Here is a 60,948-nt window from a genome sequence, read left to right as displayed (position 1 = left end):
TTTACACAACAGAAAAAAAAACAAAAAAAACTGAACCAAGACGAATCCAACGAAAATCTAAACAAGCATTTAAAGCTGTACGTTTAATAAAACAGAAAAAAATATCACTCACCTGGAAGCTCTTAAGAAATAGGTTCAGGATCTTGTGTAACTCTACTCTCACCCAATGCATCTTCATCTTCATTAAATGCAAAATGAAGTGAAAGATTATGTGGGACAACATTTAAGGGTGAACCAGGATCATCATTGAGACTGAGTGTCCCCGTACCACCGGCAACAATCCGATGTTGTTGGCTGTTCGAATCAGCCATGTTAAATGCAAATACCCTTCAACGGTGAGTAACGTTTCTTTCTTTCACTCCACTCTCTGGTTCGAATAAATGATGTGAGATGATGAGAGATATGTATTAATGAAAAGGATGAGAAGTAAAATGAAAGTTGTGAGAGAAAGATGTGAGAGAAAAAGCAAACTTGAAAAGTCTACACAAGTACAATTTTAATTAATTAAAAAGATGACAAGAAGAAGCAAATATGACATGTCTGCGTGTGCAGACACATCACCAGCCCATCACCATAATCTCAAAAATGTAAGAAAGAAAATGACGATCATGCCCTTACTCCTCTCAATCTAAATTCGAACGTGGATCAATCCTAGCCACATGTTAGAGTTTTCAGGGTTTAGTCAACTGGAGTGAGTTTTCTCATTATAATTAGCCTATATATATATATATATATATATATATATATATATATATATATATATATATATATATATATATATATATATATATATATATATATATATATATATATATATATATATATATATATATATATATATATGATTGGGTCATAAAAATCAGAATGTCATACATCTTTAGTATTTACCTAACATGCACAACGAACATCAATGTCACCGTAATATTCATAGCAAAAGAACACCTGATATGGTTAACGTTATCCCATATACAATATGACAAAGGACATTCACTATGATAAAGGACATACACTGTATCTATAATATCCCAATACATAAGTGTATATACCCTTTTTCCCAGCGCCATCAGTTCCAATTTTTCCTTCCTTATTGGCTTCGTTCTCTTCAACATCAAATCAAAACAATTATCCTAATATTGTTGTAAACTTATTACTGTAAATCGCCTGCTTACCTTTTGAGTTATCCTTAAATGGAACACGTACTGCTTTAACCTTGTATTCACTAGTTCTTTTTGCTCGTTTGCCTTTTCTTACACATGTTGAATATCTTCTTTGTTTAATATCTTTGTGTTTTGTCCAACAGTTTCGTCTTTGGTTGCTTCCTGTTTACGGATGGCTACAAGTAACAAAAAAATAACATTGGTTATTCGAAAAACAAATGTAAGTCGTAGAACTTATAGAAGCATAACATTTTAACTACCTATACACTCTTCTTTACGCCACTTTTCTTGTAATTTGCGGAAATGTTCAGATCTCTGTAAAAAACCTGCTGGTTTGTGTCCATCTTCTCACCTATGAAACCAAATATATGATGTTTAAAATAAACTATAATAGTCTACCAAATAAAATGTTGTAATAACAATACAATTTTTAATCTACAGTCTCTTACCAACACTTGATTCAAAGTCATCGTCAGAGAGCGAATTCGTCACCCGGGCATCATCAAGGTTCTTGACGACTCCCTTCCTCATTCTATCAGCTGCACATAATGTAACTCAGTTAGATAATGCTCATGGCATAGTAAACCTCTTTATCCCTAATAAACCCTTTAAAATAAATACCGCATCAAGGTCTCCAAAATATTTACATTCGTCATCATCGGAACATATTATCGGGTCTGCTGCGTTGTTTTTAACTTTCACTTTCCTTTTAATCGCTATCTGTTTGCTTTTTCGCCCTACATATTTACATTAACAGCCTCATTTAACGATATTTAAGGCCATTTAACCATATGCAATTTAATGTTTATCAAATAGTAGTTACTAGTCTCATTTTTTATCCTGATAAATCACCTAAATAAAACCAACAAAAGCTACTCATAATGTATTAGAAACATAGAGGTTTCACCATTAATTATATGAGAGACCAATAAACATTAGTATGCCAAAAAAAATAAACAATATATTGCATCACATACATATATGTACATGTCAGTTTGTCCAACTTTGATACACATGTGTAACTTATTACACCATTTTTTAAAAGCCTCATTACAAAACACAAAACTTTGATACACATATGTATGTTATCAGTTACACATGTGTATTATTACAATTGTTAACTTAACAGATTACACCATTCTTTAAAAGCCTCATAACAAAACTTCACCGTATCTTTATAGTGAAACGATTTAGCGACATTATGGCGAAACAATACATAAACATTCTACTATAGGAAAAAAATTCAAAACAAATAAGATTAATACCCTACCAAATCGGTAGTGTATTAGAAACAAAGAGGTTTCATCATTAATTATATGAGAAACTAATAAACATACTATGCCAAAGAAATATATTGCATCATATACATATATGTAGATATCAATTTGTCCAACTGTAATACACATGTGTATGTTTTTGTCACTTACACATGTATATTAGTACAACTGTAAAGTTAACTGATTACACCATTTTTTAAAAAACTCATTACAACACATTTTTTAATACACAATGAAATCAATTGAGCATTAAAAAATAGGACAAACTACATGATTTGAAGATACTGGCACAACTACAAAAAAATAGGTTGCAACACTATGTAAGCAGGCCTAATACACATATTCTACTATCTTCATACACAACAACTAAACCCAAACTTTATAATGATCGGATTTCACATTTACCGATGTACACACATGAACATGGTAGGCATATCTTTCGACCAAAATTTTAAAATCGGCATAAATACATAAAATTATACGATGTTACATGTTGAAGTTTGAACAAATACACATGTAATCGGTTCGTTACACACAGCAAGTATAACAGAATCTTTATAGTGAACTGATTTAGACATTAGGGCAGAACAATACATACACATTGGCCTAACCATTACTAGAGGAAAAATAAAAAAACAAAACAAATAAGAATAATACACAACCAAATCAGAAGAAATACACTACCAGTTGACTCATTACACATACCAATCTAAACCCTAGATTTTGAAGCGAGAGGTTTCGTGTGTATAAAGAAGCACTGTTCACAACCTTTTCATGAATAATACACAATATAACGATACCTTGATTATGATTCTAGTAGATGAAACTCGTCTGTAGAAATCGCTGGTAAGAGAAACTATGAAGAAGATGTAGGAATTGGTTTTGGTTATGAGGAGAGAGACTCTTGATACTTGATACGCGGGTGGTTTTCTTGAAGCTTTGAAGCTATAACTGATAAACTGATAGGGCTATTATTATGGGTTTCAAATTTCTACGCACATGATTATTATTTTCAAGGGTTTCAATGGATTTGGGGAACCTATAATTATGACTGTGCCCTTGTGCAGTTATTTTCAATCAGTTTTTTGGTTTTTTTTTAAACTAAAAACCATTTAATTGCAAAGATCATGATCTCCTCATCCAACGGCTAGGATCTGTTCGTTTTTTTTTTTACAACATTAACAATGTTCGGGGAGTGTTATCTTGAGAACAAAGATTTTTTTGATAACACTAAGAACAATTTCTATCCATAGATCATCAAAAACAAAGGGCTAAGATTAGAGGATATTTAAATGAGAAGGAAACTTAAATTAAAAGACTAAAGGGGCTTTATAGTCAAAACCCTTCCAATCTTCCAATCTTGAATACCTGTCTCGTTCACCAACCCCTTCATCCCTAATCGAGCATCATCGTCATCTTCAATCATGCCACACTCTATAGCATCAGTGCCCATGAACTCAATCGACTATCATACCCATGATTTGCATCATTTATTGATTGAAGACGGTAAAAAGTTCGAAACTAAACCATTCCTATGTAGGGTTTCAAGACACGGTAACGTTCACATGATTGTTCTTCTATCAGTTGTGGCTAGTTCTATTTCTTAACAGCAACGTCGCCGTCGTGTCGTTAGTGATTCAAACATGTCGGATTTGGTTATCTAAATTGTGTGGTTTTGTTGTTAGATTATTAGGTTTCTAAGCTATTTAATGGCAGAAATTTTCAATTATGTTTAATAAGGTCTTATTTCCGATAAACTCTGTTAATTGTAAATTCAATTTTTGCTCTGTTGTGTTTGCTAGTGGATTATATTTTGTAATTGCATGTTCATGTGAACCTAATTTGTGCTTTAGTGTGATTGGCTTACTATTGTTTGTAGCTAAAAAAGAAATTGATGTTTAATTTTATGCAAATAAATGGCTAAAGTTTTAATTTGTTTTTAATATGGCTCTGTTTGCTCTGAACTGTGCTATTTTGGTGATTAATTTTTGGGGTATTGGATTTTAATAATCCCCAGTTTTTCACTGATTGGCCGGTAATAATCTCAACTTCAAAAATTGCCTACAACAGTCCCAACTTATAAGATTTTGGCCACCAATGATCCTTGTCTAACTGGGTACCCAGTTAGTTTTTTGAAGTTTGAGCGGTGGAGAAGGTCACTAGAGTTTGGAGATGACAAGTGGTGGTCTGCTTTGGTGGTTTTAGGGGTAAAGAAGGTCGTCGGAATAAGTTGTAGGTCACCAGAGTTGCGTAGATGGTGGAAATTTTAAACTTTTGAGAAGCAGAGAAGATTACAGGAGGTCGGAGATGATTGGTGGTGGTCTGGTTTGGTGGTTTCAGGGGTAAAACGGGTCGCCGGAATAAGTTGCAGGTCACCAGCCTAACAAGGTTATAACCCAGTTAGACAAGGATCATTGGTGGCCAAAATCTTACAAGTTGGGACTGTTGTAGGCAATTTTTGAAGTTGGGATTATTACCGGCCAATTAATGAAACATGGGATTATTAAAATCCAATACCCCTTAATTTTTTAAGTAAATCAATGACAAGAGTTTTGATTGGTTTATAAGTTGGTTATGTTTCTCCATACCGTGTTGATTTGATATTAGGTTTTAAGCAAATTATAGGTACAAGTTTGATTTATTTTTAGTAAAGTTTTATTTTCTATGAACTCTGTTAAGTGGATCTTAAATTCTTTTAACAAATCGATGGCATGAATTTTCTCATTGTTTTGTAATTCTCAGATATCTTCTCTATTATTTTTGTGATGTAATGTTGTTGATATTCACTTTGATAGACTTAAGTTTGGACCATTGAATCATCAATATATTCGGTTGTAAAACTGAGTTTTTTCACGTTGTTTATTTGTTCATGACTTTCTCTCTAACCATTGGATTTGATCAATTTATGCAATTGCAACTGATATGTGAAACGTTTGGTATAATTTCTGCATATGCAGATTAACATGGTGAGAGAAGTAAGGCCAATGAAACTTCAAAAAACACCACACGTGAAGGTATGTATTAAAAAATAAGGTTTTTTTTTTTTGGAAAAAAATTATATATATATATATGTAGGTTTACACATGTGTTCATCATCATACTTAAGCTTAAAAAATCAGTAAACATGTCTAGATTAGCTTAGTTACTATTACATACGTATAATTAAGAATTTACACATGTGTAAATCAGACGTGAACATAAAAACCATGGTATTAGAACAAATAAGTACGATTAAATAGGTGTAACTATGCAATTTACACATGTGTACATCATCATCCTTAAGCTTAAAAAATATTTACGCATGTGTAAATCAACTTAGTTACTACTGCATCTGTGTAATAAGCAATTTACACATGTGTAAATAAGATGTGCACATTGTAACAACGATATTAGAACAAATTGGTATGAAAAAATAGATGTAGTTATGTAATTTACACATGTGTAAGCAGGTAGTTTACACATTGTAAGTGAGCAGTTTTGCTCATTTACACATGTGTAAGTCAGTCGGATTTTGAGAATTACAAAACAGAGAAGATATCTGAGAATTACAAATAAGTATGATTAAATAGGTGTAATTATGCAATTTACACATATGTAAGTAGGTTGTTTACACATGTGTAAGTGAGCCGTTTTGCTCATTTACACATGTGTAAGTCAGTTAGATTATTTGTTTAAGATAGCAGTAAAACAAATGGCTTAATGGTATTGTACTTTGTCACTTTGACTAGGCACATTTTTAGGAATAATGGTACATGTAGGTCCCTGTGTCGCGGAGGATTACGAACCTAAACCTTGTTATACAAACCTACTAGCGAGTGCGGAATCCAAGCTAGCAAGCAAACCGAGTTAGTAGCAAGTAGAGAAACAAACACACAAAGATTCACCGATTAACACTAGTCGTATTAATGCAAATGAAGGTTCGGTTACAAGCTCAATGTTTACAGAAGTGTTCTATAAACTCTCTAAGTGTGTGTGTGAGTTCTGGGCAGAATGCTCTCTAAGCTTCTATCTCTCGGGTGTGTGGGAATGGCAGAACTCCAGAACTCCAGAACTAACTCACACTCAACACATGCATGGGTATATATACCCAGCTCAGCATGTCTGGTCGAAGGATTCGACAGATGGTCCGAAGGATCATCTGTCGACCACATGTTACACGAAAGATCAGCATGGACCTCGAAGGATCATCCTTCGAGGTCTAATGGTCGAACCATGGTCGAACCATATCTTTCGATCACCTCGAAGGATCAGGTGTATCCTTCGAGGCTATCCTTCGATCTGAACATCTTTCAAATGTTGTCCAAGTCAAACCGGAGGATGGTTGACTTGGTCAACTTACAATACAAATCAGGACATCGTTACATAAGACCGAATACAGACAAAGTACAGACACAAGTGCACCAACAAACTCCCCCTTGGCTGTAGCTTTGTCTTTGATCTCTAAGCTTTGTCTTGTTCTTCTAAAAGTGTAGACTCGTCTTGAACTTCGACGGTCTTTGGTCTTCAGGTTTTCAAAACTCTGATGTCCTATCATGTCTTCAATGTCGGAGGATCTTCAAAGTCTTCACGTCTTGAAAGTAGAAAGTGTATCAACAAACTACCCGTATCATGTAGGAAGTGTGTTGACAAACTCCCCCTTAACATAAGCTCCCCCTTGAGTTATGCTCGTGAAAAGACTTTATCTTTATGAAGTGAGATCCTTGTGGTGATGATGATGGCCAGCGGCGACTCGATCACCTTCATTCATTGAGTGCCTTCGTGTCTTCATTCCAAAGCTCGTCATCGACCATGTTCTCCTAGCCTTTAGAATCTGCACATGCAAGAAATCTAAACGCGTAATGAGAACAACTGCTTGGAATATAGTTAGCATAAACAAAAGACACACGTATGACCATGTCACAATCAAACACCGTCCGACAGTTTGAAAGTTTAATAAATTTGCCAATTTTAGCCTTTTAACTTTCAAACATGCAAATTTCGACCGTTTATGAAGATTTAGTCAGTTCGGTTTTCAGTCAGGTTTCAGGTAGCGAAGACTTGAGCTCCAACATCGTACGATCGAAAATAAAGCAGAAATAAAATCTTTTTGGCTTTTATAAAGTTTATATTAAAACAAGCCTAAAATCTTTTTGGTATTTTTGAAATTAAAAGACAACAATTTAAAATCCTTTGAGTGTTATCAAACGACATCACCGCTAATGTCGTGCTGATATGCACCAAACGATGAAACTGTTTAAAAGAACTAATAAAGGTTAAGCAGTAAATAAATAAATATATACAAACATTCTTTTTGCGAGTTTCGAGGGTAAGAGAATCATATCAGTGTACGGTCATGCCAAAACACTCTTGTTGTTCAGTTAGTTAATATTAAGATAAGCATCCTATAACAATTTTCGGTATTGTTTTCCACTTAAGCTCAACTTATCAGATGTAATCATGGCGAGGGGATACGTTAAGGTATGATTTATACTTACCGACCGGTGTTCATCCACATCACAACACATTCCCGTATCAAGGTATGCACGAGTGTTCATCTTACCGGTGAGTATACCGATTATCATCTGTTTGACCGTATAAATTGTGAGATACTCACTTATTTTGATTTGAAAACAAGCCCTATGTGATATAATCACTTATTGATGAGGAACTTGATTTTCGTATGCATGAGGGCACAGGTGCAAGTCCGTGAACAGGTCAGTACTTCCGTACAGCAGAGAGACGAACTTGACACCCGGAAAAATGTGATATTTTATCACTTATTTGATATGGACATGTGATTGTTTATCACTTATTGAGGTCGAATGCAGTATGCAATATGTACACGTATGTATAGTATCATGGAAGATCTAGACTTGCGTCCCCGTTATTTTTCGGTAAAAGATACAACCATGATACCCAGATGATAAGCAGCATAAAGACCGAATATCTCAGAACCTCGGCAATCAATCAAACGAAATTTCGGTACTAAGACCATATGCCAATGAATGGTTCCCACCTGATCTTCAGTCGATTAAGATTTATATCACCCTGCACACTTTAAAATGATTGTGAGCCTACCGATACATCTTATATAGAGCTGCTTATCGTTTTGCATTTAAGGTTTAGAGAGGTTTGGATAGACCACTGATGTACTATCATTTTCTCTTTTGCTCGCCAGGAAACTCATTTTTGTTTTTCTATTGTTTTTGTGTTTTTGAAATTTTTCGATGTTTTTGTATTTTCCGATTTTTGGATTTACTCCCCCTAAAATCAATAAACTAAGATAAATTTAAAAACACAAGGATATTTTCAAAAATGATTTTCCGATGTTGGTTTACTTTTGTGCTTGACCTTAATGCCGTTTACCAAAATTAAGTTTTATCCGAAAAGATTTAACAAATTTGGAAAAATGAGTTGGCATGTCGGTAAGCGGTGCGGACCTTGACAACATTGATGAGTTTCATATTGAAACAATCACGTGTGAGGTGATATCCGAGATCAACGTGTCAGGTCAAAGAGTGCTGTACGAGATAATAACAGTTCACAAAGCAGCTAAAATATCGACAAGTATAGGAGAGATTAAGAATTTAAAGGCGTATCCTGCAACTGTTCCGTGCATTGCAAGGAATCTAAGCACTCTCCCAACTGGATATCCACCCGGTGTGGACTTCAAGATCGAATTTGCAACTGCTGAGAAGTCTCTTGACAGCAATAAGCTCATAAACCTCCGGGTCCGGCTGGTCTTCCACATTTCACCAGCGAAGGTCTTTGACTTTCTCTTTCAGAAATGGTGTGCGGATGTTCAATCCACGCCAAGGCATCGGCACACATTTCACTTCATTCGTTCCTGAGGACCCGATCAAAACCAGAATGACCAAATTTTCGGCACGTTCTTCATTTGGTCGACTTTGCATCTTCATTCAGCCACATTTTCTTTTTCTTTTCTCTCTCACCATCAAAGGCAACAATTTCTTCTGTCGCCTATCTTGTGCAAGGACATTCCACTATCAACAATCCTAAGACTATCAATAGTTCCTCCTGGAACTTCCTGCACACTCATTCAGAGATTAGTTGGAGAGAGGGACCCAAGCCATTGTGGTCTTGGGTCTTCCATTTTCATCAATGACAATAACTTCTTGTCTTTGATGGTTTGTAAATTGTGATGGTCCCCCTGATTCAGTAACCGATTTAGGTTTCCATGTCTGTTTTGTTTTATCAGTGTCATTCTTTAACATTTTAACTTCATTACAGTTTGAAGTTTTTGAATGTGTTGATTTTACAGAAACAGATTGTTTTTGAACCACATCGGTTTTAATTGCTTTTTCAATCCTTTTGACCTGTTGGCGTTTCTGCTTCTTCTCCCTTTCTTTTACAAGTCGGGGATCTTGTTTTGTGGAAGTAGATGGCTTACGGTCAGTCTTGTCACGGGGATCATCAACCTTCCCTTTTTGCTTATGAAGGTAAGGGCAATTTCGAATTATATGCCCAATGGTTCCACACTCAAAACATGATCTTCGTTCAACATACCTCGAAGAATCATGTGTTCTCTTAGCCGATGATGTTGAACCTTGTGAACTCGAGGTACTAGGCTTTGAGCTGTTTTGTTCATTCCTTTTCAAAACAGTAGCTTTCTTGACAAAATCTAAGTTAGATTTATTTTCAAACGTTTCAATTTTGTCCGTTCCCGTCGATTTCACAAAGTTAACATTTTTCTTCTTCTTTTGATTCGGCTTCTTCTGGACTTGAGCCGGTGCCTTTCCTTTGGGCTTGGTGTGATTTTGCTGTTTTGGCATTGCTGGTAATTTCTTGTTGCCAAATTGTTTTCGAACTTCAGCCTTTGGGATTGGAGGACACTGTGTAACTGTAACATGTGGTCCTTTCTTCCCCAAAAACTTACTTGTCGAATTTTCAAAGACTTTATCGATTAAGGATTGATTAACGTTCTTAATAGAAAAATCTTTGTCTGAGTAAATTTTATCATCACCAACCAAAGTGTACAGCAAGGTCACACTCTCCGACTCCTTCTCAGACGAGGACTCAGTTGCAACAGTCTTAGCGGGTGTGGCAGGGGGATCACATAGAATGTGATTCTCAAGAGGTATGTCCTCATTTTTGACTACCGCATCAGACTTTGCTGGAGCAGCATCATCAGATTCATCATCTGAAGAATCAGCATCCTCAACCTCAACTGGAGGATCCTGTTTCTGTTCAGCAGTTACAGATGTATCTGCTGACACATCCGAATCTGAGGATACTTCTTTCTGGTATCCGAGTCCTGCTGCAAACTCCTTCACATCAAGAGGAACAGATGGTTCGAAGAACACTCTATCCTCCTCATCAGGCATGGCATCATAATTGTGTCTGACTGGTGGTGGACATTTTTTGTATCCTATGCATGTGACATCCCGTTTTTCTTTCTGAACGTCAATGATGTGATCCAACACGTAGCTAGAGCTCAAATAGCTGTCTAGCTTGAGTTGGATTGCCTCACTTTCCGTTTTTACACAGACCATTTCTTTTTGCATTGCCTCAAGACGTGAGATGTACAAATTAATGTCCGTTTGTTTTCTGGAAACCATTTTAGTCAATTCGGTTTTGTCTTTCTTTAATGTCTCAATCATTGACTTAAATTCCTTTTCATGGTTTTCATAAAACATATTGGCTTCTGTGCATTTTGAAAGATCCACAGTCAACTTCTGATTGTGGATGAATGTCACATCATATTTTTCTTGCAAAGCCTCGTGTTTGCTTTGCAATGCACACCACTCAGCATTCAAGGAATCATGTTTGTCTTGCAAGTCAAACAAACTAGCTTGTAAAGCATCATGTTTGGCTTGCAACTCAGACATGTTTGCCTCAAACTCAGCACATTTAGCCTGCAAGCTATCACAGTTATCACAGTTTACAGCAATGGGTTCATCGACACATACCTGACTTGAAGAACTGTCGACATTAGCCATAAAGGCTGAATGGAGAGAAGACGAAGTACAAGCAGCTTGATCCACCAGAACAGATCTTCTTTGAGTTTCTGCTGCAGCTTCCTCCAAAAGTTCATCAATATCAGCATCAACTGAGACACCAGATGTCTCGCCCATATTCTCATCGCCTGACCTAGATGAATCTTCATCAACACTCCTGCTGTACCCAGAAGAGTCTTCATCCTCAGAAGATTCACCACCACTGGCGGAAGATTCTCCACCACTGGTGCTAACTACATCCTTCACAACTTGAGCAAAGCAAGCTGTACCATTAGGACCATCACCACCAAACTGGATTGACCAGTCGCAACCTTCATCCATCTGAACTACAAGTGCCCGGTTGGCTTGATTGTTGACAGGCACTAATGTACGTTCATTATTTCTGTTCTGGTTCTGCTGGTTGCCCTGGTTTCTGAAGGGGTTCTGGTTTCCATGCTGTGCTGGCTTTGCACATTCCCGTTTAAAGTGACCCCGTTCACCACAGTTGAAGCACCTTACTGCTTGTTTATCGAACCCATACTTGGTGTCTCGCTTACTTTCCAAGCTGGTTCTGCCAGTACTTTCCATCCAATCCTTTGCTCTTCTCACAGCACTAGCAAAGGCCCACTTGATATCCATCAAGTCCATCTCTTCTTTATCTATCTGCCGATAGTCTTCCTGTGTCAGATTAATGTTACCAATCTGACCTTCTATCAACCCACAGTACGCGCTCACTATAGTGTTAAGTAGCTCCATGTGTTCCTTGGCTACTTCTACACTGACTTTGGAAAAGCTTGAAGTATTGAGCTGAACTGTATTTGGCTTTGATTGTTGATCAGCAGATGATGTTCCTCCATAACATGCCCGTTGTTGTTGAGCAGGAGGAGGTGGAGGTGGTTGGATTGGATTTCCAAATATATCTGTGGTGGGAGGCGGCTTAACAGGAACTTGTATTGGATTGCCAAAACAATCTGTGCTTGTGACAAACGCCGTTTGAATTGGAGCATGTGAACCAGTTCTTGCAGACGAAGAGCTGGAAGTTCCATAATACATTTCTGGATTCTGTGGCAATGGAACTCTCTTCGCCTTCAATATTTCCTCCTGATCCTTGTTTTCCAAAAGCTGCACGAAGTCGTTAAAAGTTGTAGTTCTCAACGCTCCGTTATACTTAAGGATTTCCAAGAAACTACTCCATTGAGGAGGTAAGGCATCAGCAAACTTCTTCACCACCTCTGCTTGAGTTGTTGTAACTCCAAAATTGTTCAACTCAGTAAGCAGGTGATAGAAACGACTTGTCATGTCTCCCAGAGACTCCTTATCCATGCAAGCGAAGCTGTCAAATTCTTTCTTGAGTAAGTCATGACGCAGCTGACGTGTTGCTTCATTTCCTACTCCTCTTGTTTTCAACCCGTCCCACAACTTCTTAGTTGTCTTGAAGCTGACAAACTGGTGATAAATATCCTTGCTCAAAGCCTGGGTGAGAATGGCATATGCTTTCTTTTCCAGATCATACGTTTTCTTTTTATCTTCGGGAAGATCAGCAAATGACGCAGTCTCTGAAGCAGCAACCTCTATGGCTTGATCGAAATCTGTGGTGAAACGTATCCACAGTTCCGTATTTTGACCAAGAACATATGTTTTAAACCTCTCAGCCCATCCTGGATATTCATTCAGACTCATCAGTTTTGGGGGTCGATTCAAACTTCCTGTTTCGCTTTCGCTTAATAAGATACTTTGTACACTCGGAGTTTGACCCGTTACTAATGCCCATTGATTTGATGGTAAGGCATTTGCTTGTGAAGATGTAGATACTGGAGATTCGGCCCATGATGGTGATAGACTTGTACACGTGTATTTTCCACTATCAGGAGCCGGTGTACCCCACCATGAAGGAGTAACTCCTGAACTTGTATATTTACCACTATCTGGAGCAGGATTCCACCAACTCGGATTCATGATTGATAAGCAAAATAAATGCTAAGTGAATAATCCGAGAGATCACACAGCCGAACGATCCTGTTCGAAAGATCTGAAATCACAGAAACTTGTTAACAATAAACAGACCACAATCGAAAGATCAACTACTGTTCGAAGGATCAACAGTACTCGAAGGATTACTGTTGAGTCTTGAACAATAATTTCGAAAGATTCAAGAACTCGAAGGATTCCCTTTTGAAAGATCCTTATCTTTCGAGTCAAATCCCTATCTTTCGGACACTTATCTTTCGAATAGCTAACTTCCGAAGGATCACACTTGTTCGAATGTTCAACAGTGTTCGAAGGATCACTGTTGACTTTCGAGCACTGGCTTCGAAAGACTCAAAATCTCGAAAGATTCTCACTTGAAAGATCCTTATCTTTCGAGATAAAACAACTATCTTTCGAAAAGATTCCCTGATCGAAAGATGTGTTTCGAACTTCGAAGGACTACTCGAAAGATGTTTATCTATCGAGCTGTCACTGATCGAAGGATGGTCTTTCGATGTCGAAGGATATCTTTCGAAGTCGAAGGATATCTTTCGAATGGGCACTGACACACTGACACAGATGTGACGGGTTGGTGAAAAGGTGATGGGTAGGTAAGTCAACTTTCGGCAGAAAGGATGTGCAGGCTGTCCTTTCACCACCAACTTTGAAAGTTTGCCAAAAATGACAACAACACCAGTCACCGGAATTTTGAACCGGAATATAGCCGGAAAATTCAAAATCACTTAAAACAATTTTTCAAGTTACCCAACCCCACTTTAAACACTCCCGGTTAGTTTAGACACGTTTTTACTCAAAGCAAATGCAAGAAACCAAGTAAAAACAGGTGCAAAACCAAGTGTTTCAACACACCAAAACTTGTAAAAACCCGGTTTTAAACAAGGTAAAGAGCCAAGCTCTGATACCACTTGTAGGTCCCTGTGTCGCGGAGGATTACGAACCTAAACCTTGTTATACAAACCTACTAGCGAGTGCGGAATCCAAGCTAGCAAGCAAACCGAGTTAGTAGCAAGTAGAGAAACAAACACACAAAGATTCACCGATTAACACTAGTCGTATTAATGCAAATGAAGGTTCGGTTACAAGCTCAATGTTTACAGAAGTGTTCTATAAACTCTCTAAGTGTGTGTGTGAGTTCTGGGCAGAATGCTCTCTAAGCTTCTATCTCTCGGGTGTGTGGGAATGGCAGAACTCCAGAACTCCAGAACTAACTCACACTCAACACATGCATGGGTATATATACCCAGCTCAGCATGTCTGGTCGAAGGATTCGACAGATGGTCCGAAGGATCATCTGTCGACCACATGTTACACGAAAGATCAGCATGGACCTCGAAGGATCATCCTTCGAGGTCTAATGGTCGAACCATGGTCGAACCATATCTTTCGATCACCTCGAAGGATCAGGTGTATCCTTCGAGGCTATCCTTCGATCTGAACATCTTTCAAATGTTGTCCAAGTCAAACCGGAGGATGGTTGACTTGGTCAACTTACAATACAAATCAGGACATCGTTACATAAGACCGAATACAGACAAAGTACAGACACAAGTGCACCAACAGTACATTCTATTGTTAGTTGGAAAATGACAAAGAGAACTCTGAGAGGTCATCGTAGAAGCCCATAAAATAATACCAAGATTGTACTTTGGAATGCGAATATTCAGCGAGAAGAGAATGGAGTTTGAGAGAAACCAAATGGAAAAGAGAGACTAGTATATATTTTGAATCACGACTTGTTTTAATGTTATCATGCATACTGCATGTCGAGGATTATGAATTTGTTTTATGTTATTGTTGATATCGTGTCTAAAGGGTTATATGACTTGTTGAGAAATTGAATACTTTTAATATACGGATAATACTCTTTTAGTTAAATCCTACTTGTTGGTCAATGTAATACTTAATATTTTGAATAAAATACTATCTTGTTTTAATTCGAGTTAATTACTGTTTTCGTCCCTATGGTTTGTCAAAAATCACTATTTCAGTCCATTAGTTTAAAAATTACGATTTCAGTCCCTGTGGTTTCACTTTCGTAACTATTTCAGTCCCTGTGGTTTCACTTTCGTAACCATTTCAGTCCATTATTCTGTTAAGTACAGGGACTGAAATAGTTACGAGGTGGACTGAAATGGTTACGAAAGTGAAACCACAGGGATTGAAATCGCAAATTTTAAACTAATGGACTGAAATAGTGATTTTAGACAAACTACAAGGACGAAAACAGTAATTAACTCTTTTAATTCATTATTTACACTTGTGTAATTCAATTGCAAATGTGTAAAACAGAAACAATTAAGTGACAGAGAACAAATTTACAGATGTGTAATACTATGCACATAGGTAAAATAAAAAAAGTAAGCGATAGTGAACAGATTACACGTGTGTAATTCAGCTACAAATGTGTAGTCAATAAACAAATAAGTGACAATGAACAATCTACATATGTGTAAACAACTTACTTACACATATGTAAAATAGACACTTACACATGTATAAAACAGGCACTTACACATATGTAATAGAAATGGACATAGGACAATAAAAATAAATGACAAACACGTGTTATATAGCTGCAAATGTGTATTCTAGAAGCAAATAAGTAACGGTGAATAATTTACACATGTGCAATACAACTGAAACTATGTAAAATAGAAACAAAAAAGTCTCGGTGAACAGTTTACATATGGGTAAGTCGAATGCAAATAATAAAAGAGGAACAAATAAGTGGCAACGAACAACTCACACATGTGTAAAACATATTACATAAGAATACTGACATTTACACATATGTAAAATATAATTTGATAACGAATAAGAATACAAGTCCAAGCACATAATATTATTAAAATAGTGAAAGAATAAAATATTAAATCGTAAAATCCAGCGTCAAAACAAAGTTCAAATTCAACCAAATGTCAAGTGTTTAAAAGTCATAGTACATGAATACCTTCTTTAAACTAAATAAAAAAATATAAAAACTTCATTCATCATCACTATGACTCTCTTCATTAGTTCGAATTTGTTTTTTAGGACAACTTTGAGCATCATGGGAGCCAAGTTTGTCACAAAATTTGCACTTCCTTTTATTCTTTTTGCTATTAACCTTAGCTTTTTCTCTCTGGCCAATCAAACAATGAGTTGTACCACAACCTTTGTTCCTAACTAGTTGGATTCCCCCGCGCCACGCGATGAGAATTTGATCGATATCGGTTTGGCTTGTTACTGTACTATCATTCGCAATAGCAAACAAAAGATAAGACCCAAAAATAAAGTAGTCTCGTTAAATGCACCTCCAACTAATACCTATATAAACACTTGTATTTTTTTGACTCGTTACGCGACAGAGCAATTTGCCTAGAGTGGTCTATCCAGTTGTCTTTTTCTGACTCCAGATAGATAGGTCTGCATCATTCCATTCGATTGGTTGGTCGACGTCGTGTGTTCACTTCTACCTCAATCGCTGATTCACATTTTTTAACAATCAATAACTTGCTAGAAACATCACCAACCTAGAAAAAAATCAAAATCAAACAAATCCCCAAAAATGAATATCATAGAAAGTATAATTATTGAAGCCAATGAGCCCAACTACATCAGATTAGGTAGGGATTCAACTTCATATTAAACAAACTTCAATATTCTATAATCTATATTTACTAAAAGTGCCAAATGCCAATTGGTCTCTTAGTGGTGTGGCTAACATAATCCATAACAACGAAATGCTATGTACCCTGATCTACAACTGACCTCTTGGTGATGCGTTCACAAGGATCATAAGAATGAAATGCTTTGTAATCAATTGATGGAAACGATTGCCTAGACTTGATTCCTGATTTATTTTAGTAATGACTTTATTATGTTTATTAATTATTATGGCATCGGGATCTTAATATACTAATCCTGCCAAGATACCGAATAAGCCCCTAGACCCTTCTCGAGGTGAAACTTATGGAACTCTAAATAGGCTGCTGTGTTTACCGGTTACTAGACTCTTTCACAGGTTATCTAGGTTTCTGAAAGTACCCTAATACGATTCACTCCCTCATGGGTTATGAACCAACGATAAGTTTGGAATTTCAGTTTAACTAGTTAGACAACCACTACAAGAAAACTGGGTTTTTAGTACGCGCAAAAGCGTCCTAAAATGTTACTTTATAGGACCTTTCATTTAATAGGACCAACGGTAAAAGAGTTTCATGTAAAGGGGTCGTAATAAGTCCCAGACCTAAAAAAGCGTCCTAACATCTCAAATAAGATTATGAAACCAATTTTATGGTCACGTAATATGTCTTTGAACAACCAAAATAGTGTCCTAATAAGAACATATTATGACACTTTTACGATGTTCTAACATGTGCATACATACTTCTAATCTTTTGATACACTTACAAGCGTTCTTAGAAATTAATTGATAGGACTCTTATGATGTAACATTATAGCTAATTTAGTACCAAGAAAATGGTCCTAATATACCAAATAAGATTATGAAACCAATTTTGTGGTTACATAATATGTCTATAGACAACTTAAATAGCGTCCTAAAAAGAACATATTAGGACACTTTTAGAATGTTCTAATATGTGATTACCTAATTTTAATATTTTGATACACATACAAGCGTCCTTAAAAATTAATTTATAGGACCCTTGTGATGTAACGTTATAGCTAGTTTAATATCAAGAAAATGGTCCTAATATCCCAAATAAAATCATAAAACCAATTTTATAAATAGACCATCAACATAAAACATCCTAATAGTTATTGTATAACATCAACATATAACATCCTAATAATAAAGAGAATATTCTACTCGTCTTGATCTTCAAGTGATAGTTGTTTGATAGCTCTCCACATCAGAGCCTCCAAGCTTTGTTGATGTATGTCAGATCGTATGATTTTAGTAAAGCATTCCTCAAGAAAGGCTCTATTAAGCATGTCTACCATCAAATGTTGGAACTATGGCCACCTCTTCTGACCATTTCTACTCAGGGTTTTGGCTGGAAATTTGTCACTTAGTAACTTAACCCATACAAAGCTGAAAAAGAAGACCATTTTTTAACATCAGACAGATATTAGGTCTATGGTATTTGGTAAAAAAAAAAAAAAGAAAAACATTAATAGTCACTTAACCGAGATATAGAATCTGTCAAAGGTTGTAGCGCATGAAAGGAAGTTGCTAGAGCTGTCAAAGTCTTTAAAAACACAAGAAAGTTAGTAACTTGATATAGAAATATGAGGTAAAGTGTTAAAAAGTTGAACAGAAAAATAATGTAGTTATGTGAAACAGTGAAAGTTTGCATCTTTCAAGATTAGATCAAGAGAACAAAGATCAAGTAGCCAGTGTCAGGTCAAAATGAATGGTCATATTGATTCCGGTCAAAACATGTTTTGGCGAAAATAAGTAAACATTAGAACCTGTTGTTTTTTCATAAAAAGGAAAGGTAAAGTTTGACACAAAAAGATATCCACGAATAACATCATATTAAATCTACACCAAATTTAAAAGCCTGGTGATTAAATTAATGTTCTTAGGCTCGTCAAAAACAACGGATGCCTTAATAAACCCACTAACCCGTTTAAGATTCAAGTAAGTCGGTTCAAGTAGGTCGGATTTTAAGAATCGGGTAATCGGTTCACCCGTTGCATTTTCGGTTCCATTCAAGTGTATGAAATATTATATTTGAGTTTCAATGCTTTTGTCTTTTAAGTATAACCAAACCCATAAAGAAAAAAAGACTTAAACTACGATAATTTAGTTCACATATTGGTTACATTTTCAAGTTGAAAATACCCGATTAAGCCAAGCAGAAAAACTAGAAACCCAACAACACCCCTAAAAGTTCTAGTTGATAACAAAAACTAAAAAAAATGACAACTGACCTGAAAACATATATTCTTCTATAGAAATTTCCCACTCTATTTCGTGTGCTTCCTTGCATACCTCTAGTTCTTCAAAATCTTGGAATCCATCTGCACTCAAAAACATAACTTTTTGTATAAGAATTTTTTTTTGTGCTATTACTTAACAGTTTGGCAAAAGCAATAACAAAATTAGTATTAATATAGATTAATCAAGCATGAAAGAATTAGACAAACCTCATGAACCGGTGATGAACAAAAACAATGATTATACCAGTGAAACTAATTTACCAAAGCTCAAATGAATCAAGAATGACACTGCAAGAGTGATCTCTTTTGTCAATACTGTTGGGGTATGCGACTGCAGAGAAAGTGGGATTATTTAGGACAATGTAACTAGAAACATTTAAAAAGACAAAATGATCCAGTGGGTTTTCATGTGATTTACAACATAATTAACCAGCGATGCGCCGCCTCAAAAACGATTTCTTCCTGTCTCGCCTCGAGACGCACCTCAATACAGACGCCTCGGACGTTTTTTTTTTTAACCATGAGCCAATAAACCTATTAATTTTCCCTGTGAGCCACCCCATGGTTTCATAACCGATTCCACATCCCTGCAAATCATGGATAGGAATGATAGCATCATAGTTTGTAATCATAGATATGAGCTGCTCGTGAACACATATATTTCATCAACAAACGAACACGAACAAGGAACATGAACAAGGCCTTGTTCGTTTTCATTTGGTTCGTTTGCAGCCCTACTAATATTGACTAACCTGCACATCATACTCTGGCTTCACCAACATATCTCTGTCTGCTCTTGTAAGTTGAAAAGTTTTTTCAATACTTTGCATAGGATTTGTACTGAAACAGGTCACATGTTATTTATATTTAATTAACGGCATTTTTACTATTTTAGATACACATCAAATCTCTTTTATGAAATGAAGTACAGCTGCTTACCCATCTGTTGGGACATTTGCAATATCCAGTTTCACAGGCAATAACGGTTGTGCTACTGTAACCCAGAACCTGAATGTTTAAAAGCATGCTACAGTTGAAAATTTTTTTAACAAGAAAAGAGTTAAAGAGAGATAAACAGTGTCCTGTGATACGGACCATAAGTGGGTCTGAAATACCCATCCAGCGGAATAAAAAACAAGTGATCGAGAATAGGACTATAAACGAACTGAACATTCACGAGGCGTTCGTGAACTTGTTGAGCAGGAAGTTCGTTTATGTTTGTTTATTTAAGAAATGAACAAACATGAACACAATTTTTTGTTCATTTAATTAAACGAACTAACATGAACACATGTTTTGTTCATTCATTTATGTTGGTAAACGTCTATTTATGTTTGTTCATTAACGTTCGTTTATGTTCGTTTGTTTGTGTTCATTCGTTTATGTTTGTTGGTTTCAATTTGAATACATAAGTAGTTATATTTATATAAATATTAAATATAAAAGGAACTTTCTAAGTACTAATATAAATATAACTAATAGGTAATTGGGCTTTTTAGTAATAAAAATGGGTTTCCAATGGAAGTTATCGTAACTAATCGCTAATTTATATAAAAAAATACTTTATTTCGTTTATGTTTATTTGTGTTCATTTATGTTTGTTCAATTATGTTCATTTGTGTTGTTTATTGTTTGTTAATAATGTCCATTTAAGTTTGTTTATGTTCATTTTATCAACACCACAAATTAAGTCACCATTAATTGCAAATTATTCTTAGTCGACAAGATTTGTAACCATTGCATAATTCTCTCCTTAGAAGATTTGTAACCATTGCATAATTCTCTCCCTAGAAGATTTGTAACCATTGCATAATTCTTTCCCTAGAATCAAGCTCTTGTAATTATTGTATTCATTCTTGTAACACTATATATTGATTTGTAAATAATGAGAATAGCATCTTGATTCAATACAAACTTGTATTGCTTATATGGTATGAAGAGCCTAAAAGCTCCCTTGAGCCATCTCCGATCCAAAACTCGACAGACACATTCTGTCCGCTTCCCTTTTTTTCTTTCGATTCACCATGGCCAAACCAATCATCCACAACCGTCAACCCACTACTTGTGCCAATCGCCCAACACGTAAACCAAATCCACCCACAACCCGTGACCAATGGCCATCTAGAACTACTAATACCACCACTCGCCCAACTCGCAACAACAACAGCTATTGTTACTATTGTAACATTCCCGGACATGACACCAAAGATTGTCGCAAACTTACTCACTTCCTACGAGAACACAATGTCTCGCCTCAAAATAACAACACCCCAGTGGTTAACTACACCACTCCTCAACCAACGGCTACAACCCCATCTTGGATGTGGGACACTGGTGCGTCCAACAACACCGCGAACAACAACCAACAATTTCCCGTTCTTTCCGAATACGGAGGACCCGATAAGATCGTGCTAGGTGATGGTAAAACTCTTCCTATAACTCATATTGCCCAAACAACTATTCCAACAAAATCTCGCCCACTTCTTTTAGATAACATTTTAATTGCTCCTAATCTTCGAAATAATCTTATTTCCGTTGCCAAAGTTTGTCATACTAATCGTGTTTCTATTGAATTTTTTCCCTGTCATTATTTTGTCAAGGATCTACGCACGGGGGCGCGTCTCATGCGGGGAGTAAACATCAATGATGTCTACTATGGACCAATCTCCTTGTCTCCTCAAATCAACAACACCCAAACAAACTCTCTTCTCATGTGGCACCGCATACTTGGACATCAATCGCTTCAAGTGTTTAAGTCTTTAATTTCTAAATTAGGACTTCATAGTAATAAGGTGACCCATGAGTCTTTTCATTGTGCTTCATGTTCACTAAATAAAAGCCACAAACTACCTTTTGGCAAAAATTCTTTTGTTGCTAATCAACCACTACAACTTCTCTACTCCGACGTATGGGGTCCCGTAAAAACGTCAATAGATGGCTTTAAATACTATGTCATTTTTGTTGAGTATTTTTCCAAATACATTTGGTTATACCCAATCAAACGAAAATCTGATGTCAAAATTCTTTTTCCACAATTTAAATATCTTGTTGAAAATTTTTTAAAAACCAACATTGTTGCGTTATTCACTGGTAATGGGGGTGAATATGTGGGTCTCTCACCATATCTTGCCTCTCAAGGTATCTCCCATTACACGACACCACCTCACACACCGGAACAAAATGGTATTGCCGAACGACGTCACCGACATGTTGTTGAAACCGGCCTCGCATTACTCCACTACTCCCACTTACCACAACATTTTTGGTCTCGTGCTTTTCAAACCCCTACTCATCTTATCAATCGCTTACCTACACCCACCCTTAACAACAAATCACCCTATGATATGTTGTTCAAAACCACTCCCAGGTATTCCAAACTCAAACCGTTTGGTTGCCTTTGCTACCCAAGGTTACGACCATACGCCACTTCCAAACTACATTCACGTTCAATGGCGTGCATCTTCCTAGGGTACTCATCCTCCAAGTCGGCATTCAAATGCTATGACCCCCTTAATAACAAACTCTACCACTCTCGCCATGTCCAATTTGTTCCGCACATCTTTCCATCTCAAGCCACCAATTCGAATCCCAAACATGTGTCATTCGACACTTCCTTACCACCACAACTCTCGGCTCCAATTTCCTCACCAACGCCTCCCTCTCCTAACACCACTCACCCTTCTCAACCACAACCTCCCAACATTCAACCAACCACACACCATCCACACTCTACCCAACCGCCCACCACACCCGAAACCCAAATCGTTGCCACCCCTCCTATACACGGCCCAACCCACCCTTCTTTACATAGCAATGGCCCAACTCCCAACTCCAATACTCCAAGCCCAACTACACAGCCACCTACATCATCCTCCCCTCCCCTTGTATCTCCAAACGGCTCTGATCCACACAACGGCCCACTACCTCAGCCCGATGAACCGACCAGTCCAGCAACCGGCTCCAACCCATCTACTATGCCCATCTCACCCGAATCCCAAACAAACCAACCTGGTTCCCCTACGGACTCTCCCCACAACCATCCTCCACGAACTCGCAGACAACCCAAACCCAATTCAAAATACTACAACTCAAGTTTCGTTAACTCCACCACCATTCATCCTCTACCCGTATCTCTTGAACCATCCACTTATACTCAAGCCTTGAAAGATCCGGATTGGCGCCACGCCATGGATCTGGAGTACAATGCTCTCATCCATAACAACACATGGGAACTTGTACCTCACACAACCCAAACTCCTATTGGTTGCAAATGGGTATTCCGAATCAAACACAAACCCGACTGCACAATTGACAAAAACAAAGCACGTCTTATTGCTAAAGGGTTTCACCAACAATATGGAAAAGACTATCATGAAACATTTAGCCCTGTTACTTCGCACTATTCTCTCCATTGCCCTTTCAAAAGGGTGGCCTTTACGTCAACTAGATGTAAACAATGCGTTTCTTCATCGGACCCTTCATGAGGATGTTTTTATGATACAACCTCCCGGATTCACAAATTCGGAATTCCCTCGTCACATTTGCAAACTCAAAAAATCTCTCTACGGCCTTAAGCAAGCACCGCGTGCTTGGTACATTGAACTAACCAAATTTCTCATTGGCTTTGGTTTTAAAAAATGTCTTTCTGATCCCTCCCTCTTTGTCTACAACCTCAATAATATCACTTGCTATCTCCTTGTGTACGTTGATGACATTGTCCTTACGGGAAATCATAATCCCTTCATGGATTCCTTTGTTCAAGCCCTAAGCAAACAATTCTCTATCAAAGACTTAGGCCCTCTCCATTACTTCCTAGGAATGGAAGTCATTCCTACGCCTCATGGTTTATTTCTTTCTCAACATCGCCACATTCAAGATGTTCTCACCACCTTTAAAATGGATGGTGCAAAAGAGTTTCTCACTCCTTTGAGCACGTCTGATCCGCTCTCTCCTAATGACTCCTCTCCTCCCGTTGACCCCACCCCTTACCGAAAACTAGTTGGTACTCTACAGTACCTTACCTTCACCCGTCCAGACATCTCATTTGCCATCAATAAATTATCTCAATTCATGCACTCACCCAAACAATCATACTGGCAAGCTCTCAAACGGGTACTCCGCTATTTGAAAGGAACGGTCCATCATGGGTTGTTCTTGAAATGCAATACTAACCTTAACTTGCAGGCCTTTTCAGACTCAGACTGGGGCGGTATTAATGATGGGGGACGGTCCACCACAGCTTATCTCATATAGCTATATCTTGGGTCCAACATCATATCTTGGAAATCAGCTAGACAAAAAAATTGTCTCTCGATCATCTACCGAAGCTGAATACAAAGCTCTCGCTAATGCTACAGCTGAACTTTCCTGGGTTAAAAATCTACTAAGTGAACTCGGGCTCCCAATTAAAAGCACTCCATCGCTTTACTGTGACAACACCGGGGCTACCTATGTCTGTGCAAATCATGTTTACCATTCACGCATGAAACACATTGCTCTGGACTATCACTTTGTGCGAGAACAAGTCAATTTTGGACAACTCAAAGTACTTCATGTAAGCTCCAAGGACCAACTCGCGGATGTCCTCACGAAACTGCTTGCACGCGCGCCATTCCTATATTTTCCATCCAAGATTGGAGTCTCCAACGGATCCTCCATCTTGCGGGAGCGTATCAACACCACAAATTAAGTCACCATTAATTGCAAATTATTCTTAGTCAACGAGATTTGTAACCATTGCATAATTCTCTCCCTAGAAGATTTGTAACCATTGCATAATTCTCTCCCTAGAAGATTTGTAACCATTGCATAATTCTTTCCCTAGAATCAAGCTCTTGTAATTATTGTATTCATTCTTGTACCACTATATATTGATTTGTAAATAATAAGAATAGAATCTTGATTCAATACAAACTTCTATTGTTTATACATTTATGTTCGTGAACTGTTTGTTTAGGTTTTAAATGAAGAACATGAACGAACATGAACAAAAGAAGCCATATCACGAACAACAGGGTGCCAATGATATTGTAACAACAAACACTATCAAATTCTTTTCTAGATAAAACTAAAATGAGAAATCATGATAAACATAAACCAAACAAATGTAGAAACATGAAATAAAACATATGATAACTTACGGATCAGCACGAGTAAGCCTACAAAGTTCACAATAAAAGTTGGTCTGCGGTACTGGTAAAATACCCTCCATGGGTTTCTCGGGTATAACAACACAAGCCATATGCTGCCAAAGCCCAAACATTGCATTTTGAATCTTCACACTGAGAAGGAAAATATTAAAACATCATTCTAGAGGAACATGACAAGGCATATAAGATAAGAAAAGAGCTGCTGAAACCGGAATTCTTGAATCAACTTTCAGTAAACTTCCACATGGACAGCGGACCTTTTCCACCTGAGGAGGTACTTCAATCTCCTCTTTGTGTTTTGTATTATTATTACTATCGGAAACGCCCCGGCCTTTTGATGCCAACTCAGTTGCCCCGGAATCCTGCAGTTTCCTTATGAAGAGGCAGCATATAGGCACATATCAGCGCCAAAAAAGATAATATCATATGATACCACCACTAATTTGCCATATTACATAAGACTGCACTTTGCAAGGAGAAAGAGTGTAATGATATGCAGTTGCACACCTGTAAATGTCATCAACTAATTTGGCAACTTTTTCCTTCCCAACAGCAGTTCGCTTGGACCACATTCCTGAAACTGCTGTGCATGAAAAACAAATGCAAGGTTTCATTATTCACAATAAATGATTAAGAAACCAAAATCTGCATATACCAAAACAATATTGGACTCCAAAAAAAAACGCATTAGAAAGTAACACTCAAGAGACATTGCAAGGAATGATCCAACTACAGTGAGTATCAGCACTCTAAGAACAAACCAAGTTTTAGTTCTCAAGTTCCTGATATAAATAGCACTGAAGAAGTAAACTCTGCTGAACATGTATCGGAGCATTTAGATCATCGTAATCCCGGTGAAGATTCTCCATGCTGGAAAGGAGCTCCGACTCGCTTTTCATCAAACGGTTCTCAAGAAGAGGAGTCATCTCAGCACCCTTAATTTTTTCAACGGTTGTGACTTGGGTGCTCGGATATTGCTCGTATCAGTCAATTGCACCCTACCCCCCACCAAACTCAATCAGTCAGTTGCGCCATTTTCTAGGTCCATCTCTGATTTCCCTATCAATTGCTATAGAACGTAATGTAAATTAATGTCTAAGGGAAAGCAAAAACTCGTACAGACATTTTATCAAACAGGTTGTGTGCGTGATTGACTATTGCGATACTTACAAATTTCTTTAACTTGATACCAATAGCCACGGGTAGAGTAATTTGAGGCCATTGATTTTGAGGAGTCCAAGCAAGGGCTTTTCAATCAAATGATAAGAACCCTAGCTTGTTCTTCTTCGTCGGTCTACTCTTGATCAAGACTGATTAGCGATTAGGGTTTGCCGATTCCATTACTGGTAAGGGATCTTGACGATACCCGGATTTCTAATTAATCGACGTTAAGTGTAGGTTTTTCGTTTTTTCGTTCTTTCTAATAGGGTTTTCAGCTTTTTCATATTTTCATCTTCTTCTGTTTTACATTGCATGGCTTTGTTTATTGATTGTTGATGAACTCTAAACCTGTTAACGTACAAGATTTGCGAGGGAAACCTCCAAATCTTCTTAAGGGACTGGGCAAGAAGATTGTGAACAGTGGCGGGTTTCCACTTTACGTGGAACCAAAAACCCAAGAAGGGTATTGGATTACCGAAGAAAATCGATAGAGTCTTAGGGAATACCCAGTTTGTGGCTTTATTCCTGTGTGCGGTTGCTCTGTTCCACCCGTATAGGCTCTCGGACCATTGTCCGTATATTTTAAAAATCCCTGAAATTGGTAAGTTGAAGCCGCGATCTTTTAAATTTGCTAATTTTTTGGTTCATAAACCTAAGTTTCTAGAGATTGTTAAACGGACCTAGGATTCTAGAGTTAATGGAGTGCACCAGTTTTGTGTTGTTAAAAGGCTTCAGTTTCTTAAAAGACCTCTTCGTGCTTTGCTTTTTAAGCAAGGCAATCTTCATAAAAAGACCCAAGCTCTTCGTGAGAAACTTGGTCTTCTCCAGCAATCTGTTGATCAGGATCCTATGAATGTAGATCTTCGAGCCAAGGAAGCTAGTATTACGAGTAGTTATCAGGAAGCTTTGCTAGATTAGGAACGTTTTTGAAACAGAAATCCAAAGTGGATTGGTTGAGGGCTGGGGACATGAATACTGCTTTTTTCCACTCTTCGTTGAAGAATAGGAATCATCAAAGCCGTATTGATGTCATTCAAGATTCTGGTGGGAATGTGTTTGAAGGTGATATGGTCCATAAAGCTTTTGTTGATCATTATGAGAAGTTTTTGGGTTGTCAAGGGGACATTTCTCTTAGCCCGGCGCCTGATTTATTTTCTAAAACTTTGAACCCGGTTAGGGTAAAGCGGCTATGTTTTCTATTGGCATCGATAAAGCTCCTGGTCCTAATGGGTACACACCTGCATTTTTCAAGAGTGCTTGGTCTATTATCGGGGTTGATATCTCTAATGCTATCTTTCATTTTTTTTGACACTGGGAACCTGTTATGTGAGTTGAATCATACTCTCATTGTGCTTGTTCCGAAGATCCCTACTCCTTCGGCTGTTACTGACTATCGTCCTATTGCATGTTGCAATGTTCTGTACAAGTGCATTAGCAAGATTGTTGCAGATAGAATTAAAGGGGCGCTGAATGATATTGTAAGTGTTAACCAATCTGCCTTTGTGTCAGGAAGGAAGATATCGGATAATATTTTGTAACTCAAGAGCTTATGCACAATTACCATAGGAATGCTGGTCCTCCTCATTGTGCGTTTAAAGTTGATATTCAAAAAGCCTATGACACTGTTGATTGGAGGTTTCGTAAGAGTATTCTTCTTTGGTTTGGATTTAATATCAAGATGGTGAATTGGATCCTGGTGTGTGTTTCAACTACTTCGTATTCTGTTTGTGTTAATGGAAATGTTCATGGTTTTTTGAAGGGTAATCGAGGTCTAAGGGAAGGGGATCCGTTATCCCTGTATCTTTTTACTCTTGTTATGGAGATTTTGACAGCCATCTTGCAGCAATCTCTAAGGATTGACTCTTCGTTTAAGTTTCACAATCGGTGTGAAAGGCAGCAAATTATAAACCTATGTTTCGCAGATGATTTGTTCCTTTTTGCTCGATGTGAAATTGCTTCGGCTAAGTTTATTATGTCATCCCTAGCTACCTTTACAAAGATGTCGGGGTTGGTGCCTAGTGTTCAAAAAAGCACGGTCTTCTTTTGCAATGTTCCTGGTTACATTAAGAGTGCTATTTTGAATGTTATGCCTTTTGTGGAAGGCACGCTACCAGTCAGATACTTGGGGGTGCCCCTCATATCTTCGAGGCTTTTGTATAAAGATTGCAATGTTCTAGTGGAAAAGCTTGAGAAACATATCATGCATTGGAGGAACAAGTTGCTTTCATTTGCAGGCAGGTTACAACTTATCATCTCAGTATTATCCTCTATGCATATTTACTGGTCTTCTGTGTTTATTTTGCCTACCCGGGTGGTTCATGAGTTGGAAGCTAGAATGCGGAATTTTTGATGGTCTCAAGATAGTGTTTTTCATAAAGGAAAGGCGAAGGTTTCATGGAAATCTATTTGTATTCCGAAATATGAGGGGGGCTTAGGCATCAGACGCATTGGGGATTTAAATAAAGCTCTCATGACTTCTCACATTTGGAGTATTGTTACCAACCGAAAATCTTTGTGGGTCGAGCGGGTTCACTCTTACAGGTTAAAAGGTAAAAGTTTTTAGAGCTGCACTGTCCCAACAAACTGCTGCTGGTCTTGGCGGAAGCTGTTACATCTACGGCCTCTAATGAGGAACCATTTTTGGTCCGAGATAGGTAATGGCGCTAGAACGTCAGCTTGGTATGATATCTGGTGTACATTGGGGCCGCTGGGTGATTTCTTGTCGCCTAGAACGATCACGAATGCGGGTTTGAGACTGGATGCTACAGTTGCTGCTGGTTTACGGTCGAATGGGGTTTGGAATTGGCCAGTGGCTTGGAGGGATTTTTATCCAGTTCTTATTCAGCTGGACCAGGTGAACATTGATCCGAATAAAATTGATAGATTTATGTGGTGAGATGGTGATGATCTTAGTGACATTTCTGCATCGTGTGTTTGGAATTCGATTCGCTATGCGGAACCGGAAATTGATTGGAGCTCTATTGTCTGGTTTCCTCAATGTATCCCGATGCATGCATTCTTTATGTGGTTAATCATGAGAGGTAAGTTGCTCACACAGGATAAAATCTTGAGATGGGATTTGTCGCGTAGGAAAAATATGAACATGATGTGTTGCCTTTTATGCTACGCGAATTATGATTCCCATAGTCACTTGTTTTTTGAATGTAAATTCTCTACCCATGTAAGTCCGGCAGATGATTAAGTAAAAGGTGGGAATGGATTCTGTTCAACCAATATGGAGGGATATTGTGGATTGGCTGCTAGCTCGGGCCCGGTCGAAGTCAGCAGCTAATTTTCTAGCTAGAGTGTTAGTTGCGGCTAGTGCTTAGATTATTTGGTAGGAGCGGAATGCTAGGCTGTTCAAGAATCAGTTAAGACCGCCAAAAACTATTAGTGCGACTATCATTCAAATGGTTCCTTACAAACTGATGGGAGTGAAGCTGAAGAATACTGCTAGCGTCCAAAGGCTTCTCGGAGAATGGGAGATCCATAACGTTCACAGTAATGACGATGGTGGCTGATTAGTTCATAGATTTTTGGTCATGTTTGCTAGATTAGAGTCTAGTGGTTCTTATGTATTGGTTTGAGTTTGTGTTTTTGGCTTACTTTCATGGGGCATGTCTCATGATTGAACTAGTGTAGGGTTTCTACACTACTTGTTTTTATTTGGTTGTGAATATATAGAATCACCGGGTAACCCTTTACCCAAAAAAATCAAATGATAAGAACCAGCTATAGACAATCTTCAGTTTTGTCGTATTTATGTCCAGATTAGCCCTTACTATCGTTGTTGTTGTCTCTCTGCAGGTTTATCTGTGATTAATGGGAAATTTGGGGAAATGAAATTTTGAGTTTGAATTTGAGTTATAAGGTGAAGAAGATAACTAGGGTTGGGAAGTGGGAGAATGAATTTGGTGAAGGAGGGAAATAAGGCTGCACGGTATGGCAGCGACCCCCACCAACGTCTCGGTCCGGCGCCGACGTCGACCCATCCCCCCGCCCCCCGTCCCCGTCTTCAACGTCAAGATATGGACGTCCAGGACGATCCAAATGGTGGGCCCATGTTTGTTTGTTTGTTAGTGAATGGGATTTGTACATTAGGCATTAATATTTGTACATAGTTTTGTGGGGTAGGATCATCTAGAACCATCCTCCCAAACCCTCTAGTTTTGTGGGATGGACCATCTTGGGAGGACTATGATGTGGAGCCTATGTGGCGGATCATCCTCCTTTGGAGGACCATCACCATACCATCTAGCCTAAAAAATGTTTAGGTGTCAATTTGGTGAAGGAGGGAAATGGAAAGTTTTGGGTGAAACCGATTTCTTGGGAGGTAAAAATCAACAACTTTTAGTTTTAACAAATTATAAAATATATATTTAGATTTTACTAATTTACTATTAAATTAAAAAAGAGTAATGTAATTTTAGTCTCTTTGGTTTGGGTCATTTTGTCAGTTTAGTCCGAAGGGTTGAAACGTTGTCATTTTAGTACAAATAGTTTCAAGCATTGCCATTTTATTATAAAATATATATTTAGATTTTACTAATTTACTATTAAATTAAAAAAGAGTAATGTAATTTTAGTCTCTTTGGTTTGGGTGATTTTGTCAGTTTAGTCCGAAGGGTTGAAACGTTGTCATTTTAGTACAAATAGTTTCAAGCATTGCCATTTTAGTCCACTGGGTTAACTCCGTCCATTTTTTATGTTAGCTAGATGGGTAATTCGATCATTTTATTTTATATGGTCGAATTGTCCTTCTAGTTAACAGAATTACATATAAAATGACATAAATGCCCTTCTAGTTAACAAAATAAAGGGATGGAGTTAACCTAGTGGACTAAAATGGCAACGTTTAAAACTATTTGGACTAAAATGGCAACGTTTCAAACATTTGAACTAAACTGCCAAAATGACCCAAACCACAGGGACTAGAATAGCATTTAACTATTAAAAATAAACAATTTAATATGACAAATAGGGTTGTAAGTAAGCCGAGCCAAGGCGTGTCAGGGTGGGCTCAGACTCGGCTAATTTAAATACTGAGTCGTGCTATGCCAACTTGGTTATCTTGACGAGATGAAATATTGAGCTCGGGCTCAGCATGTAATTCGTCAAGCTAGCTCTTTAGTTTTCTAAGAAAATATATTTTAAATTAGTTTTATTTTTTACACAAATGATATACATAAGTTCAAAGCTAGAATATGTATATGGGCTTTAATTTAAACAAGTCAATCGCGCGAGCCATGAACAAAACATACCTTGGTAGCTTCGGCTCGCCTAGTTTACAAACTGAGTATAGCCGCCTCGACTTGTTTTCAACCTAGCCAATTATGAGTGGAGCGTTTTCAAGCGAACTTTGAGTAAATTGCGAGCCGTGAGTTTTTTGAACAGCTTAAATAAGAAGTATGTAAATGCATCACTAAAAATATAGAATCTAATGTAGAAACGTGCTAAATTTTCAGTGGCATACACAAAGTGCCATTAAAAACCTAAATTAGTGGCCAAAAAAACTAAATGCCATCAAAGGTTTGTTTTAAGCAAGTATGGCATACCAAAGTGCCATTAAAAGTCTAAATTAGTGGCACAAAAGCTAAATGTTTTTAAAAGTGTGTGCCACTAAATGGCTTTTTGTTTCTAGTGATAACTAGCTCGATTATTAACCGATTTAGTGGTTCAATTTCAGTTTCAGCACTGAAACTGGTTGAGGTTGGTTGGAATCGGTTTGGGCAGGCCCAGTTGCCCAAACCAGTTTTTTTTGTCCGTCTACTGGGTTTGTTAAGTTGTTTATTTATTAGTTTATGAGGTAAAACCTTGTTAAACATTTTTTTGTTATTTTAGTTTTAGCCAAGGGTATCTTTTTTTTCAATATAGGTTGCATATAAACAACAACAAAAAAAATTCAACGGGCTTACTTAACCTTGTACCTCTCACCACCACCTCTCACCACCACCACCACCGCCGGCCACCACTGCCGGCCACCACCACCACCACCACTCACCACCATCTCTCACCACCACCACCACCGCGGGCCACCACCACCGGTCACCACCACTATTCACAACCACCACTCACTGGCCATCACCGCTAGCGAATAATAAAACTCTAGCGAATAAGCGTCCTATAAAACTAATGTTTTATGACTCAAATATCAAGTGTCCTATTATGGTATATAATAATAACACCACAATGATTAAGCATCCTATAAAGTTTAAAGTTATAAGACCCAAGTGTCAAGTGTCCTACTAAGTTTAGTTCTAATATGATTTCGACTAGAAAGGGTCCTATAACACTAATCATTTACGACTTAACTATAATGTATCCTATTAAGTTATGTTATAATAGGACCACAGATAATCAAGTGTCCTAATACAGTACCACCTAATGGGACACTAACAATTAAATGTCTTATAAAGTACTTTATTAGGATCTACATTTTAAGTGTCCTATTAAATTATATGATAATAGGACCCTAAAAAATCATCCATCCTATTAAATAGTTTTTTAGGACACCGGTTTATTAAAGTATATTATAAAAGGACCTCAAAAGTTCATTAGTCCTATTAAATAGTTTTTTAGGACCCTCTTTTACAAGCGTCCCACAGAAAAGGTCCTAAAAAGCCATTTTTGTTGTACTGAACAATCACTAAGGAAACTAGTTCAGACTCCTCATAGGTATCCTACATAGAAATTTAATGACGAAGAGCTAACAATAATTTTGCACCTCACAACTATTGAAATTAGTAGAACAGTTTAATTATTAAATTACCAATTATTACTTCTAAGGTCTGTCGGCCGATTAGCCCTAAAGATAATAAATTTATTCCATGATATAGACACTCACCAAAACTAATAACCTAGTATGAATCTATTTTGTGATATAGACAGTCAACAAAATTCATACGAAGCAACAAATGATAATAAAACACTTTAAAGCACGCTGATACATTAAACCGAAATAACAACCCGAATACTTTTATCAACAATCAATAAATAATTAATTAAACATAATAAAACTCAAAACGTCATAAATCCATCATCACAGTCTAGGCAGTTAAAGAAGTCTAGCCAAGCAAAGTCATGAAAAGAATAAAAAAAAAGAGTAATTTCAGTTGCAAGAGATATGATTAAAGAATAAGGAACCTTAATGATGAAAAGATGATTCAGACGACCTCCTCAGCTTCCAATATTTAACATTTAACTGGTAGCTTCAAGCTCTTAAAACCGCTCCAAAAGCTCTAAACTCGTGGCTGAGTTTGTCCCCAACTGATTGTAATTCATAATAGGGTTAGCTGGATTGATTAGGGTTAAGTATGGGCATAAATAGGGCTTAAATATCAAGTTTTCTACGCAAATTAGGAAAGGCGCCATGTCACACGAAGGGTAAATGGGTCCTCCGTCGCGTTTGTCCAATGTCCTACGTACTGCGAATACGGTTTTCGGCCATAACTTCTTTGTTTCAACTCCGTTTTCTTCAATGTTTTCGCCTACAGGTTCGTAATTCAATTCTCTATCTTTTCAACTTATCAAATATCCTTTTTCATTTCATGAAAATCCTTCACTAAGCCCAAACGTCTTCCCGAGTGCTCGTGTCTTCAAAGTTTCAACCCGTTTTCACTCCCGGGACCCTGCAAAGCACACAAGACACCATAATATACAAAGCCAATGATAAAATTACACAAAACAACTCAATTTATTATAAAAAATTATACATGGAAACAGATGTAATTTGCATTACATCATTAACTGAAGACAAAAAGAAGAGGCTAGATGCAACTGCATTTGAAGCTATCCTTGCGAGGTTGGACTCCAAATAGGTGTTTCATGAACGCCTTCAATATGAGTTTTAGATTTTAAGGTGTTTTGAATAGGTTTTTTTTTGTGTTGGGTTATGTTTGAACTTCATTCGTAGATGGTTGACGTGTTATCAATTTAAACAATTACAATCTTTGGTAATTTTTGACAACGTTTGTAGGGAACAGTTGGTACGATGGAAACTCGTTGATTATATAATGTGTGATATAACTTTTATGAACACATTAATTGTATTTTAAAACAGGAAAATATACTTATTTTTTTTGTGGAAAACTGATGAACATGTACATGGAAAAAAGTTGCATACACATTTAATTTTTAAAATGTCTGATAAAAACAATTGATTAAACTGCCAAAATGGTCCCAGGTTTGGTCACTTTTGCCACATGTTGATACACTTTGTGTGGACGCGACTCAGCTCGGTTCGACTCGGTTCGGTTGACTTGGTTTCGACACGGTTAGGTCCGGCTCAAGCACGACATCACGACATTCCTCCGTCGTGCGCCCCAGAGTTCGACACGCGAAGCACGGAGAGCCGCGACCTTTCCCGCCGACACATCACCATGACATCACCTTAGTGATGTCATATGATGATGTCACACATTTTGTCATGTAGTGTAAATTGTGAATTTGTGAATACATGTGACGAAATTGTGTTTCGTCACCTTTGTAGTGGGCATAGCCCTGTTTCGTCGCCTGTTCGGCTTCTTCAGACCCAATCTTTGGCCCAAAGGTGTTTGGTCGAGTGCTTTTCTGTTTCGTCATGTTCTGTGTCTGTTTTAGTATATATAGCTCTCATAGTTTCTGTGTGAAACTTGGACGAGTGACGAGAGCTGAGACTTTGAGATAGAGTCATTAAACATTGTTTGTATATGTTTCTGGTTGTACTCATTCCTAGTCAATAGATATTGAATCTTTTGGTTACGCGTGTGTTTTACACTTTGTTTGGTTTGCACCGTCACGGGGATTCCGCACCCGTTACCGGGTTTGTGATAAACAAGGATAGGTTTACGTTATCGATCCACCGGAAAAACGGGACCTACAATTGGTATCAGAGCCGTGGCGCCGTGGCTCTAATCCTTGTTTAAAACCAAACCTAATTCGGTTTTATCAAGTGTTTAAACTCTTTGGTTTTGATTTTCTGAAAACTTGTTCTTAAAATTCATAAATTTCTGTGAAAGTTATCTTAAAAATCTATGAACATTGTATTGTTTTTGCTGAAAGTTTTGTTGAAAACCTTGTTTTATTGCATGTTAGCATGATAGAAATTGGTTTTTATTAAAAGTTTATGCAAAATTCATGTTTGGAAAAATTCTCCGATGAAATTTTAGCCGGAATATTCAACTTGTTCTTCAAACCTTCAAAGTTTTCATACTATATTGATTGAGTTTAAAATTAAAATAGAAAAGGACTGTTGATTAAAATAATTCAAAGGACATGTTGTTAGGTGACTTAGGCATGTGTGAGTTGAAAACGGTGTCCTGTGTCAGAAAGAAGATAAGTTTACTTTGAACAAAATCTCCATATTCTCACGTACAATCTGTTGTGATCTTATCCCCTTGTTTGACTAAAGTGACAACCTACTTAACCCCCATATTTTTGTCACACATATTTTGATTTTTATCATTCAATAGTTTTCGCCCCCTCCCATTTTCGTCAACCTCAATTTTCATCAAACATACATCATTTAAAAAAAAACAACCAACTGATTTCGTCACATTACAAACTGATTTCGTCGTCTTTAATTCCTTTTTTACGAGTTTCGTCGAGTGGATCATCTCACACAACCATCATTCTGTTTCGTCGCCATTCATATTAAGGAATTGAATTTCGTCGTTGAGTAAATTTAACAACAGTTTCGTCGACAATTTATATCATTCACTTTTGTCGCAATACCAACTAAATCAGTTTCGTCGACATCACATCTTTGAGTTTCGTCGGAGGTCTTTCACACTAGAATTTCGTCGCATACAAAAAAAAAAAAAGAGTTTTGTCGATCATTCTATTTGTTTCGTCGTTCATTTTCATTCTACTTGTTTCGTCGTGAGAAAGTGGCTGAATAAAACATAGGTTTCATCGATCCTAGTCCACCATAAGCTTCGTCGGTCATTTATTAAATCAAGTTTCATCATCAGTAGGGTCAAAGTTAATCACAGGTTTTCACTTATGTACACCAATCATGAGTTGTACAAGTCCATGGGATTGGAGTACGGACTCACAACCGATTCAAAAACTGACTTCGATGGCCGAATATTTAGCGAGTACCATACCTCGACAACAACAGTCAATAAGTGCAAGTTAATGGGTTTGTTATCGAATCAAAATCAAAACATACAGAATCTTTTGGTAGGGAGAGGAAAAGGAAATGCAGCTACTAGAAAGACACGTCATGATCTGTTGAAGAAGAAATTCGAATCATTTCATTTCTTAGAGAATGAAACCCTAAATGATATAACTACTCGTTATTATCAGTTGATGAGTGAAATGTATTATTTTGGTGCTCTTGCATCTCAACAGGAAATGGTAGCACGGTTTGCTGATGCTCTACCTCGAAAGTGGAGCCCATTCATTGAGCTTTTAAAGCATACGGGCGTTCTAGATGCTGTCAATGTTAATATCTATGAATTCATTCAGAAGTTGGAGCACAAGAACGAAGAGGAAATTCGGAAAGCTAAAAGGATTGCACCTACTCAAAACACAGAAATGTATTTGCCGGGTTTTGGTCCTTCAGCTAGTTCTAGTTCCATTCAGCAACCGAAGCTTCAAACGGCGTTTGTATCAAATACAAGCTCATCTCCGTTTCCACAGTTCAATCAAAGTGCTTATCTTTCGCAATCTAAACCCCAACCTCAACCTCAAGTTTCCACAACACAACCTCAATTCGATCCAAGTGTCGATTGTGGTTCGGCCATACAATTGGGAAACGGAGATCAAACAAGAACTGCGTTTTACGCTGAAATTGTCAAGAATGTCAATGATGGTGAATCTTCGGGAAATGATGATAGTTCGGGATACAGTAGCAGTTCGGATGAAGAATCGAATTTGAATAAAAGAACTGATTCTGAAGCTAATAATTTGTCGAATGATGCTAACAAGAAATCTGACTTGATCAAGAAAGCTAATGCTACATCAGAAGAAATGGAGAAGATTCTCACTGAAGATGGATCTTTCTCTTCTCAAACTGCCTTTATGGCAAATGTCTCAGCCTCTACGAGTCAGGTAAGATCTGAAACTCATAGCATATGTAGTGATTGTGCAGATATGAAACTTAAATGTGCTGATTTGAAACGTGAATCTGAAACGATTCATAGTCACAATCAGAGTTTGGTTATTGAACTGTCTAAGTGCAAAGAGGCAAACATGGCTTTAGTTCAAAACGAAAAGGAATTTAAATCTGTAATTGAAACCTTAAAGAAAAAGCGTTTCCGAAGTAAACAAAGTTGTTTATCATAAACAAATTAGTATTAACGATTACATTAACATTGTTGAGGAAACCAAAAGGGAACTAGCCATTGCCAAATGCGAGCATGATGCTATCAAGCAAAAATTGGAGAGTTATTCTAACTCCCGATTTGTTCTCGATCACATAATTGACGTTCAACAACTGAAAGGGAACGTGAAAGGCGTAGGGTATAAGGTGTCACACCCCCAAAATCCCACACGCGGAGTACCACCGCTTGGAGGCGTGACGTGACCAGGATCACGCCTTCAATCATATCAAACATAGCATTTAATAATAGAAGTAGATAAAGTAATTCATCACGACATGATTGATGTTTCAAAAACCAAACTTTGTTTAAGTAGCGGAAGCATAATAATGAAAGCCCAAATAAGTTATAAGTTCAAATATCGTTCACGATCCGTATCCCACAACGACCTGCTCCTCCCTGTGCAAGCTCCATAATGTACCTAAGGTCCTGCAAGGCATGCAGCAGATAATCAACAACTAGTTGAGCGAGTTCACAGAGAGTAAATGCGTAATAGTACGTTCATGAGTATCAGGTGGCTCTACTGGGCCAGTATAGGTTCCTATTGGTGGGGGCTTCCCATGTTATTAATCCACTAGTCTGTGCGTAACCATAAGTGTTCTTCACAACCGAGAACAGTAATACGTACAAATTTACGTAGGATTTACGTAAGTATCCTTCACAACCGAGGATAGGGTACGTGGGGGTTTACGTAGGTTTTACGTAAGTGCCTGACACAACCGAGGCAGTAGTGAGTATCCGTTCACGCAGGTTTTACGTGAGTATCCTTCACAACCGAGGATAGCGAGTAACTTAGTTATACGTAGGTTTTACGTATGTGTCCTGCACAACCGAGGACGATGGTCTGGTAGTCTAGTAACAATGTCCATATGAATCTATTCAACCTTATCCTTATCGATCCCATTCCCAACACCCCGGGAATCCCATGCCTTGGTAAGAGTGTGAACTCACCTTGGGTTGCTCGGCAGATACACAGAGAGGGTTTCTTGAACTAAAGGTGGTCAACCACGTCCTAACAGGGTTATCATACAAGTCAGGTTCGGTTCAAGTAATGCACTCATGAATCATAGCAAACACGTATAGCATGCAAACAATCAAAGCATAGCAATTCACCACGTGTGCGATTCGGATGTCTAAGCCCAAACTATACCCGGCCCAGCTAACATAAACAGTCCAATTAACAGCCAAGTACGTAAGTCCAATTACTTGGCCCAATCAATTGGGCCCGTGCTAGTGTAGGTCCAAAACAGTGTGCGTGTATAACTGGTCTCGAGTCGCAACCAGCGATCTCGAGTCGCAACAGGAGGTTTCGAGTCGCAAGAGCTGGTTTCGACTCGTCATGGTCCGGTCTCGAGTCGCAACGGGACTCGCAACCGTGGTCTCGGCTTGTCATGGTCTGGTTTCGAGTCGCAACGGGACTCGCAACCATGATCTCGGCTCCTGCTGCTGTGTGTCGGTGTGAGGTTTCGAGTCGCAATTGGAGGTATCGACTCGCAACCGTGTGGCTATCAAATTGTAACAGATTCCCATGCTTCATGCAATCAGTTTCGTAGTTTCCAAACTTTACACCAAATCAATTAACACAATTCCACCAAAGCAGTTACACAATTTCGATCAAACAGGGAAATCAAACATCTAATCCATATGAACCCTAATAATCATCAAAGCATGAACAATAATCCCGAAACACTCGATCATAATCATTTAAGGTTCAATTATCAACAACAATACCCAAACCTACGGTTAACCTAATGTCCGGATTAACCTTTAATCAGTTTCATAATAACATACCGTCCAAATCATGTGAGCCTATATCCGGTTAACAAACATCATTCGGTTTATATCAACATCATCGCATAAACATTATTGTTCATCATAACAATTTACCCTAATCGTTTTGCTCAAATCATATAATCATAACAAATCATCATCATCATCATACCGAGTACATATAACACACACATACAACATGCAACCAAATAACAAACATCCAATAAACACTAACCGGAAGAAGGTAGGGGATCGGTTCAGTTTGCAAGCTTCGAAGGGTGTTCGCCGTCGGGTTCCAAAGCAAACGAGAGAGAGAAGTAGGGATTAGGGTTTCTTGTGTGTGAAGGTGATTTTGCCAAAGTATCAGAAAATTACTAACACCCTAGTGTTATGTGTGTAAGGTAGGTGGGCCGAAACCTACTTAGGCTGCCCATTGGGTTCGGTTACAAGCATCACGGCCCAAAGTGGCTTGTGCGATCAAATGGGTGTTGTGCGATCGGTCTCATTAACACATTATATACACAACACACGTAGCAAATAACATAGCATTCATTTAAATGAAAGTATCACCTAAGCACGTAACGTTACATAAAATAAGTCTAAAGTTCGAGTTGTCACATAAGGCGTGTCCACCCCCTTTGAGACACAACTATACCAAAATGCCCGATCAAGATGATATGGCTCGGTATGAACCCAGTGTGCCTCTTGATTATGAGGAAGTTACTACTGGCCTAGGGTTCAAACCGGACAATTCATTGGAGGGCTCATCTGATAACAAAGAAAAGTCATCACGTGCTTCAAATCAAAGTCCTCCAACCATTGAGGACTATGATTCTTCGGATGACGAATCAGATGTGAGTGACCAGGATGAATCACTTGATGAGACGAAAGGAGTAGAAATTCCAATTGAGAATCATATTCTTTGTGATCCTCCTACTCCTGCAGTGCAACCTGTTGTCAAGCAAGTGATAGATCCTGTCAAAGCTGTCAAAGATGTCAAGAATGACAAGGAAAGTGTGTCTGCTGTTAAAAGCAATAATTTGTTGTACACTTTGGTTGGAGATGTTAAAATTTATTCAGACAATGATTTTCCAATTAAAAATGTCAATCCATCTTTGATTGATAAAGTTTTTAAAGATAACACAAGCAAGTTTTTGGGAAAGACGATCCCGGGAGTTACTGTAACTCAATGTGATCCAATTTCAAAGGCTGAAATCAGAAAACAATTTGGAAATCAGAAATCACCGACAAAGCAACAACCAATTGCTTTTAAGGGTAAACAACAACAACGAGCTCCAAAGCCAAAGGCTAAGGTTGAATCAAAAGGAGCTCGTTAAAAGAAGAAAGCAAAAGATGTTAAATTTGTAGCATCAAAGGGTACGGATAAAATTGAGACTTTTGAAAACAAATCAAACACCGATTTTGTACAACAAGTCATGATTTTGAAACGTAATAGTGATAACAATTACACCCAACACACAAACGGGTGTGATGAAAGAACAAGTACCTCAGGTTCTACAGGTTCGACATCTGCTAGTCGATCAAATTCTCATAAGTTTGTTGAAAGGAGAACGTGTTTCAAATGTGGGAAGTTTGGGCACATCATTAAAGACTGCACAAACTCGCCCAAACCAAATTTTGTTGAAAGAACCCCTTCCGAACAAGGTCACTCACAACGTCGTCCTGTTTCTCCAAAACATGATAAAAGAGCTGTTAAGGAACAAGAAACGAAACAACGACGTCATAACATCAAAGCTGTTGAAAAGGCTTTAAAATCTGAAGTCAAAACGGTTAAAAGGAAACCTAGTTTGTCACAACCATTAAAACCAGAAATTGTACATAATACACAATCTGGTAAACAGAAACAAGCTTGGAGACCTAAATCGGGTGAAAGTTCAGGGGGAGGTGCTGTGTTTGAAAATCATCAGGAAATTGAAATTACATTTCTTGATTCTCAGGGGCAACCCAAGTCTATGAAGGCTTGGGTCCCCCTATCCAACTAATCTCTGAGTGAGTGTGTAGGATGTTCCAGGAGGAACTTTTGATAGTCGTAAGATTGTTGATAGTGGAGCGTCCTTGCACAAGATATGCGACAGAAGAAATTGTTGCCTTTGATGGAGAGAAAAAGAAAATGGAAACAGAGTTGTCTGTTGAAGAGATTGAAAAGCTTTGACAAAATGAAAATCATTCCAAAGTTTGATTGTTAATGGCTTTGACGGGTCCCCAGGATAGATTCAATCAAAATGTACGCACCTGCAGCACGTCTGAAGTTCACAATCGACAAAATGAACGTGTAGTGTACATTTCTCCGCGGTGTGATTGAAGAAAATGTGTTTGTTGAACAAACCAACCGGGTGTGCGGATGCCTTGGCGTGGATTGAACAACCGCACACTATTTCTTCTCAAGAGAAAGAGAAAGACCTTCGCTGGTGCAATATGGAAGACCAGCCGGACCTGGAGGTTTCTGATCTTGTTGCTGTGAAGAGATTTCTCAGTAGCTGTAAAAATCGACTTTGAAGTCCACACCGGGTGGATATCCAGTTTGGGAGAGCACTCAGATTCCTTGCAATGCATGAAACAGTTGCAGGATACGGTTTTGAATTTCTAATCTCTCCTATACTTGTCGATATTTAAGTTGCTTTATGAATTGTTATCATCTCGTACAGCACTCTTTGACCTGACACGTTGATTTCGAATATCACCTCACACGTGATCGTTTCAATATGAAACTCATCAATGTTTTCATGGTCCACACCGCTTACCGACATGCCAACTCATTTTCCCAAAATTCAATAAATCATTTCTGATTAAAATTAATTTTGGTAAACGACATTGAGGTAAAACATGAGTTAATCCAACATCGGAAAATCATTTTTGTAAATACCTTTGTGTTTTTTAAAATTTATCATAGTTTGTTGATTTTAGGGGGAGTAAATCCAAATTTTAAAAATCCAAAAACATCGAAAAATTTCAAAAACACAAAAACAATAGAAAATCAAAAATGAATTTCCTGGCGAGAAAAAGAGAAAATGATAGTAAATCAGTGGTCTGTCGAATCCTCTTCGAACTAAACTTAAAATGAAAAACGATAAGCAGCTCTATATAAGATGTATCGGTAGGCTCACAATCATTTTAAAGTGCGCAGGGTGATATAAAACCTTAATCGACCGAAGATCAGGTGGGAACCATTCATTGGCATATGGTCTTAGTACCGAAATTTCGTTTGAGAGATTGCCGAGGTTTTGAGATATTCGGTCTTTATGCTGCTTATCATCTGGGTATCATGGTTGTTTCTTTTACCAAAATAAAAAAAAAACGGGGACGCAAGCCTAGATCTTCCATGATACTATACATACTTGTACATATTGCATACGACCTCAATAAGTGATCAACAATCACATGTCCCTCAAATAAGTGATAAAATATCACATTTATCCGGGAGTCAAGTTCGTCTCTCTGCTGTACGAAAGTACTGACCTGTTCACGGACTTGCTCCTGTGCCCTCATGCATCGAAAATCAAGTTCCTCATCAATAAGTGATTCTATCACAAAGGGCTTGTTTTCAAATCAAAATAAGTGAGAATCTCACATCATATACGGTCAAACAAATGATAATCGGTATACTCACCAGTAAGATGAACTCTCGTGCATACCTTGATACGGGAATGTGTCGTGTGTGGATGAACACCGGTCGGTAAGTATAAATCATACACTAATCGTATCCCCTCGCCATGATTACATCTGATAAGTTGAGCTTAAGTGGACAACAATACCGATAATCGTTATAGGATGCTTATCTAAATGTTAACTAATTGAACAAAAAGAGCGTTTTGACATGACCGTACAATGATATGATTCTCTTACCCTCGAAACTCGCAAAAAGAATGTCTGTAAATATTTATTTACTGTTTTCAGTTTCTGCAGCTTTGTATATATTTACTTATTGTTTTCCGTCTTTACTATTGACAAATGAAAATTCCAAAAAGATTTTAGGTGTGTTTTAATATAAACTTTATAAAATCCAAAAAGATTTTGCTTCTAGTTTATTTTTGATTGACCGATGTTGGAACTCGAGTCTATCCTACCCAAAATCCTGATTGTAAGCCGGAAAACAATTGCACCTTCATAAACAGTCGAAGTTAACAGATTTTGAAAGTTAAAGGATTAAAATTGATCATTTTCTAAACTTTCAAACTGTTGTCGGTCGGTAGTTGATTGTAAAATGGTCACATGTGTCGTTTGTTTATGGAAACTATATTCCAAGCAGTTGTTCTCATTATGCGTTTAGATTTCTTGCATGTGCAGATGCTAAAGGCGAGGAGAACATGTTCGATAACAAGCTTCGGAATGAAGACACAGCGTGAAGGCACTCAAAGATAATGATGATAGAGTTGCCGCTGACCACTCATCAACACCACAATGATGTGAAGAATTAAAGATCAAAAGATTCACGAGCATAACTCAATGGTGAGTTCATTCTAAGGGGGAGTTTGTTAACACACTTCCTACATGAAAAGGGGAGTTTGTTGATACACTTTCTTCTTACGAAGCGTGAAGACTTTGAAGATCCTCCGACATGAAAGACACAGAAGACGAACAATCACAGAAGACGAACCATCACGAGTAGCGTCCAAGGGGGAATTTGTTGATACACTTTGTGTGGACGCGACTCGGCTCGGTTCGACTCGGCTCGGTCGACTTGGTTTCGAAACGGTTAGGTCCGGCTCAAGCCTGACGTCACGACATTCCTCCGTCGTGCGCCCCAGAGTTCGACATGCGAAGCACGGAGAGCCGCGGCCTTTCCCGCCGACACATCACCATGACATCACCTTAGTGGTGTCATGATGATGTCACACATTTTGTCATGTAGTGTAAATTGTGAATTGGTGAATACATGTGACGAAACACAATGTGTTTCGTGACCTTTGTAGTGGGCATAGCCCTGTTTCGTCGCCTATTGGGCTTCTTCAGGCCCAATCTTTGGCCCAAAGGTGTTTCGTCGAGTGCTTTTCTGTTTCGTCATGTTCTGTGTTTGTTTCAGTATATATAGCTCTCATAGTTTCTGTGTGAAACTTGGACGAGTGACTAGAGCTGAGACTTTGAGATAGAGTCTTTAAACATTGTTTGTATATGTTTCTGGTTGTACTCATCCCTAATCACTATATATTGAATCTTTTGGTTACGCGTGTGTTTTACACTTTGTTTGATTTGCACCGTCACGGGGATTCCGCACTCGTTACCGTGTTTGTGATAAACAAGGATAGGTTTACGTTATCGATCCACCGGAAAAACGGGACCTACTCGGCTCGGTCGACTTTGTTTCGACACGGTTAGGTCGGCTCAAGCCCGACGTCACGACATTCCTCCTCGTGCGCCCCAGAGTTCGACACGCGAAGCACGGAGAGCCGCGGCCTTTCCCGCCGACACATCACCATGACATCACCTTAGTGATGTCATGATGATGTCACACATTTTGTCATGTAGTGTAAATTGTGAATTTATGAATACATGGGACGAAACACAATGTGTTTCGTCACCTTTGTAGTGGGCATAGCCCTATTTCATCGCCTGTTGGGCTTCTTCAGGCCCAATCTTTGGCCCAAAGGTGTTTCGTCGAGTGCTTTTCTGTTACGTCATGTTCTGTGTCTGTTTTAGTATATATAGCTCTCATAGTTTCTGTGTGAAACTTGGACGAGTGACGAGAGCTGAGACTTTGAGATAGAGTCTTTAAACATTGTTTGTATATGTTTCTGGTTGTACTCATCCCTAATCAATAGATATTGAATCTTTTGGTTACGCGTGTGTTTTACACTTTGTTTGGTTTGCACCATCACGGGGATTCTGCACCCGTTACCGTGTTTGTGATAAACAAGGATAGGTTTACGTTATCGATCCACCGGAAAAACAGGACCTACACCACATTAGTCCAAAACTCAAACATTTGGGTAATAGTTAACATTGAAAAAACAAAACACCTTAATCCTGAAAATATTCTCCAACAAACTGAAAAACAAAAGACTTTAATCCTGAAAGATCCTCCAACAAACCAAATAAATAAACCAAAACGACAAACATAAAACATGCATGTATAGTAAACATGCCGAGATGATGGTGGTAGCAACCCGTGGCAGAGGCGACGCTAACTCCGATGAGTGCCGCACACCCCTTCACTCACAGCTCATCGGTCAGTAGGTGTGTATCTTCGATTTTCTTGCATTTTTGAGGATGTTGAGTAGATATATTTGTTAACTGATTTGGGTGCTTAAGAAATTTTGGTTATGAACTTGTATTGGAAATCTTGTTGTTTTGGCATAAAAAGGGTAAATAAAGTTATTGTAGAGGTGAATCTAATGGTTTGATGCATAGACTAGTTGCGTCATGTTTATTTGTAGATTTGTAATATTTGGAAATAAACATTGTGATGCTAGATTTGACTTGATGATTGGTGTTTTAGGGTGATATATTTAAGTTGAAAATTTGATAATGGGGTAATAATAAATGAAAAATGTGACTTGTATGATATTTGGGTTTGAAAATCTATGTTTAATAAACTGTTTTGGCATGTTTGTAATAAACAAATAAGAACTAGGATCTATATGTTTAAATGATGCGGATGATTCCTCGAAAACATTGAGTTGATAAATTTAATTTTAGTATCACTTGTGCGTAATTTGTGAAGATGGTAATCTAGGATGTATGTATATCTATGATGCTGAAGTCAAGATCATGTAAATTAGGATTAATGGTTTGTACCTTAGTATGACATGAATAGGATAAATGAACAAATACTGCATGACAGCACACATGAGGAGGCCGCACACTCCAGTGTGTGCTGCACACCCTCACGTGTGCTGCACATTCATGTTTGGGCCATGCATGGTGTCGGGCCACACACTCTTAGTGGGCCGCACACCCAAAAATGGACCGCACACTAAACCGACACACCATTAGCGTCCGTACACTATTCTTGTGACCGCACACCTAGGACTGCACACCCTCTTATGACTTACATGCATGACCGCACACTTAAAAGTCTGCCGCACAGTTAGAGCGGACCGTACACTGAATAGTGGGCTGCACACTCGCACAATTGGGCCACATTCACAGTGGGCCGCACTCTATGATGGGCTGCATTCTTATGATAAATCGCACATGTGTATTGTTCATTTGAAAGTTGTGTTTAAACTAGGCGTTTAACTGCTATGACCTATGTGATATGTAATGATGATGAATTGCATACAACTTGTTAGATACGCGTAAGAACATACGTGACTACTTGTATACGATCCTAATACTAGTGACCATAATAGGACGTGGTTGACCAACTTAGGACAAGTAAACTTATCTACCGAGCAAAGCAAAGGTGAGTTCACACTAACACTAATAGCATGTATTCCCGGTGGATTGGGAACCTAATATTCCGGTGGAACAGAATAGTGATTAAACAATACTCATAATTCATGTCTTTAGCATACTAAACGAAACTCTATAATGAAGTCCCTTACACTTATACCGATTAGTCGCCTGGCATGGCGAAAGGGATACTAGTTGATAGTGCTATTAGCTTTGACAAACCTCACACCGGGCCTTTTGAGGACGGATGTGAACTAGTATGGCCTTATGACCGATCAATGAAGATAGACATTGATCTAGGGAAACCAGCACTACAGTCGCAATTTCGGTACCACACAGTTTAGTAGCTTACATATGGGGTAGCTCCCCATTGCGTGTTTTATAACTCGTAACTTAATAATTAATGTTTTTTTGGAAAAACGAGAAAACCTTTTTCAAAACCATAAACTCGCCAACTTTATGTTGACACCCTACTGCATGTTTGCAGGTTTTTAAGTACAACTACAGACGGGTGTTGCAAACGGATGGAGTGTGTGTGGTTTGAAAGTCTTACTTTTTGTATATTTACTTAAATTGTGGTTTCGAAATGTGATGAATTTAATTTATATTTCACCTGCTAACTTAAACTATATATTTGAATTTTTAAACAAAATCACTAATCGTATTACTTATAATAATTTACAACTTATGTAAAGGGTTCAATATGATTAGTGGTTGGATCCTGGTCAGTCGCACGCCTCGTGGTTGTAACAACCTCAAAAATTTCAATCACCTATTCCTAAAATGTACTTTAAGGAACCCTAATTGAGACCCCGAACTTGTACGGCCCGACCCGAATTGAAAAACGGACGAAACTAGCAACATGGACCCTCGGAGACTCATGGGGAGATCCCCTAAATCTTCCGCGATGCACGGCAAGAGTTCTGTACACGTGTAACTCGATTTGACACATGGCCAGCCTATAAACGACACAAGGCTTCCCTAGGCTAGATGGTTGCCTCCCGCGACACGCGGAAGGATCCCAGGAATCTATCGACGTAAAATTTTGTTCGTTACACTGCTCGTTACTCTGTTTCTTTAAACTTCCCCCTAAAGTCTCGAAACTATGCTGCGATATCAGGGTAATAACTCGATCACTGCTACAGAACTATAATCGGTCGATTAAAACCGATCCAATGGATGTTTAAGTGCTGCCAGTACCCAGCTATACTTTGTCATTCGTTGTGGGTTTGGATCTCGTGATTATTGTTAATGTTGTATTGATTTAATACACTAATACATGTGCATTGTATATTTAATTAGGTTTACCAGCTATAAACAAGTAGGCAAGCTCTATCAACCTAAATCTGCAATGTAAGTCATTCTATTTTTATTAAATGCTTTCAAAACCCTGCTTGTTTTCAAAGTTGTAATTACTGTGATTAAGTCTTTGTAATCTACAATTACTGCCGTTATATGGGGTTTTGTATACACTACTTGATAAGCTTCACCATTGGACAACAGGTTAGCCAATGTATGATACGACCATAGTCACAGATCCAGTCGAGTGACAAATACCGATTTGGGGTAATTGGTTGATATAAACATTGTAATTGCTCTTAATACTGTAAATTATAACAATGTGTCTTTTGTACAAGTTGAATGCACTCGCCAGTATTTTTCGTTGACCAAATGCTTTTAAAACACGTTTCAGGTAATTGTAATTTACTGTGAATAAAGGAAAAGTGTCGTGAAGCTTAAATAAGTGGCTCAGTAAATTAGAAATAAAACGTGTTTTCTGTAATTAAAGGATTTCCCCAGTGAAATTCCTTTCCTGTAAATACGGGGTTTACCCCACAGTTATGAAATAAAATAATTCAGTGTTTTGAAACTCTCATAAATTTTTCCTGACACCCGGTCCTGATGAATTTCCACTGCGTATTTAATAAACACCAATACCACTTGACTGGTTCACGGCTGCCGCTCCCAGGGTGGGGTCGGGAGCCGTGACAGCGGTAATACTCCGCATGTGAAAATTGAGGGTGTGACAGACAACATGTGAGCCATCCCGCTCATGGGTAGCGGGTCGTTGGATGACGAAGAAGCCATGGCAGATTCAAGGTAAGGGAAGGAGGAGATGAAAAGGGGAAGAGGGGTACGGGAAAAGAGAGAACCAAAAGGTAGAAGAAGAATTTGAAGAGAAAAGGTTTAGGGAGAACTCAAAAGGCTGATACCATGTTTGAGTACAAAGTTCAATGAATTTAGAGATACATGAGGATACAATATATACTACACATCTTTACAATAAGGGGCCTAGACTAAAGTGAAAATGCAAGAATATGAAGAGGTTGATTATCTAATAGTAACCATTGTCCCAGCCGTGTGAGTGTTCGACCACATTAAATATTTTTATTTCAATCTGTATCCTTAAAGATTGCACTGTAAATTCTCCGCTGGTATCACCCAGCCATGCCCATGTGTTTTGTTTTTATCAGAAAAGTTACCCTTCTCCATCATAGAATAACTTTGCTGCAATTCGTCCCATTCTATACCCTCTCTAGGCTCATGGTTCTTTCGCCATTTTCAGATCACTTGGGCTCCATATTTTTCGAAGAGAGCAGGCAAGAACTCCTTTATAGGCTGGTTGCCAACCCACTTGTACAACCAAAAGTGAGTATTCTTTTCTGCTCCCACAATGGCCTTGTGAGGCTATTAAAAATGACAGAAATAAAAACCATTTGTTTGAAGACATAAGATATTAAAGAAGGGTGGCAAGGTGTAGCATGGCAAGCGACTTGGGTTAAATTGGGTCGGGTCAAAATGTCAACTTAATGAACAACTTATAGATGTGTTCGGGTTGGATTAGAGTGGGTTTCACTACTAGAAAACTAGGCAATTGCGATGAAAATTTGCGACCAACATCATGCAGTCGCAAAATTAGCGATTGGTTTGCGATCAAAACCAGAACAGTCGCAAATAAAAAGACCAACCCGGATTCGGTCGCAAAACGATCGCAAATTTTGTGACCACATTTTGCAGTCGCAATATTTGTGACCATTATATAAAAAACAAAAGTTACGACTGTCTAAAACAGTCACAAATACAAGATATATATGAAAAACAAAAGTTGCGACCGCCTAAAGCGGTCGCAAATTCAAGAAAATCAATTTGGAGTAGTACCATTTAAATATCAAAATAAATGTGTAAAGTGTGCTGCATCTAAGTGTTCACACCTGAGACCGTAATCATACACAATTAAATAAGTAGAAAAAAAACCCTTGATTTTACCCCTTGTAAACAGCATGGTAAGTTAACTCCAAATTCTCCCTTTCACACCACTTCAACCTAACAACCACGCGCCACTTACAAAACCACCTGCATCCCCAAATTGAAATTCAAAACCCTAAATCCCCAAATTTCACCATTTCTATTCTATATCCATAAATTTGTCAACAAATTCGCCTGGAAAAACACAAATTCAGTGAATCGTCACTCATCCGGAGCAGCTTTTAACAATTAATTTCGCCATAAGCTCTGTTCCTTCACAATCTCATCATCATCGTCCTATGCTTTCTTTCTCCGGCGAGAATCGCCGTCACACGTAACGGTTACGTGATGTTATCTTCGTCCATTCATTTTTTGACCTATCACCTTCATGTCTCCTAACTGTTCGATCGCGTCGATGCTGTTGCATGATGTTCAGAATTCCGTCAGCTCTGGTGACTGTAACCACGAGATCCGCCATGGTTTTACGGTGAGTTTTTAATGTTCTAATGCCTCTGTGGTATTTTAATCTCATTTATTTCAATTTTTTTTTCTCTCATTGTAATTTAGCGTAAAATGTGTAATTTGATCGTGTTTGCGCTAGATATTTCAGGTTTTGCAAATTGACATGGTGAGATACTTGTATCTAATGTTTAATCTGATTGTGTTTATCCTACAAGCAAGGTAAAGCTTAATTCAGGTTTGAGTTTATTTGGCTTAAATTAGTGAATTGATGCATGTGCTAGGGTTAGTTCAGATTTTGATGTAATATGTTCTAATGAAGTTAACATTATACAGGAGTAAACGGTTTTATCGAAGCAAATCTATGGCTTCAAGTTCCGAAATAGGGCTTGCCGCAGGGACAAATATCCTTACCGCATTTGCATTTTTGGTAGCATTTGCTATTCTTCGGATTCAGCCTCTAAATGATAGGGTTTATTTTCCAAAATGGTATTTAAAGGGGTTAAGGAATGATCCACTTCAATCAGGTGCATTTGTGAAAAATTTGTAAACTTGGATTTTAGGTCGTACATAAGGTTTCTGAATTGGATGCCTGCCGCACTACACATGCCGGAGCCTGAGCTTATCGATCATGCATGCAGGATTGGACTCTGTTGTTTACTTGAGAATTTATTTAACAGGGTTCGTAATAGTCCTCATATTCCTCCTGTTTTTTCTTGTGTTGTTTGTTATATTTAACAATTTTACCAATGAAATTTTAGATTCACTAGACTTTAAGGGCTGTTTGGATGTGTTTTTCAGCCTGGTCTTAGGGTAAGCTGATTATGATTCTATTGTTTAGGGCTCACCCAATAGGCTTGCAATGCAAGAATAGCTACTTATACGTCTCAGTTAAGCTTGCCTGAACTGCAGTTTGGTATTATTCCTGGAGGTGGAGGTATATCATTCTTCTGAAATAAACAATAAAAATGATTTATCATGCATATTACAATGTTTATAAAGTTACTGAAAAAATCGTAGTGTAACTTATGATTTTGCATCATTTCAGGAACTCAACGGCTTCCATGACTTGTTGGTCTACCAAAGGCCCTTGAAATGTTGTTGGTAGGCTATTTACGTGCCTCTTTCAAAAATATATTTGATAGGTTCAATCGCCATAAGAAGTTGATATTGACTTGAGTCAATAAAATTCAAGTTTCAATTATTCTATCTCAAGGGAATTTCAGTATCTGACCCATTTACTTATTCTGAAAGTAGAGGTTACAATTTCAGCCCATTTAGTTATTGAATGGGTCGATTCGGACTATAAAGTCTCCTAAATCATATCAGATGATTTCCCAGATTGGACTTTGATGCACACAAGGTGTTTGTCACTCCCGATGCATCGCGAGGCCGGGGTAAATGGCTAGTATATATGTATATATATTCTTGTTGTTAACTTGCACTATATTAATGAGCTTCTGCTTCTGAACTACTATAGCAGCACATTGTTAATTGTTTATACTAGTGATTACAGATTTTTGAGAATGGAAAATACACAAGATTTGGAGGAAAATCAGACTAATGAGGTTATAGTAGAAAAAGAAACGCGTGAGGAGATGCTTTCAAGGCACAGGTAAACTTATTGAGTTTTTTAGATAATCAATGTTTTAAATATACTGTTATACATCTCTTTCCAGAGGTACCGGGTTCGAGTCTTGGGAGTGACATATGTCGCCCAGGGTAAGAACTCGGCATGGGAAATTCACCGTGGAGCTAGCTTGGTCGGGTAGCGGCTCCCGGAGTGGGATCACTCCGGCGGTTGGGAGGACCGTGCACTATCCTTTTTTTTTAAATATACTGTTATACTATATTACTACTATGATAATCTTGTCTTTTAAATAAGAGTAAAGTACATGGATGGTCCTTGTGGTTTATATGCGTATACGCTTACGGGTCTAACTTCTAAGAGCTGTGAATCATATGCTAATGCTGGCATCATTGCTGAACAGGTGATCATATCTTTGAAGTTTCCTTAAGTTTTTCCCCTTTAAGTTTGTGTATCTTGATAAAAATTAGTTAGTTACTTTATGGTCATCAAATGGAAGCCTCTATAAGTTGTGAAGTTCAAATGGCATCCTGGTGCCATGAATGGCTACAAGTGATTCATTATTTATGCGTAAGTTTTATTTTTTGTACTACCTCGACTCACATTATAGATTTAATGGTTTGCTGACCTGCTCAGTCTAGAAGATAATTTCGTACATGTTTTAATTAGTCATAAAATTTTAAACGGTTGAAGCTTTGTTTTTTTTTTGTTTATTATAAAGGGCCTTAACGTTGTTTATTTTGCTATTCTTTGTTGATTCAGATGGAGATATATTGTATGGGCATGCACATGATCTCCACAACGGATAATGCTCTCAGTTCAAGTGGTAATTTGTTCCTTCTTGAGCATATAGTTAACTGAAAGAATGAATTTGTGATCCAAATGGGGTTATTGATATATATTGGATTTCTGTACCAAATCGTGCAGGGCATTATCCTACAATTATTTACCTATAATGTTGATCGCAAAAGTCTATTCTACCTGGATGTTAATTTTAGAAGGCTAAGGTACCAAGGTCTTGCTATATAAACCCAAAATCACGCTCATTGCCTTTCTTATCCATTGGGCTAGTGCTATTGGCAAAACCATATCAAATTTTCACCTATATATTGTCATTGGTCTAATGTAAAACTTTGCATCCATCTTACAGGGTATTGACCTCATTTTTTCATGCAATCGCTTCTCTGTAAATAATATGGTAACTTTTGTATGGATAATATTGAAAATAGGCGATTTGACCTAAGAAGTCAAATTGACTTTTTTCTTTATTCTAGAATTGTATAAGCAGCTAATAGTTTCATAAATTGTGATTATGCTGGCCATTAATATTTCACTTTGCATTGGTTTTATTAGATCAAAAGGTTGAACGTGATTATCCAAGATATAGTGAAAGAAAAAGGAGAAAAGGAAAAAGAAAGGTTGAATGATATTATTGCGGGATTGGTGGTGGAAAAAGAGAAATATAAGGCGGAGAAAGAGGCTATCAATGAAAGAATGGCAAACATTGAAGCAATGCTAAAGGCTAGGTTTCAAAACGTATAATCATCGACCTAGGTTTCAAACGTTTAAACACTTTGTTTTGAATATGTATTTTGTTATGGTAACTTTGGTATTTGATGTTTCAAGTGAAATGTTTTATATAAATGTGAAAGTTTGATAATATGTAAACGTTAAAATTGACATTATATACAGGTTAAAATAGAAAATGGCTGAAATTAATTAATAAAAAATAAATAAAAATTGCGACCGCTATTGCGGTCGCAATTTTTCAAAAGGCAAGTGGTCGCAAAACGGTCGCAGTTTGTAAAAGGCATGCGGTCGGTATACGGTCGCATCAAGACCGTCGCAACCGAAGTCCCACAAAACCAGGAACAGTCGCAATATTTGTGACCATTAATAAGGTCGCAAAACCCAGGTCGCAAACGATAGTAGCAGTCGCAACTTAGTCGGAATAGAGCAATTGCGACGGGTGTTTTTCCAATCGCAGCTCTGGTCGGAAAACGGTCGCAACAGGGCAATTGCGACTGGTTTGCGACCAAAATTGCGGTCGGAAAAACCTAGTTTTCTAGTAGTGTTTACCTTGATGGTTTCAACAATTCTTAGGAATGTTTTTCTGGCGATTTAGTGCTCTAATAATAGGAGGAGATGGTTGTGTAGGGAAGAAAGGAAAAGGAGGGGTGGTGGTCTGGATGGCAATGGTTGTTGGCTGACAATGGAGGTATTCATTTCTATGGTTTCAGGTTTTGATAATATTAAATTTATCATTGAATTTTGGGGTTCATTAGCTATTAATCCATTGATAATGAATATATATGATTTGGATGTGAGGCGTTTTTAAGAATTGAACACATTTAGAGATAAATGTGTATTTTAGTTAAATTATATATGGATGAGGATGATGATAAGGATGAGGATGAGGAGGACGACGAGGATAGCTTAATCTTTGTTTAGGTTTGTTATAATCTTGTCATAAATGCTTTATAATATAATAGATAGTTAAATCATCTGGTCATAAATGCTTTCATATTATCTTATACAATAGATAAGAGATATTTAATAAACATTACAATATTTAATCAAACACTCACATATTATATCAATCAAAGGACGTTTAACAAGTCCATGTTTGATACCTCATCTGAATTTAATACTGTTAAATTAAGTTATAGCAATATGTTGTTAATTCATGTTGCTACATTTTTTAATATTCTAAAAGTTGTTATATTTGTTATAACAGTTTACTTGCAAGTTGTGTACAGGTTATATTCTTCAGGGTTCATATGGAAACATTTAAGGACTATTGTGTGAAGATAGAAAACGTTGGGGTGCATCTTGAAACTTTAGATATTTTGAGTATATAAAGTGTCTCAACAGTGTTGAGTTCATTATTGGTGTTGATCTTCTCAAAGTGTCTTCTCTCTCTCTCATCAAGGCGATTAGGGTTTACTGGTTTTATATGTTTGTTTGATCTCTTGTGAGATCTGATCTCGTGTGAGATCTGTTTGTACTTGTTCATATTAGATTAACTGATTAAATCAGTTAATCTTTGTGGTTTGTTTTTCAGTACTTTGTATGATCTCACTTTTGGTGAGATCTAGGGTTTGGTTGGGTACTTTTTTGGTTTGGGTTAATAATAGATTTTATCACAATTTTGTCGCTATATCTTGTCTGTTCATTCGATTAGTACCAGATCCATACCATTTTACATGGTATCAGAGCTAAGATAGCTCTTGATCTGCTGTTGATTTTAGTATTTTTTTGTGTCTTCCGCTGTTCATTGATGATTGTTCTGACCATTGTTTGATTCTGGGTTTTTTGGTTGAAGGTTTCTTGTTATAAGGAATCTTTGGAGTGGATCTGTGATACTTGCTGAGTTAAAACCCTAATCTAGGGTTTGACAAAGAAGTCAAGGATATTTTTTGGCTATTGAAGACCGTGTTGGTCTCTATAATCCAAGAAGATTACAGGGCAAACTGACCGGTTGTTGTTCTTCTTGTCTTCTGATCTGTGACTATAGCCCTAAGTGAAGGCTATAGTTCTGATCTTTTCTTGAAGATTGCACCCTCTGTAAGATCGTTCTCACTCTTTCTTGTCTTTACTTTGTTGGCTAGTTGAAGTCGGGGTAGTGAGGACCGGCACCCTTATTTGATATATCTGTTGTTTTTTGTGTGTTATATTGTTTGTTCACTGTTGTTTATTGCATATCTTGTTTGTCTTGTTGAGTTTTAGGTTAAAGGCTCCTGAGTTAAGACATGTCCAGGCACCTGTGAGTGATGAACCTGGAGTCTTGACACTGACTCAGTTCCGCCTGTGTGTGTGTCTATCAGTTTTCTTGTGGTTGATTGTTGTTTGTGATATTCTTGGTGTTTTTGAATAATTGATTGTGTGGTTCTTGTGTGAAAATGCCTGGTGATACTGAGGCTAGTACTTCTCAGACCTTAATTGGTAAGCTAGATATAGGGGATCCATTATATTTGCACCCAAGTGATTCTAGTGCACTGACTATTGTAAGCATAAAACTAAAAGGGACAGAAAACTATTCTGTGTGGTCAAGTGCTATGAAATTAGCACTTGAAGCTAAAAATAAATATGGTTTTATTGATGGAAAATGTGTTAAACCTGGGAATGATTCTGTATTGGCTAGTCAGTGGGATAGGTGCAACTCTGTGGTTCTTACTTGGTTACTTAATTCTGTATCTGAAGAACTTTTCTTAGGACAAGTGTATTCTAAACTAGCTTCTGAAGTTTGGACAGACCTCAAAGAGTCTTTCTGTAGAGTTGATGGGTCTGTTGTGTATGATTTGTATAAAAAGATAAATAGTGTGTCTCAAAATGGTACAACAGTTGCAGAATATTATAATAAACTTACTACAATGTGGAAACAGTTTGATGCTATGTTACATTTACCAACATGTTCTTGTCAAGCTGCAAAAGAGTTCAATGATTTTTCAACACTAATAAAGTTAATGCAGTTTCTTATGGGACTTGATGATGTATATCAGTCTGTTAGGACAAATCTTTTAACTAGAGAACCTTTACCTACTGTGAAAGTGGCATTCTCTATAATTTCTAGAGAAGAGTCACATAGAATGTCTAGTACTGGATCAAAGAGTCAAAATGTATCTTTTGTGTCAAAACCTAATCAAACTTTTGATCCAAGAAGAAAAGGTAATAGGGGGTCTAATACTGTTCTAAAATGTTCACACTGCAATATGTTGGGTCATACAGTTGACAGATGTTTTGAAATCATTGGTTATCCTCCTGGTTTTAAAAGAAAATCTAACAATAATAATCAAACTAATAAAACAAATTTTGCTAATAGTAACAAAGCTAATTCTGTGACTAGTATGTCTTCAACTGTTGGAAATTCTGGTTTGCCTTTCACACCTGAACAGATAGCAAAACTGTTGAGTCTTGTTGGAGAAAAAAGTGGATCTGAGGTTCAAAATCAAAATGCAGGAGGTGAGGTTTTCAATGTGTCTTGTTTTGCTAGTTGTTCTAGTTCAGTAGGCTATAATATGAATGGGTGGATTGTTGACTCTGGAGCTAGTCAACATATGGTTAAAACTGATAAAGATTTAATAAATGTTGTAGATGTGTCTGAATTTAATATTACAGTTGGTCATCCTAATGGAACTAGTGTTAAGGTTCTAAAAATAGGTGATATGAACTTAACTAGTGAAATTGTGTTAAAAGATGTTTTTTATGTTCCTGGTTATAGTGTGAATCTTCTGTCAGTATATAGATTGTCTAAAGACAATAATGTGAGTGTTGTGTTTAAAGATGATAGTTGTTTGTTACAGGATTCCAAATCAAAGAGAGTCCTGATGAGTGGTAGACAAGATTGTGGTCTATACTTTGTTGGCAATTCTGGTAATTTGATGCATGCTTGTTATAATAGTGTTGTTAAGTCATCTACTTGGCATAGTAGGTTAGGACATCCCTCAGACCAAGTTCTAGCAGTATTAAAACAAACACTTAACATTAAATCAAATGAACATGAACCATGTGAAGTGTGTCATAGGGCTAAACAAGTCAGGGTTCCTTTTCCTTTGAGTGAACACAAGTCTAAATCTGTGGGTGATCTTGTTCATTTGGATGTATGGGGTCCATACAAAGTTACAAGTTATGATGGATATAAATATTTTCTTACAGTGGTTGATGATTATTCTAGGGCTGTTTGGTGTTATTTTATGACAACCAAATCTGAAGTTTTTGAAAATATAAAGGCATTTTATGAACTTGTCTTAACCCAGTTTAAAAAGAAAATAAAAGTAATTCGTAGTGATAATGGGACAGAATTTGTTAATAATCAAATGCATAGTTTTTGTTTGTCTAAAGGAATATTGCATCAAACCTCATGTGCATATACTCCACAACAAAATGGTATTGTGGAAAGAAAACATAGACATTTGCTGAATACTGCTAGAGCTTTGATGTTTCAGGGTAGTCTGCCTCTTAGGTTTTGGTCAGATTGTGTTTTGACTGCAGTTTATCTTATTAACAGGTTGCCCTCTTATGTGCTAAATGGTAGAAGTCCCTATGAAATGATGTTTGAGTTTAAACCCTCTTTGTTACATCTTAGAAACTTTGGATGTTTATGTTTTAGTACTGTATTGCATGATTCAGACAAATTTTCTTCTAATGCTGAAAAGTGTGTATTGCTTGGTTATTCTAATTTTAAAAAGGGGTATAAACTGTGGAGTTTAGATTCTAAAAAAGTGTTTTTTTCAAGAGATGTAAAATTTTATGAAAGTGTTTTTCCATTTCAAATTAAAAATTTTGATAACCAAGAGTCTGTGTATAATAAACAGTTGAATCATGCAAACTTTTTTGATAACATTTTGTCTGAAGTTTCTAACATACCCAATGATGAAGAGGGTGCAAATGGTTCACATGATCCTGCTAATGAAGGTCAGCAACCTTTGCCTCCCTCTACATCAGCCCCTGTTCAACAGTCTGAACAGGAAGGCAGTAGTGGATTGGATGCAGATGTGATGGCAGATCACATTACAGGCTCAAATGTTGAAACTAACCAATCTGAGGGTGTTAGTGTTAGAAAGTCTTCTAGGAATGTGTCTATGCCTAAAAGATTTGATGAATTTGTGGTTGAAGGGAAAGTAAAGTATGGCATAGAAAAAGTTGTTAGTTATGCTCATTTGTCTTATGATAATAAATGTTTTGTTGCTGCTTTGAATAAAGTGTGTGAACCTACTTGTTATAATGAAGCAGCTAAAAATGATAAATGGGTTGATGCTATGAATAGTGAAATGGAAGCTTTATATAGAAACAATACATGGATATTGGTTGATCTTCCTAAGGGAAGAAAACCAATAGGGTGTAAATGGGTTTACAAGGTTAAGTATAAAGCAAATGGGGAAGTGGAAAGATATAAGGCTAGATTGGTTGCCAAAGGGTTTAACCAAAGAGAAGGGTTGGACTTTGGTGAAACTTTTTCACCTGTAGTTAAAATGACAACTGTTAGAGTGGTGTTAAAAATTGCTGTTAATAATGGTTGGCCCCTTTACCAAATGGATGTTAATAATGCTTTCTTATATGGCATGTTATCTGAGGATGTTTATATGGTTCAACCACAAGGTTATAGTTCAAATGATAATAAAGTTTGTAAATTAGTTAAGTCCTTGTATGGTCTCAAGCAGGCTCCTAGGCAGTGGAATGAAAAGTTAACTTCTGTGTTAACATCTATGGGTTTTGTTCAAAGTATGTGTGATTATTCCCTGTTTATTTTGTCTAAGTCAGATGTGTTTGTTGTATTACTGGTGTATGTGGATGATATAGTTATTACTGGAAATAATAAGGCTGCTATTGAACGTGTTAAAAATAGTTTAAGGGAAAATTTCCATATTAAAGATCTTGGGTTGCTTCGATATTTCTTAGGTATTGAAGTTTTATATTCTGAAAATAGTATTTGTTTATCACAAAGGAAATATTGTCTTGAGTTGTTAAATGAGTTTGGCTATTTGGGTTGTAAACCAGTTACAACACCAATTGAACAAAGTTTTTTAGTCACTAACAAATGTAAAAATGATCAAAAAATTTTAGAAAATGTTAATGGCTTCCAGAGATTGATAGGAAAGCTGATATACTTGTCCTTAACTAGACCAGATATCAGTTATACCGTTCAATTTCTAAGCCAGTTTATGCATAGTCCATGTCAGTCTCATCTTGATATTGCTCTGCGATTGTTAAGATACTTAAAATTGTCTCCTGGGGAAGGGATCAGTTTTAAGAAGTCTGATAGTATGGTATTGACTGGATTTGTTGATAGTGACTGGGCTAAGTGTCTTAAGACTCGAAAGTCTGTTACTGGATATGGTATATTTTTAGGCGAAACTCTTATTTCATGGAAGAGTAAAAAGCAATCTGTGGTTTCTAGGTCTACTGCGGAAGCTGAGTACAGAGCTATGTGCTCAGCTACCTGTGAAATTATGTGGATATTGAATGTTTTGTCTGAGTTGAAAGTTGATTATATTTTACCTGTTAGTCTGTACTGTGATAGTAAATCAGCTATATCTATTTCTCAAAATCCTGTGTTCCATGAACGAACAAAACATTTTGAGTTGGATTTACATTTTTTAAGAGAAAAAATAGCTGCTGGTCTTATTAAACCTGAGAAAATCAGTACAGAAAAACAGGTTGCAGACATTTTTACAAAGGGCTTGAATGCTGCCCAACATCAGGCTCTTTGTGAAAAATTGTGTCTTGAAAACATGTTCGCTACATGAATCAAGGGGGCATGTTAAATTAAGTTATAGCAATATGTTGTTAATTCATGTTGCTACATTTTTTAATATTCTAAAAGTTGTTATATTTGTTATAACAGTTTACTTGCAAGTTGTGTACAGGTTATATTCTTCAGGGTTCATATGGAAACATTTAAGGACTATTGTGTGAAGATAGAAAACGTTGGGGTGCATCTTGAAACTTTAGATATTTTGAGTATATAAAGTGTCTCAACAGTGTTGAGTTCATTATTGGTGTTGATCTTCTCAAAGTGTCTTCTCTCTCTCTCATCAAGGCGATTAGGGTTTACTGGTTTTATATGTTTGTTTGATCTCTTGTGAGATCTGATCTCGTGTGAGATCTGTTTGTACTTGTTCATATTAGATTAACTGATTAAATCAGTTAATCTTTGTGGTTTGTTTTT

At 37.5% G+C, this 60,948-nt stretch overlaps 2 long non-coding RNA genes across 2 annotated transcripts; one reads left to right on the top strand and one right to left on the bottom strand.

Moving 5' to 3' along the window:
• Positions 1-18,260: 18,260 nt before the first annotated feature.
• Positions 18,261-19,759, bottom strand: LOC110874224. Its single transcript, XR_002555751.2, has 4 exons — positions 19,459-19,759; positions 19,243-19,332; positions 18,493-18,554; positions 18,261-18,397 (listed from the first exon to the last, which is right to left on the bottom strand). It is a non-coding gene; the product is annotated as an uncharacterized LOC110874224 (long non-coding RNA).
• Positions 19,760-52,738: 32,979 nt separating this feature from the next.
• Positions 52,739-53,356, top strand: LOC110874226. Its single transcript, XR_002555754.2, has 3 exons — positions 52,739-52,850; positions 53,043-53,106; positions 53,208-53,356. It is a non-coding gene; the product is annotated as an uncharacterized LOC110874226 (long non-coding RNA).
• Positions 53,357-60,948: the final 7,592 nt, after the last annotated feature.

This window comes from Helianthus annuus, chromosome 9 (assembly GCF_002127325.2).
Source record: "Helianthus annuus cultivar XRQ/B chromosome 9, HanXRQr2.0-SUNRISE, whole genome shotgun sequence".
Classification (NCBI taxonomy): Eukaryota; Viridiplantae; Streptophyta; class Magnoliopsida; order Asterales; family Asteraceae; genus Helianthus; species Helianthus annuus.
This window is presented reverse-complemented; position numbering and strand designations above follow the sequence as displayed.